The sequence below is a fragment of the Sciurus vulgaris genome, assembly GCF_902686455.1.
Source record: "Sciurus vulgaris genome assembly, chromosome: 3".
NCBI classification, from domain to species: Eukaryota; Metazoa; Chordata; class Mammalia; order Rodentia; family Sciuridae; genus Sciurus; species Sciurus vulgaris.
The window spans coordinates 31,677,225-31,748,942 of NC_136463.1; the positions used below are offsets into that span (position 1 = coordinate 31,677,225).

The 71,718-nt window shown below is 44.4% G+C and overlaps 1 protein-coding gene across 4 annotated transcripts; it reads left to right on the forward strand.

The window, feature by feature from the left end:
- Positions 1-720: 720 nt before the first annotated feature.
- Positions 721-52,504, forward strand: HLF (HLF transcription factor, PAR bZIP family member). Of its 4 annotated transcripts, none has more exons than XM_079131474.1 (4): positions 721-978; positions 4,150-4,485; positions 45,161-45,381; positions 50,121-52,504. In XM_079131474.1, the coding sequence occupies exons 2-4, from the start codon at positions 4,290-4,292 to the stop codon at positions 50,337-50,339; spliced, it is 636 nt and encodes a 211-aa protein (XP_078987600.1). In that variant the 5' UTR covers positions 721-978; positions 4,150-4,289; the 3' UTR covers positions 50,340-52,504. The 4 variants fall into 4 exon arrangements, with proteins under 4 accessions (XP_078987600.1, XP_078987598.1, XP_078987599.1 ...); XM_079131472.1 differs by lacking the exon at positions 721-978 and adding an exon at positions 1,590-2,132; XM_079131473.1 differs by lacking the exon at positions 721-978 and adding an exon at positions 1,593-2,132 and having other exon boundaries at positions 50,124-52,504.
- Positions 52,505-71,718: the final 19,214 nt, after the last annotated feature.

Here is a 71,718-nt window from a genome sequence, read left to right on the forward strand (position 1 = left end):
TCATCAAAAAATAAAATAATTTAAAAAAATGTTTTCACATTACTTCCACCTATTATTGTTCTTTTAAGTCTATATTATAAGGTTTGTTTACATGTCAGACCCTAAATTTTGAGTTAGTCTTATTCATCTTCTTCTAGTCAGTCCCAGCATCGTCTCTGGCATATAGGGTTGTTCAATAAGTGCACGTGGAGTTAACTAAAAATCTGATGTTTCTAGAATCTGAAACACTGCAATAAGCTTCTCACTTAGAATGTTGCCCTTTTGTGGTGATTTGAGAATGAGAAAATGTAGAGGTCACTAGTTTTCTCGCACGTCCCTTTATGAGAAAACCGCACTCAGCTGCACTCCTTTGTGACCCTTCTGGTCCCCTGGCTTTGGCGAGCCCCCTATGTTATGCCTTTTGGGGGCTCCATGGAAATTTACCCCACTAAGATGTCACCTCTCACCCCAGGGATTCAACAGCCTAGGCTCCCAAAGACTTCATGTCTCATGGAAATCAGGTTTTCTTCAACCCATGCGCATTCATTCTTGCAGAAACTTGCCCAGATCAATCAATCTTCTTAAGCGATATAGGGAGCAGGAAAAGAACCCTTTTACCGGCCCCCACTTCTCCAGGTCCGCCACACTGGATGTCAGCGCGGGGCCCGCCCCAACGCGAGAATTCCGCCCCACACCAGGCGGGGCACGCAGGGCTTGGGCGGGGACAACTCACGCCGGGGTCAAACCCGCGAGGGAGGTGCTGCAGCTGCCATTGCAGAATACTTAACTTGGCCCAAGCAAAACTGTATTGGGTCCTGTAGCCCCTAGTGCAAACGTTCCTAAAAACTCATTCCGTATGTACGCCTCTCTCCCTCCCTCATGCCATTTCAGGCAAATATCTCGTTCGATACCTCGGACGGCGTGTGACAGTTCACAGCAGCTCACTCCGCCTCTCTCCTTTCCATTCTACGTTTTGCACCCCATTCTGACTTCAAGGAGGTAATTTTGGGGTGGTTGTGGGAGCGGGGCAAGGAAGAATGTACTAAGTTGGCTGGGTCCAGGAGAAATATTTATAAGTCTTTAGTTTCCATTCGATCTAAATCAGTCTTTCCCAAAGTCGACTTCTTCTTAGAACTACCTGGGAAGCTTTCAAAACAAGTGATGCCTGGATATCACCCCAGAGGGTCTAATTTAATGAATCGAGGGTGTCGTCGCCTAGGTATCGGAGTATTAAACTCCCTAGTTTTTTTCCCGGCTGCAAACTACTAATATAAATTCCTAATTTCTCTTCGCACTTTGACAAAAAAAAAAAAAATTACATTATGAGCCCAGGTCAGGGGCCCAGGAAATCTTGCCCCAATCCCTTTATGCCGTCCGCTAGTGCAGCAAGGTCTCGGAAAATCAGAGCGCGCGGTGATGCTAAACACTAAGGAGCGGAGGGGCGGGGTGGGTGGGTGGTACCCCTCTGGGCCCCGCCCCTGCACGCCTATCGGCGCGCGGTGCGGGCCCTGACGTCACTCTTGTCAGGGCCGCGGCACATGGGCTGCCGGATGCGCTGAACCCGGCGCTGCTGGGCCGCGGAGCGCGGGGAGCAGCGGCTGCAGGCGCGGGGAGGGGGGTGGGGTGGGACGGCGAGGCGCCGCGGGTGCTCGCACTAGGGGCTAGGGCCAGGGTGGTGCCTTCTGTCCTTCTGCAGCCGTCTCTCTATATTTTTTCTTTCTATTTTGCAATTTTGAACATTTTGCAAGACGAGGGGTTCCAGGCAGGTGAGAGCATCTGCGCTGCGCCCTGGAACCCGCAGGCACTTGGCGCGCCCTCCTGGGACTGTCTGCCCTGAGAACCCGAAAGTTGTTTTTGATTTAAAAAATATTTTTATGCAGATGTATTTATAAAGATATAAGTATTTTATTTTTTTTTTTCTTCCCTTGTCTCCGCTTTGAAAGCGGGTACTTTGGGCAAAGAACGGAGGAAAAGCTCAGCAATATTTAGGGGAGCGATTGTCTTTCTTTTTAAAAGAAAAAAAACTGAGTGCATCGCGATGGAGAAAATGTCCCGACAGCTCCCCCTGAACCCCACCTTTATCCCGCCTCCCTACGGCGTGCTCAGGTCTCTGCTGGAGAACCCGCTGAAGCTCCCCCTTCATCACGAAGACGGTGAGCGCTGCAGCGGCCGCCGCCGCTCCTTCCATCCTGGCTGTCCCGCTCTGGGGAGGGACGACGCTCTCGGGGTCCCCCTCCTTGGCCAGGCACCCGGTTGGCCGGCTGAAGCATCCATCCCCCTCCCTCCCTGATCCACTGGAGCCCCAGCCTTGCTTTGCGAAAATTAAGGAGCTCACCCATCTCCCATCCTCCTCAATAAAAAGAGGTGATCTCTCCTGACCAACATTTATCATAGTGCTGGGGACCTGGCCCAGCATCCACGGGGAAGCAGCTTCTGCAGCGCAGGTGGGAGATAAACTTGACAGGTCAGGATTGTTGCTTAGAATAACGAGAGTGGAACTGCCTGCTGGAAGGCAGAGCCTCCCCTGCTGGGGAGGAGACTCTGGGGGTCGAGTAGGGGTCGGGGGCTCGAGTGAGGGGGTCTTCAACGGTGTAGCCTGAGTATTGGAATTGTGTTACTGCTTCTGTTGTTGTTTAGTATTTGAAACTCACTGAGGTGTGAGTGGAGACGCGTTTTCTTCCGCTGAAGGGTAATTTAGACAGCGGGGTGGGGGCAGGTGGGGGGAGTGGTCTCTCGGCTGGAAGCCGTGCACGCCTCCAGCGCTGACACTTTGCCGGTGCACTTTTCCTGGTGGGAGGGGAGAACGGAGCAGGCTCACGTGTACCCGCGCTGGAGCCTCCTCTGGCCTGAGCCCTTTCTTGGTAAGTCCCCAACCTTCCCTAGGCAACCTTGGCTATACCACTAGAGGAGGGGTATGCAGACAGAGGAGGCGTGGAACTCTGCTAATGCCCCCAAAGATTTGTCATTCCGGCAGCTAGTGCGGTTTCAAGCCTTTGATTTCACAGTAACAAATGCGAATCATGCGGCTCATGCATAAAGTCTTGAAACATTATTGAGCTGCAAATAGCTTCAGAGTATTCACATCTTTTCTGGGAGGGGATAACCTGTTGCACTGCAAGAGCTGGGGTGTTCCGTTGCAGTCTGCAGACCATACCCCACCTCTTCGTTTATGGAATAGCACTTGGGAGGAAGGGTCTGGCTGCAGGCTTTTGCACCTGTGGGTGTTTTAAACCAGATTCTCGGATGCGACTGTAGAGAGCTAGAATGGAGGCTGTGTTTCTGTGAGATAAAAACTCAGAAGCAAATTCCTTAATCCCAGTTCCACCTACTCCTGAGTACTAGAATTGGCAAAATCCGGAGGCCTATTAAAGACCTAATCTAGTGAGCAGTATTTCCATGTAGGAAAGAGCTGCACACTTCCATCAGAGGTATGTAGAATAACTCACCTTTTCCGGTAGTCCTGCTTTTGATTGTTTGCATAGATATATCCGTTTTGTGAACTGAATAATGCTTAAGTGTTTGGGGAAGAGAAAGAAGACAACACTTTTTTTATTTACTCCTTTTGTAAAACAAAAACAACAAAAAACATTGTGCCCCTGCAGCTTTCAAAGCAGCAATAGCTACTAACTGCCCAGTAGATACTACTATGGCTTTCAAAGTAGAGTAGATACTGGATGCATGGTATTAGAAAAGGTTGGAGAGGCCCTACTCTACTAAGATTAAGAGCACCATTGCACTGGTTTTGTAAGTCTGGGTGACCTCATAATTGTTTCTGTGATAAATTTCTGAAAAGATAAGTCAAGCCAGGTTTTTGGTGATTTTCTTAGAAATCCTAGCAATTGTATGTAATCCCAGGTGCTGTTTTCCCTCTTCAGACTTCAAGAACCTATCTGTTCAAATAATGCACTGAAGACTGTTCTCTTGTTTTTATCCCAGATCAGTCCGAGGCCCTGTCCCATTGACTAGTGCTTTCTTTCCAAAGTAAATAGGAAGATGTTAAAAAACAGGCAGAGATCCATGTCCTGCCTGAACTTTTAACTCTAAATCCACAAAACGCAGCAGCCAGCAGACCCGGTGTTCCTGAGTGCTTTTGTAACAGAGGCCAGGAAGGGTAGCGAGAGCGACTTTTCTCTCTTCTTTTTCTAATCCCAACTTTTCCTTGTTCTGCAGCATTTAGTAAAGATAAAGACAAGGAAAAGAAGCTGGATGATGAGAGCAACAGCCCGACAGTCCCCCAGTCAGCATTTTTGGGACCCACCTTATGGGACAAAACCCTTCCCTACGACGGAGATACTTTCCAGTTGGAGTACATGGACCTGGAGGAGTTTTTGTCGGAAAATGGCATCCCCCCCAGCCCGTCCCAGCATGACCACAGCTCGCACCCTCCTGGGCTGCAGCCGGCTTCCTCAGCTGCCCAGTCGGTCATGGACCTCAGCAGCCGGGCCTCTGCACCCATTCACCCTGGCATCCCGTCTCCGAACTGTATGCAGAGCCCCATCAGACCAGGTAAACTCTCTGGGAAGGCTCTCCTTTCAGATGGGGGGGGAGGGGGCCGGGGAGGGGTGGAAGGGAGGTGGCATGACTGTGCGGACACTCCTAGGTTTCAGCACGCTCCACCCACATCAGAGGTTCTTCCATTTCAGTGAGCATCTGTATCGCTCACCTGGAGAGTCAGCTGAATACACTCTGCAGACCTACTCCTGGAAATTTTAATTTTTCAGCTCTGGGGTGAGGGCCCAGAAATATGTATTTTAGCCAGTTTCCCGTGGGATTCGGATGCAGCCGATCCAGGGAATAGCAGAAAAGCACAACAAGCTATACTGACCTACAGATAATGGCTGGGATAATTTAAGCATCCATCTCATCTCCTATTCCTTTTCCTGATTCCCCAAACACATAGCTAATAGGATTTTGCTGCATGGTTTGGGTAGACGCTTTGTAAGGCTTGTTTGTATCTCCATTTATTCTTCTGTGGCCTCAAGAGCAAAAGTATGAATAGAGGTATGGGTCAGGTATTTTTTCATCCATCTTGTTTTGACACTGAAGAATAGGATCGAAAAGCAGCTATCATTTTAAGTGAGGCTTAGCCTCTTCTTTCTTAGTGCCAGACACCATGTCTCACCCATTGCCACTTCTGTGAACCAAACTGTTCTTGTATTTTGCTTTTATTTTCATCTGTCCATCACACTTAGTCCATCTTTATCAAAGGCTGCAAAGTCCACTGTAAATTATATTGAGATATTACAGAAAAATATCACCTGAAAAAAGGCTAGTGCTTTAAAACCCATTGCTAAGTGCACAGCGATAAACACAGATTGAGGAAACTCTGGATTCATGCCTTGAGCACCCCGTAGTACAAAGTGAACAGGAAGAAAGATCATTTCATGTGCACAGGTAACCAGGAACAAGGATTCAGCCTGATTAATTGACAGGAAGGTCACCAAGCAGAGGACCTTCCCTGCAGGGGAAGACAGAAAGCAGGACAATGTGAGACTTGTGTTAGAGATTGTTACTGAACTCCATGTCCTCAGCTCATGCAGAAATTTCTGTGACACACAGAGTGAGATTTAAGTGGAAGGAAATGAGGTAAAGGAGGAAGAGAATACTGTGCCTTGATACATTAGTATCGAAGTTCAAGTTCGCCCTTTTAAATGTCTCTGGCCTTTCAAATCCCTGCAAAACCCACTTTGAATGATAACTCCAGGCCACTGACTGGAATGGAACAAAGTCTTAACCTCCAGTCTACCCTGAAGGCTGCAGGAACTTGAGCAAACACTCCTTTAAGGGAATTGGAGCCCCTGCTGCATAGAATGTCTAGTGCCACTCTCTTCAGTTTCTTCCTGGGAACAGACAACCAGTGAAATGCATAACTCTTCCAAGAGGGAAGGCAGTTGGGAAAAGGAAACAGCCCCAGGGGCCACATGTGTGGGTGCTTCAGTTTCTCTGCTGTGCAATGAGACCTTTGCTACTTCACAGGTGTGTAACCTAGGAAATGTCATGACCGCTTGGAGCCTCAGTTGCCCTTAGTGTCAAAGGGTATCATTTCTATTTGATGGGGTTATTGTGAAAATTAGAGGTAAAGTACTTACAGCGTCTGATGACTTGCACCGGAGTTCCATTTTTGGGAGGGGGATTGTGGTCTTTGTTAGAGCTGTGTCAAATTTATCATTTATTTCAATCCTCATCTTCTGAAATCCCTTCTTAAAGTTATTAGGTAGAGTGGACATCCTTCCTCTGGAGGGAAATATCAGCTTTTTCCCAATAGCTTTTGGACTTTTCTATTGAGAGTCAACAATCAGGAATTTGGAATTTGATACTTGAGTCATTTTCCAGAGCTTGTTAGAATTTATATCAATCAATGACTGGCAGCAACTTGGGCTGTCCCAGTCAGAGATGCAATCCAGAGCAAAGAGCTCCTGAACCCCTGTGGGTGTCCTTTTGTCACATTATGGTAGAAAGGTACCCACTAAGGCTCTGGAAATAAACTCTTTATTCAAATGTCTTTTTTAAAATAATGGAAATGCACTTCAAAAAAAGTTTTCTTTTTCGAATTGAAAACTCAAAGAGAGAAAGAGTTAAAGCTCTTCATCAAGTGCCAAAAAAATTAAACCACACTCTGCTCTTCGTAAGTGTTGGCCATCATAAAGATTATAATGCAAAATGAAACTCTAGGAGATGTGGGCTTGATGGATGTGTATCACAAGTCAGTCTGAAAATGGAGAAAGTTCTTGACTATTCTGTATAGCTCACAGGAATGACCAGAATAGAAGTACCAAGTGAATCTTGAGGAAAATAAGTCCTCAGAAGGGAAGAACACAGATGTAGCCTTGAACATTCTGGGAATTGTATAATTTCATTCTCAGTCGGGAGTTCTCAATCTTGGTCCAAATAACATTTTAGGTAAGTCTTTGGGACATCGTCCTGTGCAGTTTAGGGTGTTAAGTGACATCCTGCCTCTACCGCAATATGCCCATAACTGCTGTCCTCCAGCTGTGACAAGGGAAAATGTCTCCAGTCACTTCCAGATGTCCCCTGGGGATAAAATCCCTCCTAGATGAGAGCCAGTTGGTCTAGACCTTCAACTTGGATGGCAACATTTAGACTTAATTAAGGGTCCTGTTTAAAAAAAATGGATGATTTTTACCCCCCCAAATATTTTATGGCAAAACTTTTGAGAAGGTCAGGAGACAGTAGGTTGCCAAGAAGAAATAGAATATTAAGAGGAACGTTGTTAAACACTTCTCGTTGATAAAATGTGAAGTCATCAAGCTAATCAGGAGATAATTGCAGAGCAATTTACTAAACATTTGTTTTCAGCTGTGTGCTCAGTGTGCATCTTTTGAGTTATGCTCAGTTGCATTGTGTCGTTCGTGCTGTCTGGTTGAAAGGAAATAAAGCCATAAACAGACAAATTATGCATTACGAAGTCTACCCTAAGGGTATCTTGGAGCGACAAGGTGAGCATTCATTCTTGTGACTTCTGGGAACTATGTACCATGGTTCCCCCCTCAGCCTCCTTTCCTATTTTGTCCACCCTAACCCTATTTCTCTGTCAAAGAGTGAATCAAATATCTGAAGAAATACTCGAGGGAACCGTGAACATCTGATGTGGCAATGGTGTGGCTGCCATGTTTTCTGAGCTGCCCCCTCAGTGAAAGGAAGAGCGGGGGTTCTTGCATGCTATAGCTACCTGCAGGGTCTTCTGGTCATCTGAAGGGCAGCATCCTGGATGTGGCCAGGTCAGAAGGGATGGCAGGAATCATCCAAAGCATTCGATGTTTGCATTTCAGATGTTATCATAGGTGGTATGGGGGGGTGTGCTCCTGGAGGTATGTGCTGGGTATTGGGAAAAATAAAAATGTGTTTGCCCTGAGAATCAAGCGATTGCTTTAAGGACAACTGTCCCTTTAGGGAAAGTCATCTATAGCAGACAAAGGCAGAGTTATTTTTAAACCCCATGCTTGTAAAGCTAGATTTGAAACTGTTTCCTCTGGGGTGGTTTTTCTTTGAATAGCTTGGGGGTGTCCTACCACTTTTAGGCCCCTATTCCACTGAGAATTAAGAAAGTTCTCTTTCCAGTTGTGAGCTTAGAGATGGGCTTATGGCAAAGGCTTGGCATAGAGTCAAGTGGAAGCCTTTCTGTGTGGTTGTGTGTGGGGAGAGAGCTTAAGTGGGTGGCATAAGAGAAGGGTTTGGGGAAGCCCCACTACCTCTGTGGTGCAGATGCTAACTAATCCTTTCTGACAAAGGTTGTGCTAGTCATGGTTTCTGCAGAGTGATGGGGGCAGCTCTCTGCTGATGGGTTTAGGGTAATGGAACGTCCTTCTGAGGCTAGAAGATCCTCTTGTTTTTCCCAGGATCATGAGATGGTGCTCCCTGGAAGGGCAGATGGGACCCCTATCTTCCCATCCAGCATAAGGCATGTCTGCAGGTTGGCATGCTATGGCTGATAGTTGCCATGCATAGCACCTCCGGTCTTTGGACATGTCTCTTCTTTAACAGGATCAAGGAGATCATGAAGGGGAGGGAGTCCACTTTGTTCTAGAGTTAGTCAGCCTATTTTCTGCTTCTTGGGATTATTTATCTTCTCCACCATACCCTGGAGAGGATGGGTCCGCCTGTTCTCTTGACTTTGCCAAGAATGTTGCTCACATTCCCTGGCTGGCAGTCCCTCGCCTGTGGCAAGGGGCACTTTGGGAAAGATATGGAGAGTAAGGCCACTTGATGGGTAGGAGTGGAGGCTCTGAACCCCTGGACTTGGTTTTTCATTCTGGACATGCAGTTGGTTTGCCGTGTAACTTTGTGTCCATTTCTGAACCTCTTTAAGCCTCAATTTGCTCATCAATATAATGGAGATTATAAAGAGTCTGTCCCTCATGGGTTTTAGCAGGGTTAGAGAAGATAAAGCATGGTGAAGCATGGCATGGTGTCCAACCCACACATGCTCAGTGCATGGGGCTCCTACGAGGGCAGCCACCTGGGAATAGGGGAAAGGATGACTGGGTTCCCAGCCCTTATTCTCCATTCCATTTAGGGATTTGTTCATCCAGACCTCTTTCCTCTGCAAAAAATAGGGCATGCTTTTTTTTCATTTCTTTTCTTTTTTTTTTTTTTTTTCTTTTTCCAGCATGCCCAACACTTCTTCTCTGCAGCTAACCTGACCTTTCTCTTCCTTCTGAGTTAGGACGAATCCCTTCCCTGATGTTAACCCAGCAACAGTGCTTCTGGGTTAGCAACTCCTGTTCTGCCAGTGTGGAAACAGCCAGTGCCTCCACGCCCAGCCCCCCAGCTCTCGTGGGAGCCCTGGCAGCCCTGGCTGCCAGCCTGCGGGGCCGTGTGCTCCAGGCACGTGGCTGTGCCCTGTGGAGCTTGCCCAACTCTGGGTGGTGTGCTGGCTTGCCTTTTTTTTTTTTTTCCCTTCTCCTCCTCCTCTTGCTTCTCTTCCCAGGAGAACTACCGCCAAGTGCCAGCGAGCAATTGTAATCCCGACCCTGGCATGAGAATGCTGAACTCTGGAGGGAGGCTGATAGGCCAGGGAAACCTGTTCTGTCCAGTGTTCCAGCCAGACCCCAAGCCTCTGTCCAGAGAGAGGCCCCATCTTCTCTGCACTGCTGCCGTGGGCAGGATTCCTGAGGCCAGCTCCTGCCAAGGGTCTTGGCAGAGTCTTTCTAGTTCAGCACTGTGCCTACCAGACTAGAAAAATAGCAATAGAAAGACAGAATTAGGTGGAGGAGAAAGGGAAGAAGGTGGGGGAGGTGGGAAGAGAAAAAAGCCTTGATAACATCCTAATGTCGAAAGCCAGAGGGTGAGGAGATGGCAGTGATTTATTAGGTTTCTCAGAAGCCTCTTTCCAGCCAGCACTAATCACTTTTACCCAGGAATCATTTTTTATATCTCAAATGGAGAAAAGAGGAAAGGTAGTAGGGGAATTAAGAAGATGAAAAATAAAATTGGGAAACACTATATTGTGGAGGGGGGACGGATCTGGGTTGATTCTGCAGGGAGAGTGACTGGAAATACTGGTCACCTTAAATAATTTTCATTTGTTCTATTTAGCATCCCCCAGCAAATGTGTTGAGCTGAAGCCACTGAACCACTGTTTGGCCTTAAACTTAATTTTTCTTAATACAGAGTTGCCTGCCAGCTCAGCACTCAGAGTATCTATCAGAATGTCCTGTGTTGGAGACACAGATCTATCCAGGAAATATGGCAATGGTTTTTCAAGTTTGGGACCCGATAAACAGCCCTGAGTGTGAAATTCAGACTTTGCCATTTGCAGGTTTATTCATGATCTCGGGCAAGTCATTTAAGTGATCTGAACTTCCAGTTTCACATCTGGAACTCTGGAATTATCATTGCGTCTTCATGGGATTGTTGAAGGTCACATGAGCCAGGGCATATAGACTATAGGCACAGGGCCTGCCAAACAGTAATCTCAGTAACACCTTTGAAATCTCATTTCCTGTAGAAGACCTGGCATGGGACTCGAGAGAGTCTTGATACTTTTCCCTTCCGGGCCAACTAACCACTATGGTCAAGGATTTTGAATTTCTCCTATGCTCCTCTGCTGAGTGTCTGTTGTCCCTCTCTTAGCCTCTGAATTTTAGGTGACCTTGGGTGGCTAACTCTGACCTTTACTCCTTTCTCCTTGTTCACAGCTTAAAAAAAAAAAAAAAAAAAAATCGAACAAAGTGCAGTTTGAAGAAGTTCTTGCTTAGATTTCTTTCATGTCATATTTGCTTGTAAATCAATCCATCAGTGCTACTATCAAATTTTTAATAGTAGGTATTAATGATTACACTTGAAGGTAATGCAGTGATCCCAGGATTTAGGAAGCCAGAAAGGCATGCGAAGGTGTTGGAAAAGGAGGAGAGGAGGTTAGTTCATACTCTGCTTACCAGTGAGACTTTACAAGAGCCTTCAGAAAAATGATCCGCCTCCCTCAGGTTGTCCTTTAATGTGTAAATCCTTAATCTTTCTGAACCTTCATCCTCTCATCTGCAAAGTGAAGTGCTTGCTGGGTTTATGTGAACTTTCTAAAGCTAATGGGGCAAGAAGGGTCCAGTGTGGTACCTGGCACATAGTGGGCCAGCCCCTCCCACAAGTCTGTTCCACTACTCTTTTCTAGGAAGTGAAACTGATTGGAATGGAATAGAGAGGAGGTTATAGGAGGCAAGGAGCAATGTGGGCAGTCCCAGAAATAGCATCAGTTTGGACTTTGTTTTGCTTTGCGCACCATAGGGAAGGCAGACAAGGGTACAGTTTGGCTGCTGGTCTCAAGCAGATGCCACTTAATAGGAAAGTTAGAAACTTAGAAGCAAGGGGATGAGTGGCAGGACAAACTAGCAAGTCCTCAGTGCCAAATGATGGGCAATAGCCAATATCTATTGGAAAGAGGAGGGTGAGAGGTTAACCGAGAGTGAGTGAAATATTTAAAAATAAATAAGGGAGCATTGCAGACCGTAAGTGCTGCCAGACCTCACAGGAAGCAGCCATTGCTCAGGCAGGAGCGCCTGGGGTGAGGCTTCCTGGAACGGCTGGACCTTGTGTTGGGTCTCAGAGGGAGAGGTGGGAGGGCCCAACTGCAGGATGGGCTGTGGGGCCACAAAGTTGTAGAAGCAGGAATGCCCAGGGTGTTTAGGGAACGAGGTGCAGATCCAGTTTGGCTGGTGGAGAAAATTCATAGGAAGGAGGCAGGGAAGTGAGTGGGAAGGGTTGATGTTGGTCAGGATGGAAGCTTCTGGAGGACCAGGCTTCAGAGCCTGAACTTTGTTCAAGAGGCGGTGGGGAGCCATTGAAGGTTTTTGAGCAGGGAAGTGGCATGTGAACCTTTCTACTCAGGTTCAAGGTTAGAGCTGAAACATTTTTAGAAACTTGACAGTAGTTTCCTCTGGCAAACCAGGATTTCCTTATTTTTATTATTTTGAAAATAAATACTCTCCCTGAACATCAAACAGCTTTTTAAAACACGATGTTCTAATGATCTAGATGAAGTAATTCCAAAACACAGGGTTTATATTTCACTTGTAAAGCCCATAATTTTGGTGATTGGGGGAAACACTCTTTGGCAAGAAAATAGTTTGAGAGATTTGAATGGTTTAGAATTTAGAAGTCCAAAAGCAGGGCTGGTCTCGTAGGAGTAAAAAAAAATAGATTTTAATAAACTCAGCCCATTAACATTCATTGCTTTTAAATGCCTTTATACGGCTTACTGGGTTTGCAAACAAGTATACTGAACCACTTTTTGAGCAAGCATGGGGGGGCACGTGTGCACGTGTATGAGGGGGTGGGGAGTGGTTGCCTCAGTGGTGCAAATAGTACTTGATTGTAAGGATTACCTGCAGCAGTAACATCAAGCTAAAAATAACTTAGCCAAGTTTCAGGCCAGCTTATTAATTTTACTCCTGAGAGACAAAGAAATTATTATTGCAGTTTTGAATGCTTAAGACTTGACCTTGTACTTCTGGCTCCTGTCTTCCCTGAGACCAAAAGGAATTGTACACCATGCTTCCCTCTGTGTGTGTGTGTGTGTGTGTGTGTGTGTGTGTGTGTGTGCATGCCCATTCGTGGTTTTGTGTTGGAATGCTGCTGGAGGACAGGGGCTTTGTGGGAGGGGAGAGGGTGGCTGCTGAAAGGCACATGCTTGAAGCAACTTGTTCAGGTGCCCCTGAAGCGTGCTCTGATATCAAGCCAGCGTTACAGGAGTCTGGAAAAGTTGCCATAACCAAACCAGTTCACCTAAATAAAAAAAATTACAGTGTGTGCAGTTTCACCTCCAGCTACATACAGTAGCCAATTACAGGAATGTTGGCAGAATAGAGCGTCTGTGTAGGGAAGAGGCTACAAAGTATGTATTTCTGTTACATCGCTTTCTGGTAGATACAAACTCCATGATTGTATGTGGGAATTCCTAAAATGTTTCTTCCCCAACCCCCGACCCCCAGAACTGGAGATTGAACCCAACGGTGCTCTACCATTAAGCTCCATCCCCAGCTGTTTTTATGTTGAGACAGTCTGGCTAAGATGCTGAGGCTGACCTTGAACTTGTGATCCTCCTGCCTTGATCCCCAACTTGCTGGAGTTAGGCACACATCACCATGCCTGCCCTTGCTTTTCTTATTTTCTGACTTTCAACAAATATATTATTGTCTTAACTCATTACCTATCTAGTCTCATTTCCTCTCCTGAAAAATGACCCAGCTCCCTTGTCACATTGGGTTTCTAAAAGTTTGGCTTTTCGAAGTTTAACCTGGAATTAAAAAATTATTATTATTAATGATTGTTGGAAGGATGCTTTAGAGTTTGGAGTCTTATAATGAGACATGGCTTATGGCTAATTAAACCCCCTTGGCTTTCCAATCTTGCCTGGGAGACCCTTGATTCCTAAAAACAATGAGTGCATGTACCGAAAGATGCTCCAGGGAGCTACAACACTAAATCATCTGTGACAAAATGTTCTCTCAAAGTGGAATTGCATAAATGGATCGGCAGAAATAAATGCTTTGGCAGAAACTCCTTGAGCGGGGAAGAGCAATGCTTTCTTTTCTAATTAGCTGTGGGTAGCAGTCTGCTCTGATGTCTTTGTTGAGGAACCCAAGCATAGACAGTGGAGCTGCGAAGACTCACTGCTGCTAAGCACTTCTGCTCTTCATGGAAAGAGTTAAGCATGCTGTCCGCTCATGCACAATAAATACCTCTTGAGTTGCACTGAATAGGGAAGGTGAAGGCTTGTGTGTGTGGGGGGGAAGATGCTCTGACCAATGAGAATCAATGCTGTAAACCAGATGAGCAAGATCATCCAGGTACGAAGTAATCAGATTACCCAGAACAGAGATCGCAATACCCTAAGATATAAAGGTTTTTGAAAGGGTATTAGCAAACGAACTCCATCTGCCCCCCAGTTTGTACAGACTTAATTCGCCTTAGGATGGATTCATTATGGTCTGGGTTTAGTGTCACTCAAGGAGAACATGCAAGCTTCACTAGATAGAGCTATAAACATAGGCGAGAGAGAGACACCTGAGGTCCAATAGAGCAGGGCCAAAGGCCCCTGAAGATTTACAGAGGAAAGAGTAGATAACATAAGATGTAAAAATAGAAATAAAGCCTTTAGAAAGAGCATCTAAGGGTAAGGAAAGATAAATTTGTAGAACTGACTTCATAAGAATTTCAGAGAATTCATTTCATTACAATCAATTTCTTTATATCAATGCACTTTCCCAGGGGAGCTGGGTATCATATTTCCTCTTAAAATCAGAAGTATGTTTATTTCAAATGGACAGTTACACACGAATGATTTTTTAAATAATAGTTAGTTCCATGTCAAAACATAAGTGTTTTTCAGCTTGTAAGTGAAATTCACCGAAACATAGAAGACAAGTTAGTAGTATTCAGTTACCGAATTCTTTAAAGTATGAATAGTTGGCATTACACTAGGTGGGTATAAAGAAGCACTTGGGACCTCTTTATATTCTATTTTTCTTTTTCTTTCTTTTTTTTTTTTTTTTTTTTTTTTTTTTTTTTTTTTTTTTTGCGGTACTGGGGATTGAACCCAGGGCCTTCTGCTTGCAAGGCAAGCACTCTACCAACTGAGCTATATCCCCAGCCCCTCTATTTTTCTTTTGACCTGTTAGCTTTCCAGGCAATGATATTTCATTGATTTAGAGTTTATGATCATTTGGTCTCAAATTGATTAAGTTGAAATTTGTATCTCTTATCTTCTTTATGAAGAAAGATATTACCAAACAGACTAATTATGCAAACAGTTTTGGGGAGGTATATTTGATTTATATAAGTACAAAATCATCTTTATAAAGACTTTACCTGTGGGCATATAAATTTTTTTTTAATTTTTGTATTATGTGAACCCAGGGCATTTTATACTGAGCTACATCTCCAACCCTTTTTATTTTTTATTTTGAGATGATCTTGCTAAGTTGCTCAGGGCCTCCTTAAGTTGCTGAGACTGGCCTCAAACTTGGGATCCTCCTGCCTCAGCCTCCTGAGTTGCTCAGATACAGGCATGTGTCCTAAATTGATAGTCTTGACCACAAGTGTATATTAGTAAATAATAAAAGAATTTCGGTCACTCAGACATTTCCATAATTCAGATTAGCATGCCATCAAATTGTTGAAGTTTATCTCCACTGCCCACCCCCACCGCTAAACTTTCATATTTTAAATGAAAAGTTCATGTAAATGTACAGAACTGAAAGACCATTTGTTCCTTTACCTGTCATCAGAGGGGATATCATGGACTAATCTCCAAAGACAGTGGTTTTCTCTTGAATTTTACTAATACAATGACCGTCTCTCAGAGCAGCTTCCTCTCAGTCTTCCCCTTCTTGTTGAGAAGCAGCAAAACCTGGTGGATAAACTGCCAGCCTCTGCCTTTGTTTCCTGCTCTGTGAGAAGAGACGAGAATACCTGCTTCTGAGGATTCCTAGAGGAGGAAATGAGATGATGTGTTCAGCACGTCAAGCAGCATTCAAAATACAAACGGTGGCTTTCATCCCCTTGATTTCTGTTCATTGCTTGCTCTTCTTCCTCTTCTCCCGTCTCCATCATCTTCCACCACCTGCAGTGCTGGTGGCCAAGAAACTGCTCCCCACCTCTGAGCCAGTGTGGGGAAGGGTCTCAAGAGGCAGAGCAGTGAGCCTGGTGCGTGTTACACCTGCAGAAAGAGGCTCCTCCCCTAGCAGCCCGGTCCGTGGTCCTCTCAGCCTTAGCATGTTGCAGTAACTGCCCACCTTCTTGGAGAGGACCTGTCCCCAACCTGTGCTTCATGGGACATGGCTCTTTTGCTTTTTCACATGCTCCTGTCCTCTGATGTCATGCCTGAAAGAACTGGAGTAGCAGGGGTGCAAGGGAGCTTCTAGACATTTCCTTCAGAGCCCTTGGGAACACCTCTGGGGTCATGAAGGAGAGAATTGGCTATTCCCCAGTGGTTACTGGTGGTCTGCTGAGTGGGGAGAGGCAGATTGGTGGGTTTCCAGCATTCCAGGAACCCTGACTCTTCCTTTCCCTCGGGTGAGTCAAATATTTAGTTCTTCATGTTCTACCAGTTGGAAAAGTGACAGGGAGGTCTCAGCTGGGGAAACCTGGACCCTTCTGTTGAAGTGGAAGGAAAGCACAAGGGAATTGAGAAAACAGAAGTGGGTTATTTTAAATAAATGCACAGAGCTAGTTTTATCCAAAGGAGACAACTCTAGAAGTTGATTGACTTAAGAAATAGGGTTAACCTGATATGACTTTGCTTTTCAGCCAGGTTAGAAGTATAGGGTTCTTTAAAAAAAAAAAAAAAAGTTAGGGTTCTTGGCATGGTTCTTGATGCAAGGTGCCCTGTACTGTACATGTGGGTGTGGTAGAATAAAGCTATTAAAGGTACAGCCCTCTTAAGGGATTATAGAGTACATCAGCATCAAACTAGGCAAGATTTTTCCCCTCTTGATAGGGATGTTTGATTCTGGCTTTTTCATATCCGATCAAATATCTCTGAGCTCCCCTCTTATAAAATAGTGGGCACAGTACTCCTGAGTTTAAATCAGCTAAATGCAATCTGAAATCATAGCAATACCCATGAGGTCTTTCAGCCAGGATCCTGTTAAGCACTAAATATAAGTGATTGTAGAGAATCAACTCATATTTGAAATAGTAGTCATTCTTAGAATTTAGTCTGTTTCTAAGAGGTTTGGATATTCTAAATGCATTGCCAAAATCTGTCCTTTTTTTTCTTTTTTTGTTTCTTTTTTTCTTTCATTCTTTCCACCAGCCCTTCCATTTTGACTGCAGGCTTAAAATAAACTTGGGCCTATCTCAGTGGCCAGAAACCATGGAGATCAGATGAAATCACTGTCAAGGCAGGAATAACAAGCTTTGATGAAGATATTCAGGGAAACAAAATCCTAATAGTATTAGCACATCATTGTTGGACCCTTTACTCGCCAAATTAAATTGGATCTGAAATTAGAGGCCCCCTAGGAAGCAATGAAACTTTGAGCAAACCTCTTAAATTCTGAGCTCCCATCTCCTCATCCAGAAATGGTGGCCCATTCCACAAGACTGGCATAAGGGATAAATTACGTTAAACATGCTGTCAGTGAAAGGCCTCGGGCCTGTGCCTACTCAGAGCTGCAACTCAGTTTTAATTCAAGGTCAGAATCTGGTATTTTAAAGATAACTTTCTAAAATGCATTTGTTGTTCATATCTTTGGAGTCTCACTTCCAGATTTCTGAATTGCTGGGCTGGGCCTTTGCAAGCTTCCTGATGCTTGTTTGGGTAACAAAGATCTAATGTGTAGTCCTGACTGCACTGTTAATTAGATGTAGAACCATAAATCATCAAGCTCTGAGGGTTTTGGTCCTTCATTTGTTAAAAAAGAATAATGTATGTCCTTCTAATTTATAAGTATGTCATAAATACAGGACAACCAAATAGGAAGTTGACCAAACAAAATTCAAATCAACCCCAAATTGGGTTAACATTATTATTGCCACTGGGGTTTGTATGAAAAAAGAGGAAAACATGGAGTAATGCCTTCAAAGTGGGGCTGATCACAGAGACCTCTGAACTTGAAGTCAGTCAACTTAGATTCTAGAGCTGGCTTGTCAGGGCTAGGGTGTATGTCTCTGGATAGGTCACCAAATCTCTGAGCCCCAGTTTTCTTGTCTGTAAAATATGGGGGCTGTTTTTTTTTTTTAGCTCTGTTATCCTGTGCTCTAAGACTCCTGTGAGCTGGAAGAATAATATTAACATTTTGGGGGCAAAAAACATAAAACCTCTTGCTGCTCCCAAGCCAGGTAAATGAACAGAGTAGCTGACATTCTGTCACTCTTATGTAAAGGATGATGGAATTTAAAAACTAAAGCTGCAAAGCAAAAGACATTGGACACCTTCTGGAGAAAAAAATGCAATAGCATTAAAGCAAGTTATTTCCTTTCAAATGTTCATTTTGAATGGGAACCATTGGCTTCTCTCTGGTGTTCAGCATTCCAGAGTAACCCTGAAAGTGAGTTATCTGTCAGGAATCATTGCTCTGAGGGTTGGATTTCTTAGCAGTGGTTTATTAGCCAGACAAAATATGAAAATAAAAGGAAAACCACAGAGGGGAAGCTGCCAAGGCCCATAGCTACCTATTTTGATGGCAACTTTTCCACAGGGATAGTGGCCAATTGGGCTTCCAGCTGCTTCTCAAGGTAGCTGGATTCAGGTTTGTAGGACTGTGCATGGAAATAGGTCTCATCTCACAACCAGCTTTGACAACTTAGTAAGTACCTGGCATGTCACCTTGGAAGATTCTAGGATCTTGGAAGATTCATGGTCTGGGATCAGTGGAAAGAGTTCTGGGATTAATGAATGATGTCTGCCATGAATTTAGGTGGGGCAGTACTGGTGCCAGGTTATTTGCTGTCCTGCCAGAGCAGGTTGGGAAGATCCTTCAGTACTTTGTCCCCTGCACTGGGCAGCAGACCAAGGACTTGGTCCAGTGTTGTTTCCGGTGTCCTGGAGAAGTGTTTTTCTAAGCCTCCGGCACGTTCTGTTTTACTCTCTAAGGGAGGCTTATTCTGGTTAACTTAACAGAGAGAATGGAATAAAAAAAAAAAATCTGTTGATTCTGCTCCATGGTCACAAGACAGGAACTACAAGATAGAAGGAAGCTGAAGTTCCAGCGTGTAATTCCAGGGTTGCTGTAGCTCAGCTGGGCACGGGTGCCCCCTGCTCCATCAGAGGCAGCCCCAGACCATAGGTCCTGGGAGACTGTGGCCAGAGGTCATGGCTATAGGTTCCCTGGAAACTGGACCTGTGGTGGACAGTCAGCCATGTACTCCATACACTGCCGTCTCGACATTTAAAGCAGAAGTGTTGCCAGTTTCTTTAAGGGAACCCTGGAAAGTTTGCCAGTCTAGTTGGGCTTGAGGGTGACTCTCAATTATCCATGATCCAGATCATCTGAGTTCTGTTTCTCTTCAACTTTGGAATGTGCTTTACACTTTTGCACGGTTGATCTGCTTTGCTGCCGATGTTTGAATGCTTCAGATATTCTTTTCTGTAAAGAACATTCGAAGGGAAGAGTAGTGCTTTTGGCAGCTCCCCAGTGTGTTGCTCATAGCTAGCCAAATATTTCTGAGCCCTCTCAGCCTCCTGACTTGAAACCCATGAATGGTACCAGTGAACTAATAATCACTGACTTTTATTGAGCACTTAACTGTGTGTTTCCTGGGATCCAGGTAAACCGTCCAAGGGGTGGATCCAGGAGTGTGCCGGGCAGTGGGGTGAGGTGGGCTGGAGGTTAAACATTGTCTATGGAGAAGCTTCAAGAGTGCACCAAGAGTGGACCTGATTTCCTTTGCTACTGCTCTTTCCCATTGTTCCTAGTGACTGCACTTGAGCTCTGCATACCATTAACTTTCAATTATCCTGAGGCTGACTAGCCAGTTTGCAGATTAACCAAGGTGAAGCCTTACCTTGGCCTGGGAGGTGCCTATCAACTCAGCTGCTCCTTAATCAGCTGGTTATGGCCGGTTGCCTGCTCCCTAGTTGGGGAGCTGGGGGCTGGGATGCTTACAGCAGGGAAGGGAAACCAAGGGGCATTTCCTTCCCTGACCCTCTACTCTTCAATTTGTGAAGTTTTGCATTCTCCGGTAGAGTCCCTGAGAGGTTCAGGAGTTCCTGGGGATCCTGTCTCTGTACCCCTACTGCTTTCCAGCCCCAGCCCTAATGCATGCTCCAAATTGGGAAATTCAAGTGGACTGCAAGGCACAGGGAATTTGAAGGTTCTGGAGATTTAGAAATCTAATATGTTGAAAGGTGGCCCAGTAAGCAAGGTCTCCTAATCCCCCTTTTCCTCCTTAGCCTGTAAACCTCCTCCCACCAAAAATGTAGATTGACAGCCTTGAGACACTGAGCACTAGATCCCTCCTAATGGAGACCAAAGCCACAGTGGCGGTGAGGGCAGGGTCTGCCTGCAAAAGCAAGTGCCTCCGGACCCAGCCCGTCCCCTGGTGATTGTTGGGGTAGCTGGTGATTGTCTCCCATGGTTACCCTGGTTCACAGAAAGTTGACTGCACTTGCCTGAGTCCCCGTGGGGTGAGAAAGTAGAAATCAGTGTGCTTGCCACACCTTATCCCAGTTCAGAATATGTACCATTTAACCCGAGAGAGTTAAGTTCTGGCCATATTTGGGATGGTCTCAGTTTTGGGGAGAGGTATCTTTCATCCTAGGTATACTCTCCATCTTAAGCAAGTATTCATTGAGGCCTTTGGTGTGAACATTTGGACAGGCTTGGGCTTGATGGGTTTTTTCCTATATTGAGTATAGTATTTTCCTATATTGAGCAGCATCCTCCCGAGCCCCTGATGTGTCTTTTCTGGGACCGTGTTCTCACACGGTGCCCACAGTGTCCTCTCTGCCTTGGTGCAGCAGAGTGGGCCAGTGCTGCTGTCCCTTTCCAGCCAGGACCATGGGTTTCTTTGGGTCCTTCTCTCTGGCTCACGTTTTCCCAGGGCTGCTAGTGTGTATGTACAGTCTAGAGATCACATTTTATTAACACAAAGAAATCTGCTTGGGCTGCCTGGCTCTTGCAGTCACGTGGAGAGAAATGTGTTTCTTCGGTCCGCCAGCCTGCAGCTCTCCGTGCAAAATACAGCAGAGAGCTGGGCACCGGGCCAAGCTTACATTTCACTTCAGAACACACTTTCGCATCACTCCTTGGCAGAACATCCACGGCGGTGTCTATTTGGGGAGTAAGTTAGAGAAGTGTTGTTTCCCTCTTAGGAGAGTGTCGAGAGAGAGAGAGGACTTTTAGAAAATGGTTTGCCTCTCCCCCACCTCCATCCTCAAGGTGCCCAGGTATGAAGATGATCCAGCTAAATGCAGCGGTGGTGCCTGAGAGGAGCCCCTTCGCTCCCAGGGCCGCCTTTTCCCCTTGCAAAATCAGTAAACACAGCCAGGACCGCCTGCCTGGGACAGAAAAACTTAGGCCAAGGTAATAACATCAAAACCAAAGTTCTGGAACTCTTGGGTAAACTGGTTACTCTCCCAGATAAAACAACTTTGTTGTCCAAATCTTTCTTTCCAAAGATCTAAGACTTTTCTAATGTTGGGCCAAAGCCAGCCATTGAAGGAAGGAACTTCAGCAGGCCTCCTAGAATGGCGAACACTGTGGAAATAAACAAACTGGCCTCCTCCATTCCATTCCCCCTCACTTGTCTATTTCGATTTCTTTTCCCCCTCCCTGTACTTTCCCACTCCTTAGTACCCTGCCATACCCACCCTGACCCCCATCTCCATGTCCCTCTTCTCAAGGACCAAGCTGGCTGCTGTTTGCCTTCAGTAAAACAAACAGATAACTTCAAAAACAGGAATCAGAAGGAAGGAGGTATAATTTAGTTCTGTGGGTATTTTCCCTTCCCTGCCCCATACTCTGTTCTTATAGGAGGCTGCCTAAAGCCTCACGTAGGTTTGAAAATAAAGTTGGTTTGGGAATTTTAAAGCCTCTATTGGAATGATTAAACAAGAACAACAAGAACCAAAAAAACAAAAAAAAAAGATTGATTGGAATAATGGGGATTTATTTCTCTTTTTCTCAACAAACTAGGCCCCTCTTGTGAAAATTAACTTTCTTCCTCATCACCCCAGCCCACATACTCCATAGCAATCGCTCAGGTGCCAAGTCTCATATTCTAGAATTCACTGCTTTGGAAAGTTACTTTTGCTGTCAGTCCCAAGCAGCCAAGCAGCAACCAGCCGAGACTTAACGAATCTCTCCCAGCCAGATGCACACACCAGGCTGTTCTCCATAGGACAGGGCACTGCTGCGAGGCCCCCGTTGTGGTAAAGGAGGCCCAGAATCTCAGGAGCGGGGATGCAGCCTCCTGCTGTCAGCTGGCGAGGACTTCCCTTACTCTGCAGAAGGTTCTGACAGCGACCCATTCCACCTTTCTCAAAAACCTGCTGGTAATTAGCTTTAAAATTAATGCCAAGTTCTCACATGGCTAGTAGGTGCATTAGCTCATGGGATGGAGGGGTGGGGGGAGTGCTACTTTACAGAGAAACACGGTTGCAATCACATTAATCATTCCAGGTGAGGTGAGATAAGGTTATTGGAGAGATGAAGTCGCCCTGCACTTTCAAAGAGGCCTTCTGAAAGTCTTGAGAGATAACACTTGAAGTTCAAAAGTTTGGAGTTACCCCCCTTCCCCTTAGAAATGACACTGTTTCCCCTCCACCCCAGGGATTGAACTCAGGGCCACTCGACCACTCAGCCACATCCCCAGCCCTATGTTGTGTTTTATTTAGAGACAGGGTCTCACTGAGTTGCTTAGCACCTCACTTTTGCTGAGGCTGGCTTTGAACTTGAGATCCTCCTGCCTTAGCTTCTCAAGCCACTGGGATTACAGACATGGGTCACCATGCCCAGGTATAGGAATTGAACCCAGGGCATCCCACATACTAAGAATGCACTGTACCACTGAGCTACACCTCAGCCCCCTCACATTTTTTTAAATCAATAAAAGGTCCGATAAATGATTGAGAGTCACACACAGCATCAAGCATCCATTCTCCATTATTCATGTGTGAACTATCTGCTCAGTGTATTAGCCATGGTGAATGAGTAATCCCTGGGTAGTTGCCATTTGCCACCCTGCAGAACAACCTTAAGACTTCTACCCCCTGAACCCATTGGGAAGTATCAGGGAACATAATTTCATTTTATAATTAACTGAAACAATTCACAGTGCGTTTCCTTAGTACATTATAACAGCAGGATAATTATTATTCAGAATGAACTGTACCTGGACTACTTGGTTGTGGGGCTTGAATTCAGACTCTCCTTGTATTGGTGCCAGTATTTTAATCCTGCAGGATTTTGTCCTTCTGCATAAAGCTGGTGAAGGTTTGTGGAGGCCCATCTTCCCAGCTCCTTGGGTTCTTGTCGACTTGCTTCTGCAGTTGCATCGCAAGGTCCTCTGAGGTGGAGACTGGGCCTGGGTCCCTGGTACCTGAGCTCCTGTTTTCCGCCAGAGCTGGTACTCAACACTGGTTGAATGAAACAACAAAGATGCTACTCTCATTAGAAATGGTTTTAAACAAGCACTTGTGCTGGGCAGTGTGGCAGAGGGTCCTGATGGAGCAGTGAGCTGGTGGGAGGCAGACTTGTGTCAGAGGAGGTGAAGCGCAGACACCCCTCTGCGGACACAGGGACAGCCGCAGGGCTCCCCACAATGCTTCCGCGAGCTGCCTTCTTAAGCATTTTGCTGTTTTCTACTGGGTTGTTTAACAGTCAAGGATGAAGAGAGTTTTCGGACAAGAGGATTTAGGTGTTGACAAATAAAGTGGATAGCGACCCCCAGTTTTCCACCCTTCAGTCTCAGAGACACCGATCAGAAGTCCGCAGCTCCACCTGCAGCCTCCCAGCTGTCTCGCGAGAGTTCTTCGAGTTCTTCCAACAGGTTCTCAATGGGGATTGTACCTGAGTAGAGAAGTTCCATGCTTAGGTGAGAGGAAGGGGGAATGCCGAGGGACACAGATTTTAGAACAACCAGGAAGTGACATTGGTTTTCTGAACAGATGCAGGAGGAAACCTCTCCATGAGCCACATTAGGGCGTAGCTTCTCTGGGCATGTGATTCCACTGGTTTAGAGAATGGCGCTTCTGCCCACACTGACTGGCTGTTGTGGTCTCTAAGATAGACATGGCCCTGCTGAAGAGGACAGGTGCCAGGCCATGAGCAGTCAAAGCTGGTGGGATCCCTTTCTGGCTCACTACCTGGACAGCAAGAGGTCAAGGAGAGAAGAGGTATCCCCAGATTTGGGATGCCTTCACTGTTCCCCACACAGAATCCCTTCGGAGCCGGCCACGTCCTGAGTACCCACATCAGGGAATATGGTGTGAGCCTCTGCACCCACTGGCGTTGATGATACTTTCCGCTTTTGCAGCTGCTGTTCGGCTTACTGTGCCTGACTTTCTTAGTGTGTTAAGAAGATAGCACCCCTCTTACCAGGATGAAGCAGCAAAGTTCTTGGGATAGAAAAGTGCATAAGATTATTCATACAACTGAAGCATTTGAAAATTATTTTGAGAATGACTTAAAATATAGAAAAGCAAAAAAAAAAAAAAAAAAAAAAAAAGCAAGCATCCTTATTCTGATCACCCAGAATGAATGATTTGACATATATGAGATACAGACATGTCTACTTGTAAATTCACCGTTCTGTTTTGTGTGTGGATCGCAACATTATGGATCAGGTTGAGGTCTTGAGGAACTTTTCTAAATAAAAGAAACATGTTTAATTCATAAGGCCAAACTGCAGTAATTCTGTTTTCTCAATTCTTCATCCCTCCTAGCATTTTGTGCCCATTGTTTTAATAAATAAGCCTGGTTTTAGCCTGGTTCATTGGAATTCCTCATTCCCCCCCAGGTCACACTTTGTCAAAGGGTGGGAGGCCAGTTAGCCCAGAGTTCCTGGATGTCTTACTTCAAATGTAAAAGGTGTCTCTCTTGAATAACCCCAGGACGACCTGCACCAGAGAGCTCTCCCTTCCTCATTGCCGGAGAAAAGCAGACAACAGATCAGAAGCCTGCACATTAACAGAAGGCCAGTGCATAGGACATAGGACCTGCATCTGCCCAGGGAGATACAGGGGATACCAGTGGAATGAATGACTGCTAGTGTGGCAGCCACCTGGCACAATGCCAGTGGCCACAGTGCTCCCAGGAGAGATGGCAGAGCTTCCCTCTTTGCTCCTGACCGGGAAACCCTGACTCTGGCAGTCAGCTCTGCGTCAATTTCTCTCTGAATGTAGAACTTCCATCAGATGAAGGGTGGGAAGGGAAACCATACAGTAACAACTAGCCCTGCTTCGGTGCTTATTGTAATTTGGGCTCTAGACAAATTGATTGATGATTGATGTATATTACCCTGTGAAAACTCTAAGCTACCTCGGGGAGCTTCTGTATTAGTAGCAGATAGGTATTATTTTTATCTCCTTTTACAGATGAGAAAACTAAGGCCCAGAGAGTGTAAGCAGAGTGTTGCAGTGAGCAGTTAGACAGCAAGGCCAGGACAGAGCACCAGGCTCTCTAGCACCAGAGCCCATGCACTGGCCGCTGCCCGCCTCCATCTCTCGGTAGAGGGCTCTTTGCTGGTGGAAGGTAGCAAAACTTCTGGAATCTTCAGAGCACTTGTGTGGATGGAACAGTATGATGGTAGATTCGTTCTTGGAACCTAGATGTGGAGGAACTAAAGAGCAAAGAAGGGACACCTGAAGGCACCTCTGTGGAGACCCAAGGGCTGCAGCCAGTTCCAGGGAATGGAGTTTTAAAGATCAGAGAGGCTCACTTTCACACACAGACTTTATTTCTAAACCACGAAGGGTTTAATTTAAACGTGAATTCTGTGCTTTTGTGCGACTCTCAAGGCCGCAGCTCCTTCCGATCTGGTCTTAGAAGAGAAGCACCGTGAGATGATACACACAGTGTTCTAGGAAGACTGAGAGATGGCCTAGGGGTGTGAGGAGCACAGAGTATTGCCATGGTCCCCAGGTAGCTGGTGCAAGCCACAGCACAGTCTATGGAAGTCAAAGAAAAGAATAGGACCCATGGACCTATGCCTAGGCTGTGCTGGTTTGGCCTAATACAGTAGGGGGACACACACAGTCAGAATCTGCATGGTGAGAAGACCTTACCAAGATGCATGTGTGAATACAAGGCTATGCTGGTCATCAGCTGTGCTTTCTGCCCTCAGTGGGATGTGTGGAGGGAGATGCTTACTCAGTGTCCCCTCCTTGTGCCATTCAGACATGTGTGGTAAGTGCTTTGCAGATACACAACACAGACAGAACGGCTCTTGAGAGAGACTTCTGGGGACTTGTAGCCAGCACTTGGTAAATATTAGTGTCCTTCCCCTTCCTGTGTATAAGGCAAGTTGTACGAGTGAGGCATCAGCAGATCAGGATGCAAAAATAGCTCTGCATGTGAGGATGTGGCCTCCTTTCCCCGAGTGTGGACCAGATGTCAGGCTGCCTTGTGGAGACTCCAGGAATGTCACGGCTTCCTTCTTCAGGGCTCCGCTCCTTCTCTCCATATGGAGAAGCCTCCCTTTCAGTGCACTTCTTGGATCTGAAAAATAAGAACGAAAAATCTCTGGAAATGGGCCTTCTGTGTTCTCCTTTTTCAAAAGCAGTGTGTGTGTGTGTATGTGTGTGTGTGTGTGTGTGTGTGTGTGCGCGCGCGCGCGCGCGCACGTATGGACTTAAGGCCTTCCTTTTGAGTCAGAGACTCCGCCATGACATTTTCCCCGTCACCTAATAACATAATAAAAATTAACAGAGAACCACGTGCATGAGTGTTTGGCGTTCATGTATTCGTTTTCTGGCCATTCACTGATGCCAACTGTTTACAAGGCATTGAGTTAGGTGCTGGCGGTTCAGAGATAAGGAAGATGTCATCCTTTGAACTGGAGAAGCTTGCGAATTGCAAAGAGATAAATAATTGTAAATGGAGTGTGAGGAAATGTGGTGAGGAAATGGGCAAGGACAACAGGAAGACAAGAATGATCAGCTCTGGAGAGGGAGAAGGAGGAAAAGAGAGACGGTCCTTGGAGACAGTCCTTGATTTACGTATCAAAGAAGAAGCAAAAATGATACCAGCAAAAGAAGGATACAACAAGTGACCCACTGAGTTTTTCTGGACTGATATTAAGAGTTGATTTCTATTAAATTGCACCAGTAATTTATGGGAAAGGATCACTCAGAGCAGAGTACTATGAGACATGGGCTGCAAATATAAAAAAAACAGAAGAAGAAGAAAAGAGAATAAAAAATGTATGTAGTGGTTAATATACACACATACATCTGGGCAGGGGGCTTATTCCCCCAACCTGGATAAGGGGGACTTTGCTGCACGGGGAGGGCCCAGCAGCTCTGCGATTCCAGGGCAGTGAACCACGTGTCTCAAACATAGTGTGCTTAAAGATGTTGGGAGGGTAGAGGCGGCATAATTGATGTGATTTAAAAGTTGCTGTGGCAACACACCCACTTCCAGAACATCAGTGTTAGTGGGAGGGCAGGCAAGCTCGTGGCTCTTGCCCTGGGCTGCCCTGTGCCTGTAGCTACCTGATCTGGGCTGAAAATCTGGACAAATTTAAAAGGACAAACACCCCACATGGTTCACTGCTGTCTGACTTTGTGGATCAATCATGGAATAAGATAAGGAAATGAGCAAATCAGAGAAAAGACTACAGGGGAACAGTAAGGAGGAAAAAGGAGGAGGTCTGAGTGGGCATGGCCAACTCTTTGCAGGGACATGTTTCCCCAATGTTATATTTTAATATATTAAGTGATGCATGAATTTTCTTCAGAAAAAATAAATGCATATGGCATCCATGTGTGTAAACTTTCCTTTATTTAAGTGGTAGCATCGAATGATTTGGGCATAAGTAAAATAGTCTTTTAGAGTAGCAAAAGATTTGGGGTTAATGAAAAATTGATTGTCAAAGAGTTTTGGTTGAATACCTGAGTGATTGCCTCCGCAGCGCCACCTTCTGGTGGCTCATATATATGACATGGCGTAAATTCCCCCACTGCGGGTGGTTGATTTCCCTACAAGCAAGCTTGTAGTTTGCAAGCTCCTTACATTCACAGGGGCTATTTCCTCTAGAGTAGCAGTTCTCAGCTCTGGCCTCACATGAGAGCTACTTGTGGAGATTTAAAAAAATTATTTAGCGATTCTTCATTACAAAAGTATATAGGATCCTTGTAAAATAAGGTCAGAACGGTGCTGGAGTATAGCTGGAGTTCCTATATCCCAGTTTCAGATTCAAGTGTCAGCAATTTCTTGAATACTCTTGCAAACGTTTCCTTTGTCTTTATAAGCATATATATACATATATATATGTATATATATGTATATATGTGTATATATATATATGTCTGTAATGTGTGGGTGTGTATATATTGTGTAGGAATATGGAAATGTATGTACATACACTTACAGGCATACAATACATACTGTTATGCAACTTGCCTTTTTTATTTAATATATTTTGGCACTCTTTCCATATTAGTACATATAGATCAACTCACTGCATAGAATCCTATTGTCTGGATGTGCCATAATTTATTGAACTTCACCTCTAGGCATTTAGATTGCTTTCTGCCACAGATGCCATTGTTCACCTGGGTGGTAGATGCATAATTTAGTTCCTAGATGAGGAATTGCAGGATCAAAGTGTGTAGCCTCCAAAATAATGAACTAGTTCACACTCCCCCTGAAAGCATGTGATAAAGGTATTTTTTTATTTCCTAAAAAATAATAATAGAACCCAGTCCCCATGTTCAGGTTGAGCTTGCAGGGGTGCTGATCATCTCTACAACTAGAAAGCTCCACAGGCAATTCTGATCCATAACCAGGGCTGACAATATTGGCGGTAGACAGAGGGTAAAGCAAGGAGATGCTACTTCTAAGGATGATGTCATGGTATGTCCTTTGAGATCCCAGCAGCAAGGCTTTCCCTGCTGTGTTGGGTTGGGAGCAATAGAATGACTCATTTCTTCTGAAATTCCTATTAAACTGGAGATCTCTGTTTACACAGACATAAACATTAGTGGATGTGTATTTATTTAAATAGCATACTGAACGCAGCAAGAGCCAGAGAAGTAACACCTAGGTTCTGTTTGATGCTTTTCTCCCTACTCTTTCATTATTTAGTCATAATCCATTTCTTCCTTTTATAGGCTTTTAAGAAAGAATTATTTACTTCCCTTTGGTGTGGCTTCACATCTCATTAGAAGTAGGTAGAACTTGTAGATATTGAAAAAGTCAGTGCTGGTGTTTCTGATTTCCATATGAAATGTCCTCAGGTTGGTACATAGCTTGGTAGCTTTGAGAATTCAAAGTGTCCCATTTCTCTTGCTGGGGGAAAGAGAGAGAGAGAGAGAGAGAGATTGAGAGAGAGAGAGAGAGAGAGAGAGAGAGAGGGAGAGAGAGGGAGAGAGAGGGAGAGAGAGGGAGAGGGAGGGAGAGAGAGGGAGAGGGAGGGAGAGAGAGGGAGAGAGAGGGAGAGAATGGTCAATGAACAAATAGGAACATTTCTCCTCCAGAAATCCAGAAAATCCAAGAATTATCCATATATTCATCTTAAGAAATTATTCCAGGGGTGGGGAGATAGCTCAGTCAGTACAGTGCTTGCCTTGCAAGCACGAGGCTTTGGGTTTGATCCCCAGCACTGCCAAAAAAAAAAAAAAAAATTATTCCAGGTTTTGCCTTTTTTACAGTCTTTTTCAGAAAAAGATCACCAGCCATTCCCTTTGAGTCCATGCCTTGTCTTCCTCCTCTGCACGCCCCTGTCCTTTGGACTGGGGAACTGTCCCCAACTCTGTGGCATCAGGAAGGCAGGTAAAACTTGCACACACACACTATCCTGTCACCCTATAGATCCCAACTAGCATTTGCCTGGCATATTTTCACGCTGGTCTTCTTATCAGCCAACTCGCTCTTGTCATTAGGTGAGAACACCTACCCTGAAGGGGTTTTATGTTAGGAAATACAAGCTGATCAGGCCAGAGCTTGAAATGACAAAGAATTTCAGAGGTGATGGGATATTCTTGGCTCAGGGGAAGATTTCAGACTCTGGATTTCCTTCCAATGCATGGTCCTGGTGGGCTTGAGATGCTGGAGAATTGGTGATCCTCTGAGTCTTTGAGGACAACTTAATGTCTTGTTTCTGTTTACCTAAGGGGTCCCCAAACCTCACCTTGTGCCTGAGGAACATAAAGGCAGATTTTTTGTCCCGTGGAGACTTCTTCATAAGCAGGAGCAGCCAGATGGGTTTAGCTTGGCTAATCTTAGAGCAAGCTGGAAATTTTCAATTTTTCTGAAACAACACATTTCTAAAACATGGGTCTGGAATATTATTCTAGTGTCTATAAAAGAATTGTATGATGATAGCTCAAGGCTGAATTACTGCAGGTTTATAAATATGTGTGAGAATTTACCTGTTTCTTTTTTTCCCTTGCCAACAGGGTGATGGAAAGAACAAGATTTAATAAACCCCTCCATTTTTTATTACTTGTCTAAATCAGTGGCTGTTGGGAAATTCTCCAATGTGGGACTTGAATTTATTTAGAAAACCCAAGTGTTCTTTTCTCCCAAGTCTTGGTTTGCATCTGAATGTAAAAAAAATCAAATGTGCACACTGTGAATTCAGATCATAGACCTCTGTAAACCATATATGTTGCTCCATAGTCTCCCTGTCCCTCCGCCTGAAGGACTGAAGAGCAAGCTGTCACTTTGTTGTGTTCTTCCTCCTGTGCCACCTCATCACACAGGTATATGCCAGTTGGGTAATAACAAGACTTTGCAGTGAATACTTACTTCTACCTGGTGACTGTAAAGGTACCAGCTGACTCTGGAATTAAGTTGATGAGTCCCCTTGAGTCCATATTCCTGACTTAGCATTACCTCCCCCCGGCAGCTTCTATTGCCTATAGCAATTATTTAGTAACCTTTCAGAATAATCATTACCTAACAAGGAGAAAGCATATGTCCCTATTCTATGTTGTTTTCATAGCCAATGGAACAGACGTCTCTGATTGTAGGTTATGAAGCAATGACTACAGGCACTTCCATCTGCTATCCTCTTTCCCTCCATAACATCATACTCCAGACCAAGAAATAAAAAGATAAAAAGACAATATGGGAGTGTTAGGCAATGGGTGTAATAGACAGAAAAAGGAAATACCTCCATCAGTAGATGCTCTTGCGATCACCTCTCAAAATATCCCCACAGAGAATGCAGAGTAGACACCTATCATCACAGGAAGTGTTTAAGAACCCCAGCTTTCCTGCCTCATGTGGGGGCCCTCTGAGTATAGCTTGAAAGAAATAGCTAGACACTAGCTTTTTGTATTACTGATGTCTTTGATGCTAGTGGACCTGTGTGGGTGGGGGAGGAAGTATAGAAGGAAGGTTAGGGCTTTGAAGTTAGCTCTCATTTTGAATATAAGCTCTTCCAACTCATCAGCTATTGACCTTAAGTGCAGTACTTAGTCTCTTTAGTTTTATTGTTTCTTATTTCTTTAATGGCGGTAATAATGCTGTTGGTTACTTGATTAGGAAGTACAGTGACTGTCCATGAGGGATCAGCATATTAGGAGGACCTCTCTTGGGTCAGTGCCATTTCTCTGACTTGTCCAAACTCTGGTCTACCTCCTACCTTTCTGGCCTCTCCTAATTACCCTCCACAGAGTCCTCTTCTTCTCCCTGTCCCTGAAGTTTCAGCGTCCCCAGAGACTTTTCTTTGATTTCCTTGCTCTATATTTGTTCCTGGAGAGACCTCAAGATTATCACATCCACACATCCTGTTAACATTACTCTTACTCTTATTTATTTATTTATTTTGGATACTGGGGGTTGAACTCTGGGGCACTCAATCACTGAGCCACATCCCCAGCCCTATTTTGTATTTTATTTAGAGACAGGGTCTCTAAAAGACTGAGTTGCTGAGTGCCTCACTGTTGCTGAGGCTGGTTTTGAACTCATGATCCTCCTTCCTCAGCCTCCCGAGCCACTGGGATGACAGGCATACACACTGTACCTGGAAGCATTACTCTTCTGAAGTCGCGATACCTACGTGAAGCTCAGGCTTGTCATCCAAGCTGCTCTTCTTCATCAGGAGTCCACGGAGGCATAGCATTCGCTTCTCAGGTGTTCCCTGCTTCAGTGATGATATCAGCTCGTGTCCAGGTGTCTAGGCTAATCGTGCCCTCTCCTCCTCTCCCACAGCTGATTGGCTGAGACTTGGATTGCTCCCACCTTGCGAGTGGCTCTGGAGTCCACCCATTCCCTTGTCCGTGATGTGGGTGAGCCCTTGCCAATTCTGGTTCCCCTCTGAACCCACTTCTGCTCAGTGGCCACAACAGTCATCTGGAGATGAGTCATTCCAGTGAACCCTTGCTGATTTCCTCAGCGGTTTCCACTCCCTCGAGGATAAAAGCTGGACATCTGAGGCCATCCTTTTTGCTGTCCACACTCACACTCCTCTTCTTTTTGCCTCTGAGCTTCAGCTACATCGACTATTCCCAGTTATCTCCCTGGTGCACAGATTCTCTCATGGCGGCTTGTGTCTTCATGTATGTTGTCTCCTCTACCTTGATCATTCCTCATCCCTTTGCTTGCTTGGCCAATTCAAGACTTGGCCAAGATGCTAGTTCCCTGAGAGGTATTTCCTGATGTCCCTGCACTTTCTCCAAAGATCTGGGTTTAGCTGTCAACCTTTGAACACCCACCCTTGGATTCCTGAGCAGAGTTCTTCCATCACACTTAGCACCCCACACTCTAGTCAGGTCTTTGCCAACGGGTCTCCTCCTCCAGGCCGTTTGTGCCCAGAGCTTAGGTTTCATTTACATGTTTCAGAGCCTAGCCCAGAGCTGGTGCCCAGTCAGAGTTTGCTATGCAAATGGATGTTTTAGTCAGTAAGCCTTTGTTAATCATCATCTGTAACAGGACATTGGCTTGACCTTTGCCTGGAAAGATTCTCCATCAAGTTTGAGAATAGATAATTGCTTAAAGGTTACAGAATCACTTAATCTGATATAAGTTCTAGGCTGGCATATACTAGGTAGAAAATGGCGTGGGCATTAAGTTATCAGAGACCATCACCATCACTGAGGTAGTTGGGAGGAGGAGGGCTTAAATTAGACCTTGATGGGTGTTATAACAAGTAGGGGTGGGGAAGATGTGAACCAAGAGTGCCCAGAGACAAGGCAGACCAATTTGGCCGGAGCTGAGAGTCCATGACAAGAGCAATGTACCTGATTGTAGAGGTCCTTAACTACCAAAGAGTTAGGACCAGGAGGCAATGGGAAGCACTGGTGGAGATGTCCCAGGAAGAATAACCTGGTGTTTCTGTTGGGACATGGCAGAAAGACCAGGTGAGCCGATCTTGCAGCAGTCCAAGCCCCCCATGAGATGCCTGTGACAGGAATCTGAAATAAAAGAAACCCTTCACTGAACCCCCAAAACAGTTTCCTGCTAGAGCTGGAAGCAGCCTCTTCTGTGGGCCCAGCCCGTTATTTAATGGGTGTGCACACTGGGGCTCAGGGAATCTCCCCCGTGTTCCCATGGAGGGGATTCTTTGGATTCCAGTCCTCGGCTCATCTCTCCATCCTTCCTGAGAGGAGGTGGTTAAAGCTTAAAGCCAGACAATTAGGAGAAACAGATAGTTTACAGGCCCAAGGAGACCTGCAGAAGAGCCCCGCGGTCAGCAGGAGGTCGGAGGATGCATTGGTGCAAGCACATCGGCTTCAACGGCAGCAAGACTGGAGGCCGTGACCACCAGGCAGTCCACAGACCAGTTTAGGACTCTCTGTGAACTTTGGTGTAAGAGGAGCCAGAGAGCACTGGCCAGGAGCCAAGGCCGGGAGGCTTTGGAAAAGCGTGTTTGCTTTTGGGCGCTGACTTGGAAACTCGTACAGGGGAGAATCTGTGTGGATCTCCTGAGAAGCCGCAGACTGCACACACACCTGAATCCTGTTCATCTTCAGCCGGAAATGCAGACTTTGAAACAATCCTGTTTTTCTTCCTCTGTTTTATTTAGTTTGGTTTGGGTGGCAGGAGAGGGGGAAGGGCGTTGCTAGGGAGAGCGTGGGCCCTTTGTTCGGGGTTGGGTCCTGGGTTCACGGTGAATATCTGCACAGTGACTTATTTAGTCTCCTGCTTCACTCTGTCCTCTGATTCATAACCCAAAATTTAACATAGCCCAGAAGAGAATAGTTTAATAACCAGCCATGGCAGTACTTCAGAAGCTGCAGGTTTCAAATGACCGAGGCCTGCACATTTTCACCAACTCAGAAGATTAAAGGGACTCTGGGGACCGGGGTGGCACTGATTCAAATAGTGCCTGTTTGTCCTTGAAAATAGGAGGAGCCACTTTCTGAAAATAGACTTCAGGTATGGGAAAGCACGTGTCCCTGCTTGGGAAGAAGGCACCCCATCTTAGGGGTAAATTGTTGAGTAGCCCAATTTCTCTACAGGTAAAACAGGCCTGTTTGGCCCTGCCCATTTCACAGGGCCACTGGGAAGGCAAAATGAGGCTGTAGGTAGGGGGCATACAGTCCCAATGTTGGTACTGAAAACAGAAGCCCCCCCCTCCCGCTTCAGAGCCTCTCTGTGGAGAGCTGGGGGCCTTGCAGCCACCCTGTGTGACACAGCAGGCTCTGCGGAGGGCTCAGGGGAATGTGGGACTTGAGCCTCTGCTCTGTCCCCTCCAGGTGTCTCTGGCTTGCTCTTCAGCATGTGGGGTTGTGCACAGCAGCTTGGAAAGGCTTCTTTATTACACCCTGTCACCATGGCAGCCTTGAAGGGGGATGGGATGGGGCTGCCCCAAAAAAGGACTGCGGCTGCACAAAACAGCTGAAGGACTGAGCACCCGCCCAGCTGCCGGCTTTCCGACTCACCCGGCCATTCCCCAGCTTTCACCCCTGCCCATTCCCCACAAGTGCAGAGGAAACCAGGACATGATCTTGTCTCACCAGAGTTCTAAATGTTGGGGTGGAGTAGGGGGCAGGTGAGCATGGGGCGGTGTGCCCGGTGGTGTGTGAGGGGGGTTCCGGGGCCTCTTGTTTCTCATGCATAACCTTCCAAACCCACCTCTGGGGACCCTGGGGTTGCAGGACCTGCAGTGGCCGCGTGCTGGTGTACAGGACCTCTGGCTCTGTGAGTTTCCTTCTGGCCATACTATTCTCTGCACCCTGAGGTGCTTGACAACTAAAGGGAAGGAGGATGCCAGCATTAAAGCCACAGAGCCACATGTGCCCTATCTCCAGTCACTCCGTGTCTGGGGAGAGGTTCTCCACCCAGGGAAGAGCAGCTAGAGGGAGCTCTGTTGTCCTTTCTCCAGGGCAATGGTGGGAGGACTGAAGGGCCACACATGCCCTGCCTGACCTCCCTTCTGTCCTCATTGAACTGACTCTGACAGGCTGTGAGTGCCTCTGGTCTCACCTCTCAGTGGGTTCAAGGAGGCAGGTTTTGCTGACAGGCCTGGCAAGGAGCAGAATGACAAACACCCTTGGAACAAGAGGCCTTGTTAATCCTGTCCGAGCTCCTGCCAAGTTAGAAGCTGCCGAGTCAAGTCAGGGCCCTTTTGAGTACTGATGCACAACCCCAGGGCAAAGTGCTTGTCCTGGGCACAAGGTCACGCTTAGTGATGTCAGTCAGGCTTTGCTGAGAAAAAGGAAAAAGGGAACCAGGGTGTGACTCAAGGGAAGTCTGGGCTGCAGACCTACCAGGGGGCCGTGCCCCGTGCTGTCCAAACCTGAGTGGGGAGCTTTGTCTCCTCCGTTTGGAAGGTGAGGGGACAGGGCTCCGCAAGGCCCCAGGCCACAGAGCTCTGTGTGGGCACAGCCCTGATGAATTCTGAGTTCATCTGTGTTTTCCGACGGACTCTGCTGGTTCCCCGGGACAGGTCCAAGCGGAGCCTCAGAACAGCGTTCCAGCTGTCTCTTTGCCCAGACCAAAACCAAACATTAATCGGCCTACTAATAACTTAAGGTTATAGATTTAAAACACTCCTCTCCCTTGAAGTGACCTTTGAAGCCAACTTCCTGTTCACGGAGCGTAGTTGGGGCCTTTCTGCCAGGAGTCCTCCCCCGTCCCTTCGTGAGGCATGCTCTCCAGTGCATCCAGGGGCTCCTGACAGATACCGGTGTGTGGAATGTCTCAGAGGCAGAACCCCTGGCCCTGTGGGTTGGCTGTTGCTTTGTCAAATGTGTCCTTGCTCTTGGCACAGCTTGCCATTCAGGGGGAAGAGAGAAGGTCAAAGAAGGGAGCGAGGAACCGAGGATGGGCTGCCTGATTGCCTGCAGCCTCTTGGGGGCTCTTGTGCATGAAGAGAGGCTGTACCTATGTCTTTGGGGGACCAGCCGTTGTCCAGGAACCTGCTGAGCTAGAGACTTGGAAAGCCCTCGCTTTCTTCCTCTTCTGCCCCTCCGAGGGGGAAGTGAAGTGGGGCAGAAAGAGCACGAGTTAGGAGCATCCTGGCTTGAGACGGAGCTCCACCCGGCTCCCCTGTTTTCCCACTGTGTGACTTGATGCAGGCAGCCTCACATCTCTGACCCTCCACTGTCTCTCCTGAGATGTCAGTATGATGACCTGGCATGGAACTGGCTGGTGGTTCAGGAAGCTTGAGTCCAGGTCCTGATGCAGGACTGTCCCTGACTTGCCTTGAGGCAGGGTTAGGCTTCCTGGCCCCACCCATGGCCTTTTGAATGATTTAGAAACTGGGCTTTAGACAATTGGAAGGTGAGCCTCTGTTTCTCCCTCTGCTGTTGGGCAACCTCAGGCTAATGAGTCGGCATTTCTGAGCTCTTCTGGAGCCATCTGTTTCCATTCCTTTATATCCGCATCTGAAAAATGGGGAGATGAACAGTCCCACCCCTGGAGAGTTGGGAGGATTAAATGAGGTGGTGGGCTGGGAGGGCCTGGTGGAAGGAAGGGCTTCACCCCGTAACCCACTAGTACTACTGACTGACTACTCAGGGGGCCGGGAGCCTGCCCCCCGCGGGACTTCATCACATCCACCTTTACAGTAAATGGTAACCGGCTCCCTTCCCGGTATCAGGCTTGAGCTGGTGTTTGAGCGCCATGTTTTACCCTCATTTCTGCTGACAGCCTGTTTCTCTTCTGTGAAGAGAGCTGTTGGAGAAGAGCTGCTAAGATCAAAGGCGTCTTTACAGTGGGCCTTTCCGTGTATTTGTTCTGTGGTCCCAGACTGAGCACTGGCTGGGTACCATGTCTGAACGTGGCACAAAGTTGTGCGTGTGTGAGTGTGTGTGTGTGTGTGTGTGTGTGGTTATGGAGTGAGAGAGATTTTTGACTTAAAAATCAGCATATCAACCATATAATGCTCAGGACACTTAGGAGGAAACGTCAAAGTTGTGACAGGTTCCTAGCTGCTGGGTTCAGAAGGACCATTTCCAGTTTAACCTTAGCCTCGGCCTTTTCTGTCTGTTCTTCTTCTTCCTTCCTCTGCCTTCCAGCTTTTCTTTCCTTTGCTGTTCCCTCTCTTTATTCCTTCTTTCACTTGTTCTAGCATTCCTTCTTTGGTTCCTCAGTTCCTGGCTCCCTCTTCCTTTCCTCCCTCTCACTCCTTGCCACCCACACACTCTGGCATTGACACATCAAGGGACAACAGCTGCTGTGGCCTCTAGAGGCTAGGGCCAGGCGAGTCCCTTAGTTGTATCCCAGGGTAGGTCAGGCAGTCGCCTGCAGCAGACCATGCACTTTATTCTTCCTTTTCCTCTCTTTTCTTCCTCTACCCTACTTCCTCCATCTCTTTCGTCCTCCCTCCTCTTCTTCCTTCCTAGGAGTTCGAATGGTCTTCTCTCAGCAGCATCTAGCACAGTCTGCAGGAATGTACATTTGCAAAGTGAAACCAGATCCATTTTTTTTAAACAATGTTTTTATCTTCTGATTTTGAAAGTGAAGATACTCATTACTGTTTATTTGAAAATTAAGTGAGGAAAAAAAAATAAGTGAAAAATACAGAAAATAGGAAGAAAAGACCGCCCCTGTTAGGATGTTGAAGGTATTTGTGTTTGGTCACTCAGTAACTGGTACTGTCTCCTTCGTGCAGTCTCCAGCTAGAAGTTGGGGTGGCAGCAGCAAATAAGACAAGGTCCCTGTTTCCTGGAGCTTCTAGTGCATGTGGAGGGAGCTTGTCCAGAATGTCAAACGAACAGAAAAAAATCATTGTGGAGGGAGATAAATACTGTAAAGGAAATAAAACGTGTTTGATTGGCGGTAAATGGGAGGTAGAACAGCAGAGAACTGGAGGAGATGTCATTAGAGTTGGCATCTTCATGATGTAAAAGGACCATGGAGGCAGAGGACAGGAGGAAGAACGTTGTCAGTCCAGAGAATGCTAAGTACCAAGGCCGGGAAGGGTCACACTCGGGCCGTGTGAGGAGCAGAAGGAAGTCCACTGTGGGAACCTGGAATGTTATCACATGTGCCAAAGGAAGGCTTGATATGGGAAGCAGCTGCACGGGTCTGCATTTGTAGAATATCTTCTGGCAGCTCTGTAGCACTATAGGGATGTACCTGGAAGGAGGGAAGACAGGGGTATGTGGTCAGAGGAGGGATGTGCTGGCTTAGACAAGGGGAGTAGTGTGTATTTTGAAGTCTCTCTGATCATTGTGTCTGATCATTTTGCATTTGTTTATATATAGACCATGCACTGAGCGCTATCAGGTACTAGGCATTGTGCTAAGCACTTTATGTACATTCATTTCTCACACAACACAGAGAGGCGGGCGTGGTAATCTTCTTTTGCATATGAGGTAACTGGAATGCAAAGATACAAGGGGAAAATCAGTGCTTTCCCCCCAAACTGATTTTGTTAGGATTTGGAGGGGCACTTCTTTTTGATTCTTTTATTCATAGATACTCAAGTGTATAATGTACAAGTGGCAGAATCAGAATTCAAGCCCAAGTATGACTCACTTTGCAGCTTAAGTGTACAAATTTCAATTCTGCCATAATGTAAATGTGATTGTAAATATCCCACCATACACTGGAGCTCACAGCTCATGGGTTAGTCATCCATTGCGAAGAGAATGTTTAACAATTACAAAAACTCAAGAGCATCTACAAACAGCGGTGTTGTTCTCTTGTCTGTAATGACTGTGTCAGTCAGTTGCTCTGACCTTGGCTGGACTCACACATCCAGAGAGAAGGTGATCTAGCTGACCGAGGTTGACTCCCTACACACGTCTTCCTCCTCCAGCAGGCTACACCAGGCATGTGTATGGCGGTGACAGACATGCTACAGAGAATTGGCAGAAACTCGTGGAGGTTCTTTAGTTCCAGCGTTGTGACTGACTTTTGGTCACCCCTGCCACATTCTGTTAGCCAGTGTGAGGCAGGAGGCCAGTCCAGATTCAAGAGGTAGGGAAATAGGCTCTTTCTGAGACTGCAGGATCACACAGGATGGGATGTGGATGAGACCTTGGTCATCAGGACAGAGATGCCTTTGCAAAGTGCTCGTCGTATGAGATAAAAAAAAACTGTTCTCTGCTATCGGAATAGACACCCTGATCTGGCCTCACAGTACAGAAAGCCTACATCCTTGGGATGTTCTTGTGAGGTTTTTTAAATCTCTGTATACATGTGAGCATTCTTTATTGTTTCTGTTGGGTGCTAGTCTTTATGCTAATTGCGAATTGTCTTTTTTGTTTTGGTACCAGAGATTGAACCCATAGGTGCCTAACCACTGAGCCACATCCCAAGCCCCCTTTTTTTTTTTTTTTTGGTACTGGGGATTGAACCCAGGTCCTTGTGCATGCAAGGCAAGCACTCTACCAACTGAGCTATCTCCCCAGCCCCATTTTTTGCTTTTGTTTTTGTTTTTTTACTTTGAGAAAGGATCTCCCTAAGTTGCCTAGGGCCTTGCTAAGTTGCTGACGCTGACTTTGGACTTGCAGTCTTCCTGCCCCAGCCTCCCAAGCCACTGGGATTACAGGTGGGCACCAGTATGCCCGTGGGCTCCTGGCCTTTTAAAGATGTTTTCAGAGGCAGGGACATTTTATGCTGAAGCAGCCAGGGTAGGAGCCCTGATGGTGATTTTCTTCTGAAATCTGGGGGCGCCAAGAGGGTAAAAGGTGCTATTTCAAACCCATGTTATGAACTTCTGTGGCCCCAGAGATCATGACAAGCAAATAACCAAACTGATGATGGGGAGGAGGGGAGAGATAGGCAGGAGAGAATGATCTGGCGACAAATTTTTTTTTTTTTTTTTTGCGGTACTGGGGATCGAACTCAGGGCCTTGCGCTTGCGAGGCAAGCGCTCTGCCAGCTGAGCTATCTCCCCAGCCCTGGCAACAAATTTTGAATCACAGGGATTTCACCCATCAATTCTAAAAGGAAACCTCTGGCCAGAATAAAAACCATTTTCCCTTTTCTCAGCCCCACTTGACAGGATAATATCCAGCCTATTAATGCTAATCAGTGATAAACACTGGACTACGGTATCCATTTTGACGTGACTGCTGCAAATCTAATGCTTTGTTTATTCAAATGCCTGAATGAGGAGCACATCAGAAGGGTTGCAATTAGCCTTGAGGATTGAGTAATGAGTAAAACTATAATTTATTACTTTGATGCAGTCATAAATTTAAAAAAACAGAAACAAAAACATCAACCTGAGAAGAGGGAACACAGATTGCGCTGTCCCCATTCACGGACGACTGTTACCTAAACAGCTAATTGAACATGAGCTACTAAGTTCCTATTAAAGTATGAAAGCAATAGGAACCTCCAATTTTCAGTTGTACTCTTTGGAGTTTAGTCAAACCTAGTCAGTGACAGTGTGGAGACCTGCTTTGGGTTTGAAGGTACCTTCTAATCTTTTTCCAGATTTCTTTAAGCTCTTTGTTCCACCCTTTCCTCCAGAAATCCTCCTTGGCCCTTCTGGAAGTGACTTTCATCAAGATGCTTTTAGAAGAAGAAAACAATGTCCACGAGATTGCAGAGTCCGTATAACTGGGTAGATTTTATTGTTTTAACTGGGGATATTTCAAATAAAGTCCTGGAAAATACCAAGCTCAAGCTTAACCAAAACAGAAGAAAAACCACATGGTTATCTTAACAGATGCTAAAAAAGCATTTGAGAAAATGTAATACATTATTTCAATATAATAAGGCAGGAGGGGTGGAACTACCTTAACTTGTCCAACCGTATCTACTAGGATTCTAGAATAAAGCTTCCTATGAGGAATTTAAACGATTGTCCATTGAAGTCTGGGGCAAGCAGGAGTCACTAGTCTCAGAGCCTCTTTCTCCACATATCTTACAAAGGCTAGCTAATGCAGTGAGATTGAAAATTTTGAAAAGGAAAGTAGGAATTATAAATATTAAGAAGACACAACTGTCCCTAGATGATTCACCAAAAAACTAAGAGAAGTTAGAACTGTTGGAACTATTAGATCTAATAACAGAATCAAGTGACTGGATATAAGCCCAGCCTCTTAAAACCAGTAGCTTCTTATATACCTAATAGCCAATTAGGAAATAAGGGTATTTACACCAGTGACAACTCTATAAAATGTTTTCAGGATAAACCTAACAAAAAAATGTGAAAAGTTAAAATGAAGAAAACAAAACACAGAACTGATAAATGAAAAAAAAAGAAGACCCAAAATATAAAAATGAAGAACATACTGGGAGTATATTTGATGTTTTTAAAGATAGTTGTCCCAAAATTACCCTATGGCTCTCATGCAACCTTAATTCAAAAAGCTGAATAGTAACTTTAATTATGACTTAGCAAATATATTCTGAAACTTATCTCTGATAAGTAGATGATGATACATAACAGGGGCAGTAGGCAAGAATGGAGAAAAGATGAATTGTATACAGGAAAATGAGGAGTGGGAGGGGTGGGAGGAAGGAAAGATAATAGAATGAGACCAACATCATTACCCTATGTACATGTATGATTACACAAATGGTGTGACTCTACTTCATGTACAACCAGAGAAACAAAAGTTATACCCTATTTGTGCACAATGAATAGAAATAAAAAAAGAAAAAAACAACTTATCTAGAAGTGTGTGTGTGTGTGTGTGTGTGTGTGTGTATGTCTGTCTGTCTGTCTGTATGTATGTATGTATCTATCTATCCATCTATCTATACCTAAAGGCATTTCCTAAAAAGGACAATGAAGGAGGCAGAACTTACCTTGTCAAATATCAGACCTTGTTAATATCATTATCATAGGAAGTTTGGAAAACATTAAGTAACTGATGTTCCTTGCTTGTGCTATACACCAAAATAAATTCCAGGTGACTTAAAACTCTAATAATATAAGCCAGGTACAGGTGTAGTATAGAAAAATATAGCACTATATACAGACAGACACGTGTATGTATGTGTATAAAATATGATTTGGGGATAGAGAAAGTAGGAGTTAGAAGTCACAAAAGATTTCAATGTAGTAATACATTTTGATGTAGAATCTCCCAGTAGTGAAAAACCCAAACGCAAAGTTAGAATACAAAAAAACAACATGAGAGAAAATATTTGTTATAGTTGAAACAGACGAGAAGATTATATCCATAGTCTATAAAATTATTCTTAAAAATGAATAAACAAGACCCAATTAAAAAGGGGCACAAGATATGAGGAGACAGCAGACTGTTAAGGAGTAAATACCCAATAACCATATGAGATGGTCAGTGTCACTGTTAACCAGAGAAATTAAAACTAATAGATAGTTGTGCATATCCGATTTGGAACATTTTAAAAATTAATACTTAGAGGTAGGAAGTGTGTACTCTCATATGTTGGTGCAAGAATAAGTAGGAATGACATTTTTGGAGCACAATGGGGTAGTACATTTAGAAATGTAAAAAATATACATGCCTTTTGTGTGAGCAGTCTTATTTTTAGGAATCTCTACTATAATAATATATACTTTAAAAATCCATCAGTTGGGGAATGATTAGATCAAGTTTTATGTCCAAACTATGGAATTCTGTTCATCCTTGAAAAAGAGCAAGGTAATTGATTTGTACTGATGTGGGAACTTGCATTTGGTATGTTGGTATATTGAAAAAGTACTGTAAGATGTGTGGATAGTATAATCCTACTTGGCTTAAACCACTCATGTTTAAGAACCAAGGTTCACACCAAGTGGTTGAGGGTGGTCACCTCTGAGAAGACACATGACAGGAACTGGGAGACAGGAGACTAGAAAGATCTGGGACATCAGTTTTCTTGATACATTTCTGTACTTGAAATTTTGCAGGGAACATTTTTGAGAGTATAAAAAGTTAATGTAATGATACATTCTTAAACCTACAGTTTTTATATATGAAAATGCTTTAAATCCACAAAAGGTAAGAAACAGTAACAGAAGTCCCTCTCCCTGCATCCCAATGACACTATTCACATTTTGGAATAAAGGGGGAAAATGAGTCCAACAGAATTAATTCCACAGAAAATATGGACAAATAAGATGGCAGGAGAGTCTCTGAGGGGAGAAAAAGGCCTTGGCTTTGTTTTGTGGCCCTTTGCCATCTGCCATTTGCTACTGGGGAAGCTGTTTACCTAGACTGTGGTCCAGTCAGGTCTTCTCCATTCTGCACGTAGGGCTGACCTGCTTCCCCTGGAGGAAAGGGCTAGAAAGAAAGAATGCGAAGAAGGAACTACCTGAGTGGGAAAAGTGCTGGTTAGAATGACCACAAATGACTATCAGAGTCTAGCATCTCAGAAGAGCACCAAAAACCAAGGAATGCTCTTTGTGAAAGCTGAACATTGAATTGGTGCCATGGGGAGGAACTGGGTGGAGATAAAATGTGACCACGTGGTGTGTGTGTGTGTGTAAAACTTAAGAATACTTAATATAACCTAAAAATACTATTCTGAAGTATTAAGGAGGAACTTGAAATAACTTGGAGCAATTGGATTTGGGAAGAATTAACAGATCCTTTGAGAAGGTAGGGGAAGGGTGCACCTACCTGTCGCGGGTTGTAGTGAGGGAGTGTTGGGTAGTTTTATTGTTAAGCTCAAAGAGAGTTTTTAAAGGAGAATAAAACCCCTGTTTGACTGAGATGTGGTTCATTTTCTGAGGCAATGTCAAGCAGCACAAGAGCAAATCTGGCTTGACACCATCCAGCACAGAACCCAGCAGTCTCCAGAAGCTGGAGCGGAGCTGCAGCTTGGCTAATGAGAAATCCCCACCCCCTGCCAAAGCCTCAAGGCGCATCTCTTCCTCTTTGGCAAGCTGGCTACAAATAGCTCAAAGCAGAGTAGGGACCTGAAAGGTCACCCAGAGCACTCATTTTGCAAGCTTCCCACCAAGCCCTTCCAAAAAAACAGACAAGCACAGTTTCACAGTTTTGCTAGAATCCAAGCCAATGGCTTCATGCTCCAACCTGGGGTAGCTTTTAATGAAACCTGAAGGATATTTCACACATTGACCTACCATTGGCAGTGAGGACGAAGAGGAGATGAGCCAAACAGCCAAGCTGTGTCCTCTCATTTATTTTCTGGGCGTGAAAGAAGCAATTGTAAAATTCAGGTGAAACTAGAAGTTAAGATTCAGAGCTCCTAGCATAAACATTTTGGTCTGTGATTAAGTTCACTTTCACCAGTAAGACATCTTCAGAAACACAATAAGCCCATTGTTCTGGGGATGTTTGTGCATTTCAGTGGTTTAGCCTGTAGAACCATGAGTGGAGGTTAGATCGTCTCCATTGTGTCCCCTCTAATTTGTTAAGTATGTTTGAACTTGCCCGCTTCCCGCCGTCTCCACTGCCACAATTAATGTGTGCGTGGTTTATGGCGGAAGGCTGGTCTCTGATCTGTCTCCAGGGCTGCCCCCTTCAGTTCCTTCACTACACTGCTTGAGTCTGCTCCCCAAACTGCAGCTCCCTTTACTACCCAGAATTCTCCAGTGACATTCAGGCCCTTCTAAATGTCTTCACTGCCCACCTTGCTGGTGGCCACATCTCTTGCATACATGCCCTCCCTGCTCCATCTCTTCTTCTTTCAGCTCCTGGAGACCATTTGCGGTTCCTCCAAAAAAATGCAAACCTCTGTCTTGTCTTTGTTCCTGAAAGATCTTATTTCGCCAGTCGCTGTCACAAGATGCAGCTATGCCAAGTCTCATCTCCACAATGTACTCCCCAATCCCCATGGCGACACTTTACCATCTCCCACACGCCAGAAGCACAGGAAACTTATGTCCATCTCAGCACCTACACTCTGTCTTAACTGGCTAATTACTGGTCTGTCCTTAGAACTCACCTAGAAAATACCTTTCAGATAAACACCACGCTGTCCTATCAACTGCAGCCTGCAGCCCATCTAACACAACCTTGGTGCTACGTGGATGTGCAATGAGAAAGAAAGAATGTTTTCTGCACTGAGTTTCTCCCTGTCTAGTGTGTGAATGTGTATTTGAGTGTCTTCACTTTTGCCTGATGTGACATGAGTGAAGTCTACATTTATCCTGCTGTGTTCTCAGAAACATGGTAAAGATGAGTAAGACAAATGACTCCAGGGTCATGTATCAGTTGGATACATGAGTGACTCTTGTCACTCATCCTGGTGTATCATAAGTAGCAGTCTGCTGAGTCTACCTGCAGTGTTCATGAATTTAAACTCCCATGTTGTTGCAGGTCAGTTGTTGCCAACAAACCGCAATACGCCAAGTCCCATTGATCCTGACACCATCCAGGTCCCAGTGGGTTATGAGCCAGACCCGGCAGATCTTGCCCTCTCCAGCATCCCTGGCCAGGAAATGTTTGATCCTCGCAAACGCAAGTTCTCTGAGGAAGAACTGAAGCCACAGCCCATGATTAAGAAAGCTCGCAAAGTCTTCATCCCTGATGATCTGAAGGTAAATTGGAACTGGTAATCAGGCTTTGGGCAAATGGAGAGTGGGACTGAGAGACAAATACAAGGGGTGACCCCAGGAAGCTCATATAAGCTAATGAACGAAGGGCTCTGGGTTTCTGATCTGGTTTCTTGGCTTGTGTCTTCTTGGCCTACTGCTTCCTCTCTGGGTGTCTTCTGAAAGATGATTTCATGTCTGGACACTGTACAGAAATAAGGGGAAACAGTAAAATGTCAGAGTGATGTTAAGTCTAGGAAGGAAAGACACTTGCTACCATCTGCAAAGAAAACCATGAAATAACCCAGGGTTGGAAAGAGAAAGAAAATCCCTTGGGAAGGGTAGCAAGACCTCAGAGTCCTCCAACCATTGCCCTTTGGGGAATTTGTGGATAGCCACTACCACTTCCCAGAAGGCATTGCAGATTAACAGCCAGAGCTAGAACCTCCCTTCCCATTGCCAACCTGGGGTGACCAGGGTGTGATAATGTGAATGAAGCTGATAGATAGACTCCTTCACACTATTTACATGTCACCTTCACTTTGAGTTGCAAGGGGTGATCACTTGAGCATCTCAACCAAAGGCTAATTCTGGATTGGGTTTCTTTGATATCTTGAATGGGACACGTTATTTGTAAGGGGAAGTCGATTTACCTTAGGAAGTCAAATATAACTTGAAACAAAATCGATCTCACACATTTAGCAATACTTTAGGATGAGAATTCTTTCCAAAATCATGCCAACATGGAACCATTTTTAATTAGCCATTTCATAGAACTTTTTTTGTATTTAGTCTTCTTTCCAATCCTAAGGACAATGGAGATATGATTGTACATAGTCCAGGCTCTGGAACCATGCTTAATTAGTAACTTTCTAACATCTGATTCCCATTTCTCAAACCTAAATATGGCTCATGTGTAGCCTCTCCTGGTCTGGGAAAATGGAAGTTTGGATGTTGTCTGATGTACACCAGTTCCTGCTACTTTTCATATCTAGGATGAACACAGTAAGAAGTACCCAGCAGATCTAAATCACTGCTGTCATCCACATATCTGAGATTACCTTAACTGCTGCAGAATGGGAAAATATGAAGGGGACCTTAGAGATCTATAGTCCAGAGTTAGCACTTTGCAGTTGAAGAAATGGAGAAGCATAAAGGGGAACTGAGGTTAACTCTACTTTTAGAGTAAGGCCAGCTCCCAGGTTGTCTCATTTCCAGAAAGGTCACCGCAGCATGTTAGCCTGACAAGGGCTACAGCAAGGGCCCTTGGGTGACAAAGCAAAATATGTCACCCTGAAAGTCAAAAAAGGAAAGTGTGTGCTAAAAAGTCAGAAAATCTAAACTAGTCAGGCACTGATAGACTGGATGAGGTAAGACCAGGTGTCATGGGATTAGACCCAGGACAAGTTGCCACCCTCTCTCAGTTGGATGCCTGGTATGGTTCTTAGTGATCAGATTGATTTGAGGTGTATTTCAGAGCCTCATATCTTATCCTAAACCAGGGAGCCCGTTCAGTGTGGACCTCCTCTTGATTGGAGGACAGTTTGAAAGGATGCTGCTTAATATTAGCTAGAACTTCCACCCAGACTTTCACAGAGTCTCCAAATTTACATGTTCAAAGCGAAGAGCAAGATTCTTTAATAATCCAGGTAACCTTAGCAACTAAGAGGCCATGTGAAACTGTACTGGAATTATACATATTACAGCTGTCATGGACCAGCCTGAACTGTTCAAGACCTGGTCATGGGCAGGAACATGCTCTTGCCATGTGCCCTTGGGTTTTTGTTTTTTTTGTTGGTTTGTTTGTTTTTCCAGTTGTGGATGAAGCCTGAAGCCACAAACCATGTACTGGTGTGACACAGGAAGAATTGTAACATATTCTCCCTCCAGCAGAGAGGACTGAGCTGGGTGGGTGGGAAGGTGTTCATAGCACCAGCACTGGATGATGAGTGGTGAAGGATGCCCACCAACACTGTTCTTCCCCACTCCTCATTTCCTGAATTTCTTCTCTTGAGCCATTCATTTGGGTTAGCATGAACCCCCTTGGGAGAATTAAGGGATGACATACTGGTATTTCTAATATCTAAATTTCTGAAAAATCAGTTTATTAATCTTGATTTCTTAATATTTTAAGGGCCCATTCATTTACCTGACAAATATTTTTCAACTGCTAGTGTGTGCCAAACCCTGTATCAGGGTGGGGATACCAAGGTGAGCCAATACTGACATTGTTCCTCACCTCATGAAATTTCTAGTCTGCTACAAAAGAAGAATGCTGACCTGTGAGAAGGATCATGGATGTGCAGGTCTTTGCTGGTACGAACAACTGAGTATCCAATGGCATCAGCCTCAAGGATGTTGGAAGAAGGGCACAGGGGATGTCATGCCAGGTTATCAGCCCCACTCAAGACCCTACTTTCCCCTCTCACAACCATTCTGCAATGACAAAGCAGAGTGAGCTGGTTTTTCCGGGCTGGGATGCTTACTCTTTATCATTCTTGCCTTTTGCATCCGTTGTTCTACCCCTGTTCCAAGCTCCCCTCCCAGAGACATTTACTCTTCATTCCCCATCTTTGCTAGCTCATCTACATGTGTGGACAGGTGAGGCTAGAAATGAAAGCACTTTAGAAGAGCCCTATGTAGAGGCAGAGAAGCTGGTTGTTACCCTGAGCTCAGCTCCCTGGTCCGTAAAGACCTGATAGGATTGTCACAGACCAGCAAGTCCATGGCCTATGGCAGTACCTTCCCCCATCCCTCTCTTGCCACACAGATTCTAGGGGCTTGTCCTACCCTCACTCACCCCCTGAGCTCCTGTTCCCTTGTGTCTAGGTTCTGATCCATCCTGAGTCAGCACCTCTTTGGAATGTTCTTGGAAGCTGCACTCCCAGGCACGTTGACCAGTGTGGTTACCAACACTTCTAAGTGGTTGGAACAGGGTCCTATATCCAAGTGACACAAACAACCTTCATCAGAACTGGAGGCTCACTGTGGCAAATATGCTTTGAGCCTCCCACCCCGGTGATGTCACTAGCTCTCCTACCTCTTCCCAGCCTCTCTCCCTTTCTTCCATCTCTCCCTTGCAGAAGCACAACTAACAGATTCTACCAACAACCTTAGCACACCTGCCCAAGTTTGCTCTTTGGGTATCCTTCAGTGGGCAGCCTCCTCCCTAAGAAGAATTCTGGTACCAGCTATCATGAAGATAATGTTTTCACCCTATTACATATTATTATGAAATGTATGAAAAGCTAGGAGTGCTTTATAAGTAAGATGACAATGCTGGCTGGTGATCAGTAGACAGGACACACTTCCCTCTCACTCTGCATAGTGTGAATGTCTGCTGAGGGTGGCAGGTAGGCCTGGGGAAAGATCACTGATCTTGGACTTTCCTGGCAGCCCTGGCCCCAACTGTGATGACCTCCTCCAATGCCAGTTGTCCCTTGGGATCCAGGGGTAGGGTAAGGACTGACCTCCTCACCCACATATTCTGAGTGGCATGCTCAGGCAGGACAGAGGGGTTTTATTGTTGCAAATGGTTAAGAAAAAACAGTTGCAAAATTGATCAGGTGGCACCATCAATGAATTAGGAAGGTCTAAGAGAAGATTCACAGTTCTTAATTTTCTTCAGAAGCTTTCCCATTTTTTGTTGGGGGAAAAGGAGGGTCTGCTTTCACATTGACCAGCTGAATTTTACCCAGGGCATCTGGGGCCTAAAAAACAGCTACACAGGAAATTAAGTTATTTAAATGTTAGCCACTGATATGAGTACCTTGGTTAATGGCAGGACAAAGGACTTTTAAAAATTTTTTCCATTTTCAGCCACCAAAGTGTACATGCCCATTATATAATATTCTTATAGTTCAGAAAGACATAAAAAGTGAAAGATTCTACCTCTCTCCTTTGCCTCTCTCTACAGTCACTTTTTAGTGGTACCACTTTTATAGCTTGGTATAAATCCTTCTAATCCTCTTTCTATGAATATATTATGTTACAATTTTTTAATCAAGCCAGGATGAAATCATACATATTTATCAGCAGGTTGTCATTGGTTCCACCCACACTGGAGTATATCATGAACGTCTTCTCGGTTCAGCTGGATCATTATTTTTAATAGCTATAGAGTATCCCTGTGACTATCATAATGTAGTAAATCTCCTACAGATAATTAGTTTTGCCCATTTTTCCCCTTTACAAACAATGCTGCAGTAACAATTCTGGGCTCGTGTCTCTGTGCACACACATGGACATTCCAGCGGGATGAAATCCTAGAAGTGGAATTGCTAGATCAATAGTAGATGCATGGAAACGGTTAAGAGATGTTGCTAAATTGCCTTCCAAAAATATTACACCAATTTACCGCAAAAAAAGCATATGAGTACCCTTGGAAGAAAAGAAGGTTCCTAAAGATTTCAGCCAAGACAGTAAAGAATTTTGGAATGCAGTTTAAGGTGAGAAGCAAGTCATTTGCTTTCATTCCAGCTCTGATGTCTACCTCATTGAGCACATGATCTGTTGGGCAAAGAGAATAGGAACCTGTTGTGACAAGTTGGTCCTTGATCCAGGAAGGAAGCCATGGCCCATGGACCCTTCTCTCAGATGTGCAGAAACTGCAGAGGAAGGAGACACAAGTTAAGAACCTGGGCTGGTGTCTCAGCACGACCCGAGAGGCTGCCAGCACTCTGGCTGACACTCCGCATTGCTGAAATCTAATATCTTGTTTCTTTTTTCCTTCTGTAACTAATGAGCAGGATGACAAATACTGGGCAAGGCGCAGAAAGAACAACATGGCGGCCAAGCGCTCCCGCGATGCCCGGCGGCTGAAGGAGAACCAGATTGCCATCCGGGCTTCGTTCCTTGAGAAGGAGAACTCGGCCCTCCGCCAGGAGGTGGCTGACTTGAGGAAGGAGCTGGGCAAATGCAAGAACATACTTGCCAAGTACGAGGCCAGGCACGGGCCCCTGTAGGCTGGCATTTTTGTGGGCTGGCTTTTGAATAGATGGACAGCTTGTTTCCTGTCTGATAGCACCACACCCAAACCAACCTTTCTGACATCAGCACTTTACCAGAGGCATAAACACAACTGACTCACATTTTGGTGTGCATCTGTGTGTGTGTGTGTGTGTGTGTGTGTGTGTGCGCGCGCTTGTGCGTTTGGGCGAATGGGCATACGTATGCTTGTGCTCGTGTGTGGTCAACTGTGTGTGTGTGTGTTCCTTTGCACTTGCCATTTTCAGATGGCCCTCTCATCGTCTTTTAGTTTGAACAAAGAAAGGTGCCATGTTTTGATTAGACTTTGGAGACCTCTTGTGGGTCTCCCTCCCCATCCTTTTCCACTGCCGCCCTTTCCTCCTTGCTTCATGTTCCAGCTTACCTGCTCTTCCGGGACTTCACTGGGATTCACTAAGAAGGGCCCTGGTCAAATCGTGGATCTCAGTTCTCAAGAGTCCACACTCTTGTTTTTATTTAATCCATAAGTTGCCATGTTATGACGGTGCACACAGTCACTTAGCACTACACACGCAGCTCTAGTCCTTTATAGGTTGCTTTCATTTTTTTTTTTTTTTTTCAGTTTTGGTGGTAATTGTCTTCAAAATTTAAAGTGCTGTTTAGATTTGTTAGATCCCATATTTACTTCCTGCTATTTACTAAGTTTCCTTTTAATTCTACCGGCCCCAGATAAGTAAGAGTACTATTATAGAACACAGAGTGTGTTTTTGCACTGTCTGTACCTAAAGCAATAATCCTATTGTACGCTAGAGCATGCTGCCTGAGTATTACTAGTGGACGTAGGATATTTTTCCCTACCTAAGATTTTCACTGTCTTTTAAAAAACAGAAATTAAAATAATGCATTTGAGCATGACCAGAACATCCCCAGGATAGGGAAACAGAGGGTAACGGGAGGTTTAAAAATGAGGGGTAGATGGATCAGTACATGAGCCAAAAATGCATCTTGGAATAGCCTGTGGCATTGACGTTTGGTTTCATTGTCTCCCTTCCCCCACACCCACCCCACTCCCACTTTTCTAGTTAACTTTTTCCATATCCCTCTTGATATTCAAAACAATTCAAGTACTTAAGATTCAGTTTTCCCATTTTTTTTTTTTTTGGTAATATACATATTTTTGTGAATTCTCTTTTGCTGTTTTTTTTTTTTTATCAGTTGATTCAGTTAATAAGTTGATGTTTTATAAGACCCTCTATCCTTGCGGAATCATTTTTTAATGCCTCATCAATTCAGGATTCTGGAGCTTCTGTTTCTTATTCTCTGTTTGCTTTTGAACGTATGTGCTCTTATAAAGTGGACTTCTGAAAAATGAATGTAAAAGACACTGGCATATCTCAGAAGGGGATGGTGTTGCAAACTGTGGTTCATCCAATCGATTTAAATGTTTACTACAGACCAAAAGGAGAGATTATTAAATTGTTTAATGTTTATACAGAGTAATTATAGGAAGTTCTTTTTTTTGTACAGTATTTTTCAGATATAAATACTGACAATGTATTTTGGAAGACATATATTATATATAGAAAAGAGAAAAGTATTCCATGTTTTAAAATTATATAGCAAAGATATATATTCACCGATGCTGTACAGAGAAGAAGCGCTTTGGGGTTTTTGAAGTCTTTAATATTTTAAGCCTATTATTGACACATCAGCATGTTTTCTGCTTTAAATTAAAATTTTATGACAGAATCGAGGTGCAGCGTGACGAATCCTGCTCCGATGCTTTCTTGTTTCTTATTAGGTCTCAGAAAGAAGTCAGTTAACATCACCCAAAAGCACAAAATGGATTTTAGTCAAATATTTATTGGATGATACAGTGTTTTTTAGGAAAAGCATCTGCCACAAAAATGTTCACTTCAAAATTCTGAATTCCTGGAATGGAGCATTTGCTGACGGTGCCCCAAATGATCTTGTTCTCCTCTTCTGGCCTATGCATCTCATGCAGTGTAAGATTGACATCCGTGCTATGTGTATGGCTTGTAATCGGATAGATGTTTTGACTTTAACGATGATTGTCCTTCTGTTTCACTAAGTTGTATGATGTCAAGAGATTCTGCTGTTATTGCAAAGAAACATTTTGTGCTAGATTAAAATCCCCTTCCATCAATGGGAGCTTTCTAGTGTCCTGCCTCCAAGGTATCTTAATTCTTTAACTATCTGGTGGTCTCCTTCTCTGTGCATCAGGATTGCTTCTCTCTAGTTGTGTGACCGATTTGGGAAATGTGGCCAGTAGGATATTTCTACTGGGTACCCATTTTGTTCCAAGCCACAGAGCATGGCAGGGGGTGGGGGAGTCTTGGAACTAAAATATATTATTTAGGTAAATTACTAATAATAACCAACAAAACCTTTGGCAATCTTAAGTATTACTGAGTAAAGAAACTCAGTAAGAGCCACAAGTGGACACAGAATTGACCTTTTCACATATGAAGAGGCTAACTGCAGACTTCTTACATGAGAGCCATTGTTGAAGTAAAGACAGACAAATTACACCTTTAAGTGCAGAAATTGAAGGGCTGCGCTATGGATCATCCTCATTTATGGAAGTGTCACATGATAGCTGAAAAAAATATTTGCACACTGGTCTTTCTTGGAATTAGATTATATCAAATGAGCATCACAGATGTTTTCTGCAGAAGAAATAAAATAGTCATATCAAAATGTATTCTTCTTTCGGGCCAGGAGAGGTTTCAGACACCTACCTCGTCTTAAAAAATTAAACACTTTGGAGTCTGTACAGGTGCCTTATATGCAGGTCATTGTCAACAAACACACACACACACATACACACACACACACACACACACACACACACACACACACACACTCTCCTGGATTGGCTGCCTGTCTGTCCAGGGCAATTAACTAGTAAGTAAGACAGTCTTTGCTAAATGGAGTGGGAAGCCACAGGCTGAGTAGGAGTGACTTGGATCCAGGGTCAAATGAGCACTTGCAGACTGCAGCTACTATGAGAATTCCTGTTGTCATTTTTCACCTTTTCATCCTAAGCGTCTTTCAGAGATTAATGACTTGGCCATTAAAAATGAATACAAGTCACATCACGCCAACATCATTTAGATGCAATTTGGGATGAGTGGAACAGAAGTTCCTGATAAGGTCACCTCATTGTTTCTTTTGATTAGATTTTCCAAAAAAGAGCAAAGAAATAATCAGCCTATCTCTGCTCACTACCTTGAGAATGTGGTCACTTTGGACCATTCAGAAATCCCATGAGGTAAGGTTGTTCTAGGCTGCTTGGTCTAACTACACAGGTTTCATGGAGTCATCCCTCCAAGCAGGACCTTTTGTTTGAAGAGAAGGAGAATATGGATGGGATTCTGGCACTGGGTGAATGAGAAGCTGTATAAGAACCCAGAGGTTCCTTCTAACCCTCTGGTTGTGTCTGGGAACTCATAATTCTAAATGTACATTCAGAAGGTCTAGAGTCAGAAGAACCCAGGAGAATTTTAAGCGGCACCCTCTGCCTTGCCCCAGGGTAAAACACAGACCTTCTGTAAAATGCAAAGTTGACTTTGGATTTTCTAGTAGTTCACCTAATTTTCCCCTTATGTTCCTTTTAGGAAAATTCACACTCTATCAGTTAATTAGTGAGCTGCCAAAACAGCAGCCTGCTCAGCACACTGGGCTCAGTCACCCCTGCAGGTGACTGAGATGTGTTGTGCCCTCCATGTGGTGGACACCTTCTGGACCCAAGGTGCCCACTTCCTCTGAGGGCTCCTAGGCACTCCCCACTGGTGAGACCAGTTCTCCTGTGGCTAAAATTAATGTTTCTAAAAATGAGCAAAACTTTATCTTAGGTCCTGATGAATTGGATTTAGCAACCAAATCCAGTGCATTTTGCAGGAGACCAGGTGTATACAGGGGAGTGTGTGTGTGTGTGCATGTGTGTATACATAAGTCAAGATGTAAAATCTTTCATTTTTGAGCACCTTACCAAACGACAATTACCCATTATCTTTTTGGCAACACCACAAAGATCGCATCTGTTAAACAGGTACAAGTTAACATGAGGTTAGTTTAATTGTACACCAGGATATTGGTGGTATTTATGCTGTTAAGTCCAAACCTTTATCTGTCTGTTATTCTTAATGTTTAATAAACTTTGAATTTTTCCTTTCTTTCATGTATTTTTGTTAACAGTTGGCCCAGCAATTGGTTCTGTTTGCACCTCCATAACCAAGCGACCATTTACAGAGACTAATTACATAGATGATAAAATGATAATACCATATAATTAGTAAGGAATTAACATTTATTGGGTAATTATGAGCCAGACACTGTTCTACACACATCAAATATTTTATTTACTCCCATATCAACTCTATGAAGTAGGGACAGTTGTTACCCCTGTTTACAGAAGAGGAAATTGGAGGTTAGGAGGTTAGGTAAGTTAAGAAGATCACCTAAGGTGACAGGTAAATTCTGATTCATTTAATTGGCACCTTTTAGAGTGGTGCTTCCCAAAAGACAGCCTACAGACTGTGTTCTTGTTGAATAAATAAAAATCACCTGGAGACATATTACAGGAGCACAAATCTAGCAATTCTGAAATAGATCTGAGCGGGGCTCAGACTTTTGAATTTTTAAATGCTCCCAGGTAATTCCCATGTGTGGCTAGGTATAGTCATTCCTTAGTGTCTGAGGGGATTGGTTCCAGGACCCCTGTGAATACCAAAGTTCATGCATGCTCAAACCCCTTAAATAAAATGGCATAGTAATTGTACATGACACACACGTCACCTGTATGCTCTAAGTCAGCTCTAGGTTACTTATGATACCCGATACACTCTAAATTCTATGTAAGTAGTTGTATTGTTTAGGGAATAATGCATATGTTCAGTATAGACACGACCATCCTAGGCCTAACTATATAGTACGTGTCAGCAACAGCACTATAGAGGAGGGAAGGGGAAAAGGACCAGCAGGAGGCTTCATCAAGAAGCAATTTCTTGGGCAGGTCAATTAAAAAATATATATGCATATATATTTTAATATATGAAATTATAATATAAATTATATCTGTGAAAGAGGATTTAAAAACTCCCAAAATGTGCCTGTGCACATATGTTCCTTGGAAATGCTTTCTTGTGTACCCCTCTCCCTGCTCCAATTTGATAATTATGTTGGCTTAACACAGGGCAATTCCTATGCACATTACAGTTTGCTATGTGTAAGGTAAGGAGGGGTGGAGCAGTCAGTAAAACGGCAAATCGACAAAGTCCTTGCAATCCTTCAAAGTCCTCAGACATCCCTCATTCTTTCCCTTTCCGTGTCTAGTTGTTCAGCCGCCATTGGATTCAAAACCAATATCTGGCATTAAAATGACCCTCCCACACCCCACCTTTGGAGCTGGCTTAAGTGGACTTCTATTTCTCAAAACCATGAGTGTCATGAGGCACTTGCCTTGTAAAACCAACAAAAGTGCCTTGCACAGTGCTTTCCCCACTAGAGGAGGTGCACTAAGTTATCCTTGGTGGTTTGGTGCATGGTCTCAAAGGGGTTTCTCCAGAGTGATGTCTTTTTGGACGAAGCTTACCAGAGACATAGAGCATTTTGGAGGAGATCAGTTGCTACCTTCTCCAAGTTGGGTTTGAGGATACACATAGAAGGAGCACACACTTTGGAGTTGATTAAAATGTGGTTTTAAACCCTGTCTCTGAGATCCAATTTATTTATTTATTTATTTATTTATCTATTCATTCATTCTACATAGTTATACATGACAGTAGATTTTGATACATCATATATAAATGGAGTATAACTTCTTATTCTTCTGGTTGAACATGATATAGTATTACACCTGTCCTGTAATTATATATGTACATAGACTCATAGTGTCCAGTTCATTCCACTATCATTCTTGCCCCCCTTTGTCTAATCCAAAGTACCTCTGTTCTTCCCTAGCCCTCCCCTCATTGTGAATTAGCATCCCCATATCAGAGAAAATATGGGTTTTTGGTTCTTTGGGATCGACTTGTTTTACTTAGCATGATATTCTCCAACTCCATTCAAAATGAGATTACTGTATAAAAAATGGTGGGATGAGACCCATCATTACCCTATGTACATGTATGATTACATGAATGGTATGAATCTATATCATGTACAACCATAGAAACAAAATGATGTACCCCATTTGTGTACAATGAATCAAAATGCAGTCTGTAAAAAATAAAATAAATAAATAAATGATTAAAAAAAATGAGATTACTGGCAAAAGCTATAATCTCATTCTTTAAGGTTGAGTAATATTCCATTGTGTATATATACCACATTTTCTTTATCCATTCCTCCAATAATAACCATATTTATTGAGCATCCACCACAGAAAAGTCATCTTTAGCTAATAGCATTATGCTTAATCTTTCTGAATCTGAGTCATTTAATGCTGTCTTAATTTTATTTGTATTATGCAACATACCCTATATAAAGCACCTAGCAGACTGGGGTATTAGATAACCAACAAGTGTGAGTTCTGCCCTTAAACTGCCCAGTCCTCCTCCCTTTCTGGGACATTGCCAGCTCTAGAAGGAAGTGGCCCCAGTTCAGTGTCCTTCTCTGGTCTTTGAAAATCAAATAAATGAGGGGACATGAGGAAACATGTTGGGATTACTTAGCACTTTTGTTCCTTAGGATAGATTTTTGCAAGTTTCTATCCTACCTTTTTGAAGATAGGGACTAGATTAAGAAAGACTGTTAAAGAATCTTGCACCTACTAGCCTTATTTTAAGAAGAGAAATCAAATATTTGTTGGTGGAGAGTGGATTCTACTCCAGGTTTGCAAACCCCTAGTCTCATGCCAGATCATCCATCTTGCCCTTGGCAATCATCATCGCATCTTTATCTTCCATTCCCAAGATCAAATGGTAGTGCAAAATCATTAACTTTTGTACCCCATAATCATCACCAATTTCCAAATGCCACCCCAATTTTCAGATACTTAATCTTATGGTTTAGATCTGGAATGTTCCCCAAAGGTTCATGTGCTGAAGGCTTGGTCCCCAATGTAGCAATGTCCAGAGGTGTGGCTTTTGGGCTCTGACCTCATCAGTGGTCATTCATAGCTAAATGGATTATTGGGAGGTGGTGGAAACTGTAGAAGGTGGAATCTAATTGAAGGAAGTAGGTCACGGCAACCGTGTGCTGGAAAGATCTAGCTCGTTCCCGGCCCCTGTCTCTGCTTCCTAGGAGCCATGAGGTGAGCAGCTTTGCTCCCCCATGAAATTTCTCAATATTGTTTTACCTCACTTCAGGCCCATAACAGTGAACCAGCCACCCATGGATTGAAACTGCTGAAACTGTAAAATAAATCTTCCCTTTTTAATGTTTTTTTTTCCTCAGGTAGTTTATCACAGCAGCAAAAAGCTTATTAGTACACTCAAGTTAACCCGCGCTCTTGCTTTGCTAAGATTGCATCAAATTCTAGCTGTGTGCCCCACCATTCAAATAGATCACAGCCTCCAAGCCTTTTCTATGTAGAAATTCTGAAGCCACTACTGAAAATGAGTCCTAGGATATAAAAGACCAGGGGCCAATGCCCTTGAGTTGAACCTGCAATCCCCAGCCAGTTTGGGAATTGTGTGGTTTTCCTTGGAAATAGATACGATAGACTTCCATCATGAGTCACAAGACCCACCACAATCCAGGTTTATTCCCTCAAAATCAGCAGTCCTCCTTTTCCTTGGCAACATCCCACAACTTCTAAAGGGGGCAGGAAATAGGAAAAAAAGGGGAGGGACTCCTCATGAACTTCCCCCATAAGAAAATGCCCTCAGGGAAAGAAGATGGTAACCTCCCGTGGATAGGATCCTGCCATATCTGAGCACCACTGTACAACTGAACATTCCCTCCTATGTATTTCATCTGGCCATTCAGTATCCCTGGGAGGTGCTCAGGGTAGAATAAACAAGGAAAGAGATTTGGGAATGGCCTGCCTTGCCCAAGGTCAGAGAGGAGGGAGAGGCGTGTGCAGCAGTGTGCTTCGACACCCCTACATTGCTAAGGGTGTGCATGCTAGTCCCAGCTCAACTCCATGAGGACTTGAGAGTTCACACTTACCTCCTCCACCCCACTGCAAACATATTCCAATGACTTCAACTCTAACTAAATACTTCCGGGTAGATTTTTAAAATGCCTTTGATGGTGTGCTGACTCCCCAGCCTGCACCCAGGTGCTCCTCCACCCACCACCTGAGATGGAAGGCTGTGATCTCTAAGGGGAAAGCCAGCATTCGGTTGGCTCCATCTTATCTAGGGCCATCTTTCCCAAAATGAATCTCCCTCACCTGTAACCTGGTTCTCCTCTTCCTAGCTTTTCTGTTCTCAGCTTTGCAGCTAGAAAGTGAGTGTTCTTTGACGAGACTTCTGTGACAGCCCAGCAATCCCCCTCCCTGTCTTCAGCCTGCCCACTTCTTACCCAGGCAGCTGGGCAGACACCCCTCACCCTCCTTTCAGGTCCCCCGTCTCCCCTGCTGCCTCTCTAGGACTACAGAGGGAAGCGGAGGCATAGAAAAGCCTCATGAAAAAGAACCCTTAAAAGACCAAAGTCCTTTCTTTCTTTTGAATGAAGATGAATCTCAGAAACAGAGGAATTTAATTTAAAAGAGGAGACGGAGGTGGGTGAGCAAAAAGGAGGTGAGCCTTCCCTTGGTCTCAGAGTTCGCAGCGGGAACCATGGATTTGAGCTATTTGTGTACTGAGGTGGTCCTTCTCTCTCATCCTCCCTGTGTCCCTGCTCCCCTCCATTTCTTCCCTCTCCTCTTCCTTTGTGAGGTTGTGAAGGAGGATGTGAAGGGTGGATATGGCTGAGAGGGGGAAAAGGGAGGATGGTGAGTCAAGTCCCCAGTCTGTGGATGAACTTAGGAAAAGCCCAGGCAGGTGCCTAGACTTCCTGGCCTCCTGACAATGACCTTTACACACACATTTGTGAGACCCGTTTACCAGTCAGCGAGCAGGAAGCCCATGCTCCATGGTCAGAGACTGACCCCAGGGCACTTTGAGGATGATAGAATAATGTTTGAGTCGGAGGATGCATTTGCTGTATTCCATCTGGTAAATTCTTTCTTTTTCCAGAGGTTCATTTTCTAGAACCTTGTGGTCTTGAGAAGTGTTATGATTAAGATGTGAGGTGTCCCCAAAAAGCTCATGTGTGAGACAACGCAAGAAAATTTAGAGATGAAACAATTGGATAATGATAGCCTTAATCTAATCAGTGCATTAATCCACTTGAATGAATTAAGTGGGTGGTAAGTGTAGGCAGGTAGAGTGTGGCTGGAAGAAGTAGGTCACTGGGAGTGTGCCTCTGGGGTTTATATTTTGTCCCTGGTGAACAGAGTTCTCTCTCACTCTCTCTGCTTCCTGGTGCCATGACTTGAGCTGCTTTCCTCTAGCACAGCCTTCTTCCATAATGTTCTGCTTCACATCCCGCCCAGAGCTATGAAGTTGGCCATTTATGGACTGAGACCTCTGAACCTGTGAGCCAAAATAATTTTTTCCTCCTCTAATTGTTTTTTCCAGGACTTTTGGTCACAGCAATGAAAAAGCTGACTGAAACAGGAAAGAACATGACATGCTGAATGTTCTATAAGGCTATGCACAATAACACTATGGCAACTCCCTATTTTCCAGGCCATGTTATCTAAAACAACCCCGTCTCCTTTTGCTATTTTCAGAGGTGGATCCAAAGGGCAAAGATGGCCTGATTCTTGTTTTGCAGATGGAGAAATAGAGACACAAAGACCTTCATTCCTTCTGTCCTGTCTTCTAGGACTCAGCATAACCTTTAAATATTTAAATCCTACCCACTCTTCAAGATGAATTGAAATGTCACTTTGCCATGTTGTAAGCAGTTATTACTCCTACCTCTGAACTTCACCCCATATCCCATTCAAGCTCTCTTTCTGACCCTCTATAGGGCTTTCTAAAATGTGGTTTTTAAATATGTTGGACTACAATGCAGCCCCTTTCATAAGATGTCAGCAGACTGGGTGTTATAGATTGCAACCAAACCTAATACTAACTAATTCAATGCATGATCTTTATTCTTTAATGTGTTTTGTGTTTCCATATTCTTTTTGCGAATTTTTTAAAAAAAGAAACCTGGAAAAGAATCTATCTTAGAACGCTAATTCAATGAAGCCTGCCTTATTACCTAGATCCTTCCTCTAAACAAGGAAACGTACCTCCTCCAGGAATCACCCCTAAACAAATGTATACCAAGGTCTGGATGGCAGGGTGGGTCAGCCCTGGGTGTAGGTAACATGGGGGTCCATTGTCGGAATTTAAAAAGAGAGTATCAATATTCTTCATCATTCAACCATTTTCTTTGTCTTTGTGGAAGAAGAAAAATTTTCCAAGTGTTTACCCAGTATAATAGAAATTATGAAATTTCTGCTAAAGTTATTTCAGTGGAAGTTTTAAACTGTGGAGACTTTGGAAAGTGACTAGAATAGATCCTGAAGAGAAGCAAAGACATGAACAGTGCTGCAATTTGTGAAATTTTTGGGGGAAATGGATATTTTATGAATTTCTGCCTGCCTCACCTTTACATAAATAATAAATTCTTATTTGTAAGTCTGTTGCTTTATGTGAAGTTTCAAAGTTAAAATTAATAAAAAGTTCTCCCATAAACTGTGAGTGAATAAAACTTGATAAATCTGGTTGCACTATGTGTTGAACATGAATACACAAAGAAGGCCAATTTTCATGCAGCCACTAGCAAAGTTATAAAAGTTAAGACATGAGCACCAAATCTGTACTATTACCACTCACTATTGCAACAGGTACACCCCCAAAGTCTTTTCCTTTAAAAATCCACTAATGTGATTAAAAACATTCTTTTCTGGTTTACTATATTTATTTGTTTTGTGTATATGATGGTTAATATGGCAATAAAAGAAAAAAAGTATGGTTTAGTGGACATCACTATTACTTATTTCATTTTTTGATTGTTACTGAAAATAACTGTATGGTACAGAGAAGAGGGAGTAAAAAGCTATCTCCTGGGGCTGGGATTGTGGCTTAGTGGTAGGGCGCTTGCCTAGCACATGTGAGGCACTGGGTTCGATCCTCAGCACTGCAAAAAAACAAACAAATAAATAAGATATTGTGTCCACCTACAACTAAAAAAAAAAAAAAAAGTCTGCTTCCAGTAGAGCCCTGGGTACTCCCCTGCCCCTGGTGAATACCATCTCCTCCCAACCCTCACATAAGACCTCTGACATGCCCATCCCCCACAGCATTTTGGAAATGAGGCTATGCCTCTGGCAAGTAAGTTTGTTCCCTTGGGGCTTCCTTATTACATTGAAATCACCTTGACTTTGGGTTCTTGTCCATTTTTACACACATGAAAGGAGAGGAACACTCTTTTTTAGAGTCCTAAATTAGAGGGTTTCTCCACCTTGATTCGGTGGACATTTTAGACTAGGTAATTCTTTGTTATGGAAGCGGTTCTAGGCATGGGCTGTTTAGTTTCATCCCTGGCCTCTGTCCACTAAATCCCCGTAGCATTTCCTCTCTCCAGTGTGACAACAAAAATCATCTCCAGAAATCACCCCAGTTCAGTCTTTATTAGACTGAGAGTCAGCATTTTGTGGTTGAAATGGTCGTGGAGGGAACCTGTTGAACTAGGGCAATGTTCCTACCATTGCTGAGCCTCTTTTTTTTTTTTTTTTTTTTGTATCTAGCAAAGTTACAACAAGAACACTATTTTGATTTGATGTGAAATTCAAAAATGTTCATACATGTGAAAATGAGTTGTACAGTTGTAAAAGATCATTATTACAGACAGGTCAAAAAATTGATACTACGCTGGATTGTGAGAAAAATTCAGCTCTTAAAATCACCTATAATGGATTTCATTTTTGAGTTCCCCAAAATTTAGTTTCCCAATTAAATGTAATGTCTTCTTTTCTGATTTAAAATAGAATCTCTCATTCGACGTGATCTGTTTGAGTTAGAAATTCAATCAATTCACAAATGTCCAGGAGAGTTTCTCTCAAGGCGTCTTTCCACCTTCTTTTTCTCAAGGTTCTATCTGGGTGCAGGTGTAACTTGCAAACCCAAGGGAGGATGAGGAGGGGTCTCAAATCCACGTGTTGGTCACAGACTGCTCTTGGGAACATTTTGGTTTGGTTCCTGGGTATCAGCCTGGGAAGAGAATCTAAACGTCTTCTGGGGATCTTTGTATGTGGTTCTCAACTTGGCTCCAAGGTGAGATCTCTGCACCTGGCCATCACTTTCCGGATGGTTTAGAAGATCAGGTCCTTCATTTCTTTCAATTTCTGCATCCGCTTGGGGGCCTTGGATGTTTTCCTGTACATCTTGGCAGGATGGCCCACTCACCCTGACACTTTCCTTAGCCCTTAGCCTGTTGCCCTGGTGCCATCTGGATATGTGCCGGGTTGACCATGGGCTGTCCTTAAGACATCTGTACATCCCAGGGCAAGTTATCCTATTTCCTTATCTGCATGGTCCTGCTGAACTTCTTTCTTCCCCTCCTACTTGAAACAACTCCAGGTTTGACCTCATTGAGGGACCAAAACCATCCTTATCTGTATTGATTGCCCTGTCTTCTCTCTTTTCTCAATCTCCTCAGATCTGAAAATCTTTTCCTTCCCTTCCTCTTGAGTGGGGAGTTCCCTTAACATCCTGTCTTCCTTCTACCCTAAACTATGGGACTTTTCCTTTCCAGTGGCAAAATGGCAGAAGGGCTGCTAAGAAACAGATTTATCAGTAAGAGAAAAAGACATTGAGACATATTTCAAAACTATTAGCAGGGTTCCAGGGAGGGTTCAGGGCCAGGTGATGGGAAAAAAAGAATCTTCTGAAAATGAAAAGCTTGTTCCAAATTGTCTTCATTCTTCAACCAACTGTCCGCCCACATAGAAATAAGCTCCTGCCCCTGAAAAGAAAAACCTACTCTCAGAGAGAATGTCTCTTAAACTTCTAAATTTCCCTTGCCCTTCTTAGCTTTGCTCCTGGTTTTTCCACTGTCCTCTCCTCTTTCTGGATTTGGTTTTCTGTGTGCATTGCTCTGGGGAGTTGTCCCTGGACAGAAGCCCTTGGGTTAGCAGAGGGCTCCCTGCTTGCCTTCCCATCTTTTCTGGGGAAGCCAGGCTGACACAGCTGCTCTGGCAACCAGTGTTGCCAAGGAGAGCTGCCAAGTCTGTGGAGCCTCTGCTGAGAGCTGGGACAACGTCCCCTCATGGAAAAGCCATTCTAGTGTTTTCCTTCAGAACTGCCAGACAGGGCCAAGGCCAACTTCAGGGTGCTTCACCAGCCTGAAGCACCTCAGGAAGCAATTCCCAGGGGCGTCAGCAGCAGCTCCCTTCAAAAACTCAGATCCTTCAACCTGTTCAGGGCCAACTGTGCCTTGTCCTTGGTAGCACCCCCAACTTATGCTACAAACATGCATGTGTGCATGCAACACGCACTCAGGCATGCACGGGCACACCTTCTTCCCTTGGACTCTGTTTAGAAGCCTAGATTTATATAATGGAATGTCCTCTGTCACATGGACTAAAATAACTCTGGCATCCCTTTCTGGGTGAATTTTAATTAGGAAAGACATAGCATTTAAATTATGCTTATTACTTGCAGTTGCTTGTACAAGCTGTGGATTTAGGAAAAGGCAATGGGAGTCATGTGAGCTGCATTTTTTAATGGGATGAATCTGGGAGGGAAAATTACCAAGGGCATGTTTAATTTGCTCTTCTAGACATCCTGTTTGAGGAAGGAGGTGAAGTCCTAGGATCATTGCTACCATTACTAACATTCTGGTTTTTTTTTTTGGTACTGTATCTTAAACGCTGGGCACTTAACCATTGAGCCACAACCCCAGCCCTTTTTATTTTTATTTTTTTATTTTGAGGGTCTGAGTTGCTTAGGGCCTTGCAGAGTTGCCAAGGCTGGCTTCAAACCTGCCATCCTCTTGCCTCAGCCTCCAGAGGTGCTGGGATTACAGGTGTGCACCACCATGCCAGACGTTGCTAACGTTCCTTATGTGCCTACTCCCTGCCAGAACCCTGGCTAATGAGCATTTTATATTCATTATCTGATTTAGTCAAAAAGAATTTGACTAATAAGTCTGACTGGGAACTATTCATTTCTAGGGAAGACCAGGCACATACCCCCAGTATGAATCCAGGGTTCCTCCCTGGAACCACCGTGTACTTATTATAGCACCCAGTTGTCAACAGTATGTGAGGAATTGTAATATAAATAAATAAAAGATATTTATTTTATATATGGTAGGAGAATTATATATGGGAATAGGGTCCTGGCTACAACTTCTTTCTGATGTACTGGATAGATAGCCTATGGTAGCCTCCAACACATGGCTTTTTGGTGAGGTTTAAAATTTGGAAGAATCAAATTTCTCTCCCTTACCTGCCCCCCCCCAAAAAAAAAAAAATCTTATTGTTATGTTATTGAGGATAAATTTTTCAGGTCACACCTGTGATTTGGGGCAAACATTTTAACTCATCTGACTTTTCATCTATTTAATTATAACACAGCTATAATAGTAATATCCAACCTCAGAGACTTCTCCAAGGATCATAAAAGATTGGTTATGTAGCCAAGAAGACATTTTTTCTTTCTCCACTTTGCTGCTAAGGAATTTGGGGGCTCAAATATATTAAATGACTTTGTATCCAGTATCGATGAATACTCAGGCATTTATTATTCATCTGTGATAGGCTGTACTGTTTTGTAGATGATAGGAATACGTAGTGAAAGGGACAGACAAGGGGTGGGACAGGAAAAATGGATCACAAGCAAGTGAATGAGATAATTTCAGTTTGCAGTACATGCTGTACAGAGGGTCAAAGAAAGCAGAGCAAAAAAGCTGCGGTGGGGAAACTCCGGATGAGATGGCTGGGGCAGAGAGTGGCTTTAAAACCGAGATTTGAATCATAAGAGGAAGAAGCCATGTCTAAACCTGGGGGAAAAGCAGTTAAACGACCCAAAGCAGCGAGGGCAAAGGCCGTGGGTGGAACCTGTGAGGTAGGGATAGACAGGTCCTCCAGCCCAGTGCATGAGAAGGAGAGGGGTCCAGGGCAGGAGCGGCCAAACAGGCAGATGCCACATCATGGAAGCTGATTTTATTCTAAACGCTGTGAAAATATTTGGAAAGTTTTAACGGGGGAGCGGTATGCTCTGGTGTACATTTTAAAGAGGTCCCTCTGGCTGCCATATGGAGAATGGATTGTAATGAGACATGTGGAAGTTCAGTGGAATAGTCAAAGGCAGAGGCGATGGCAGCCTGGACTACGGCGAGCAGCTCGGTGGAAAGGCCTGGACCCAGCAATAAGTAGGTGAAGTGGGACAAGCACTCAGGCCCACTTCGGGCCCCGGAGCCCATGATGTGCCAGTTAAATACCCCCCCTTTTTTTTTAATTAATGAATTTCCCTTTAGCAATGTTTTGTGCAGAGCTATAAGGTCCCCGAGGACTCTATCCAGGAGCAAGAGTAACATTGGATGTGATGATCAGCGTCATCAAGATCTGCTCTCCTGGGGTGCTAGACAGGAAGGGGACCAGGAGGCAACCACTCAACCAGCAGGGGCAGGAAAAGCAGAGCTGACAGGACCCAGGGGCTCCTGGGTGTGGGGCCCCTCACCCTGGAAGGAGGTCCGAGGCACACACAGTGGGGACATATACCCAGAAAGAAGGAGGCCCGTATCCCCTTAGGATCCCCCGGCTGTGTCAGCACCAGGAGACCAACCACATGTGGAGGGTGCTGGGAGGGAAAGGTCAGTGGGGGCCTGGGGCCTTCAGATGAAGAGAAGGGAAGATGTCTCTCCCTGTAGACCTGCAGGGGATGCCCTGGAAAGTCCCCTCTCCCTTTTTAGCAATTCACGACTCCTCTGGAAGTAAGAAGAAAAGTCTCAGACGCTTCTAGAAATTCTATGGTCCTCGAACATCTGTGTCTCTGACCATCGTGCCATTTCAGACAGCATTCTTATATTATGTTATATATTACGTCTTATAATAATTGTCTGTAGGTCTGTCTCCCCAAGAGGAAAGTGGCCTCCTTGGAAAGGGTCTTATTTACTTTTGTACCCTTGGGCCTTGTCAAAGAATCTAGTGTACAGTAGGCAATCAACAAAAACTTGTTCAATGGCCAGATGTATGACATTCCTAAAGTACCAGAGAATAGTGCTAAGTTCTTCATCTTTGTTGATCACAGACCCTTTCAAGAAAATGATGACAACTATAGGCCTTTTCTCCCAGAAAAATCCACACATAAAAATTAAAAAAAAATATATATACACCGACTTCTTTTTTTGATTTTTTTAAAAGATGATAAAATTAAAGACCAGAACACCAAAACCACGTCTCCAAACCCCCCACATGTGTCTGTCATAGTCATACCTAGAACCCACACGTCCTGACTCTCTAATACTGTCTCCCTTCTGCCGTGCCTGGGCAGAACGAGCTAAAATGTCACACAAAGATAACAATCGGAACCCTACCAAGAACTGGCCTTGGGGAGAATTCTTAGCAAACAGATGATGGCCGAGATAATAGGCTCCTACCCTGGGCTGCTGTGATCATACTGTCTGTCCTGGGCAGGCCAGGGAGAGCCCAAAAGGGTGTTGAAGCCCTGAAAATCAGTGACTACTCGATTGTCTCTGAGAGTGAGGCAGTAGCACCAAGTATTGTGCTGGGGAATTCAAACCTAATTGTAATCTCTAATGAACTCATTTTCAACCACCCAGGCATAGACACCTCAAAGCAGAGAAGCTCTGGTTTGCATACCAGTTTACTTAGGGCGAAATCTCAAAGGGATGTGGGGACTTGGATGCTCCTCAGAGCTGCCCCTTCTGGGTGTTGAAGGCAGAAGGAAGCACAGATTCCTGTGAGGTTTAGTCCACCCCCTCCCACTTTCTGAAAGAGAGGGGGGCATGGAGAAAGAGGGAAAGAGGGAGAGAGGATGCATCTGAAAAATGAAAAAGTAAGGCGAGGGGAGCAGAGCGTAGTGGGAAAGAGAAAGAATCAGAACACCCTTCCCTGCCATCCTGTGCTCCTTACCACCTGCAAAACACTTTCCCAGCTGGTTATCCCATAAACTCAAGCCTACGACAATCCTGAAGTTCATTCCCTGTTTCATAGATGAGGGACCTTGAGAGGAACAAAGAGACACTATTCCCAGCAAGACCTTCTCATGTCCGCTGGTTCACTGGGCACATGTTGGTGCAGGGTTGCCAGGAGGAAGACAAAATCGCTTAGGTGATTGGGTTGGGGGATCAGGAAATGGGTGACAGAGTTCTGGTCAAGACGAATACCCTGCTTCTTGTCCCCTTTCTACTTCCCCAGTTTGAAATTTGCCTAGGCAGCGATTCAAGGGTTTTTGGATTAGGAGCACTTTTTGGAGAATCTAATAAAAACTTCGGATTCTTTCTCTGGAATAAAGTGTTGGTGATGGGTTGAACGGTGTCTCCCCCTTGCCCCCACATTCATGCCCACTGGAAACTCAGAATGTGATCTTATTCAGAAATAAGGTTTTTGCTGATGTAATTGATTAAGATGAGGTCATACGGGATTAAATCCAATGCCTTATCTGAAGAGCAGAGGACACACAAACACAGAGCTGAGAGATAGAGAGAAGGTCATGGGAAGACGGAGGCAGAGATCCACGATGCAGCTACAAGCCAAGGAATGCTAAGGCTTGTTGGAAATGGCCGAAGCTGAGAAGAGGTAAGGCGCGATTCTCCTCAAAGCCTTCAGAGGAATTGTGGCTCTGCTGATCAGAGCCTTGATCTCTAGAACTTCTGGTTTCCAGAACTTCTGATCTCAGGAACTATCAGAGAATGAATTTCCATTGTTTTAAGGCACCCAGTTTGTGGTATTTTATTGTAGTAGCCCTAGGCACCTGGTAAACTACCAAATATCTCCTCCACACACCCTGCTCTTTCAGGGAAATCAAACCACTTTCAATCTTCTGAAAATGTCCTGCTTTCTCATGCCACCACACCCTGGCCCAGGTGATGCCATCTGCCTGGAATGCCCACCTCCTTTTTCTTCTGTTTATTGTCTACCCTTCTCAGGCTGAGTTCTAGTGAATTTTCTTCAGCAGACCTTCCCTGACTACTTCCCACTTGAAGACTGGGCAAAACACTCACTTTCATATTCCCACTGACCTTCTAATATAGAGATGATTATTACGTTTATCCTTGTGTATTTATTTACTAGACGATGGAGCTCTTGAAGGCAAGTATTCTGTATTTTAGCCCAAGTCACAAATACAATACCTGGGCCCTTAGTAGAAAGTCACTATGTGATTAAACAAAGTCTTATTTGTTGAACAAAGAAGCATTGTTAAGTATCAAGTGGATTGAAGACAATGCAGGATCTTCCATGGCAGGCCAGCAGAGAGAGCTCAACTGGGATTAGAGCTGTTGGGTTATGGCCAATGCAGCACCAGGAGGCAAAATCATAATAATCATATTGTGGAAAGGTCCCAATTTTCCTATAGCTATTTCACATGAGTTCTATTTCCTGAAGGACTAAGGCCCAAATTTCTTCCTCAGATCTCTTCTCTAGCTTCTAACACATGGTTTGGAAGAACAAGTTCCTCCAAAGTATGGAGAACCACAGGCCTAGGCCCCAGGTTCTGATTGTATTGCTTGTCTGATCTAAAAAGAATCTAAGCACATTTATTATAACCCTCAAGACCTCAGTCTTCATCCGCAAACTTCATCTGCAAACTGAAGCTGACGATCTAGTTCTGAGATTCTCCTGAGATGCCACAGAGCAAAAGAATGTGGGTGTCCTGTTAAAGTGATATTCCTGAATTTTTGTTTTTCCTGCTGTTCAAATAGTACCAGAATCCTTCCTTCTTCACTTGGAGCACCAAGCCTGACTCCTTTTACCCTGTGACTGTTCTTCTATCGGTTGTAATGGTTGGAAAGGTGTGGAGAAAAAAAATCCCTTGTGACTACCCTGACATTTTCTTCCTTCAAGAACTAAAATTCTGGGTCCTGAAAAAAAAAAAAAAAGAAAAGAAAAAAAAAAAAAAAACAGAACAAAAGAAAACTTACTTTGAAAAGACAACAACTAACTTCCCTTTGAGGATAGTCATTAAATACCAGATGTCCAGTAGGGACTGTCTCTAAAACAAAGCAGCTGTTGGGACACAGCTTCCCAGGCACCCTTTCCCTACAACCCCTCCATACCACAGGTTCCCATGCCTTTTAGTCTGATGAGAGCTTCATCTCTACCTTCTGGGTCCTGGGTTTAGGGTTTTCCTGCTTAATGTGTGGACCATCCGGACACTGCCACAGTCTTCCCTTATGAATTCATATTCTACCTTATTCGGCTCCAGAGTTACCTTTTCTTGTTGCTTTTATTCTTAGACTCACCCTTTTCTCTGTGCTTCAGGATGAGGGGAGCTAACATTTATACATCTATTGTGTAGCCACCATGTGCTACCGTCTCTTGTCTCAGAACTAGGAATAGCTGGGTTTCTTCTTCAGAACTCCTCTGCATTCATCTTGGCACTGTGAATCATCTAACTAACCACATTTCCTTTCTTTTTTGCCTTGGAAGCTCAAAGTAAAATTTGAGACCCAGTGCTAGCAAGTATACCAAATCTTATGATGCCATCCAAGATCTTAACCTTACCTTTTCCTCCTCTCTGCTTGCTTTTCTCTCACCCTGATTCTATTACTGGCTTTTAAAAGAAATGCCATTGGGTTTAATTTTGTTTCAGACAGGTAAACTCAAATCCCATCTGAAAGGGGCCATGACAGAAATAAATAACAGGTAAAAGAGATTGTATATACATCTCTGTGATTTCCCTTACAATCTTGGAATTGTCAAGGCAAGTGGAGCTCATAGGGTTACATAACTTTTCAAGATAATTCAACTTTTAAATCCAAGAATTGAGAGTCAAATCTATATCCACCTGACTCCAAAGCTCATGCTCAGATAGTTTAATTACTTAGTAAGTATTTACTATCTAGCAGGGTTTGTACTGAGTATCCTAAGTATATTATCTCATTTATTGTCAGAACAATCCTATGATTATATAATAATGCAGCTACAGTCCTGTGACCATTTTATAGATGAAGAAAGTGAAGTTCAGAGAGATCAGATTGTCCAAGTTTGCTCAACTAACCCTGATACTGAGATTCAAACCCACGTGGCCTGATCTTTGAGTCTCTGAGCTCTTTGCATCTGCTCTAACTTATAATAGAGGAAAGTGTACAAAAAGCAGATTACTAATTCAGTATTGTTTGACTTCTTTTGAATGCCAGCTACATGGTTAATTATCACAAAGTTTCATCATCTCACAAATCCTATTGGAGAAATGGGCGTCTGGCTAGAAATAGGTAAGTTTCACAGTTCTTCACGGAGCAGATGGATCAAAAGCACAAAGTCTGTGTGCAACCCTGGGTTTTAAATGCCAGCCTGAGAACTGACAGAGTTTCTTCCTACCTAGCGTCCAAAGGGTGGAAATAAAATCCTTGGGGAAGGGCAGCTCTGCTCGCGGGCGCCATCTGGCAGCAAAGGTTGGAAACTGCTCTGAGAAAAATAGGGACAAATGAAATTTCCGAAAGTATAATTTATTGGCCCTCTTGAGCATAGTGTTGATTGTGCATTTTTTTCCCCCTACAAATCCTGCAAGAAAGACATCATTTGATTGTATTAGTGAGAAGCGTAAAACTCAATGATATTAATTAACTTGCCAAGGAATTTGACTACAATCTACATAGCCTCCCTGAACCTTTATTTCCACTATACTGTGCAAATTCTCAAAAGTAGTATTCCTTGGCAGACAATGGCTACTGCATTCCCTAGGGCTGGAAGCACAGATGCCCCACACTCTGTTGGAGGTACTCATGCAATAGACAGAGACGTGTCCGCAGTGGGTTGGTGCCCTCTGCAACCACACTGTTGTCCAGTTCATGGTGTAGGGATCCTGCCTTGAGTACTAGGTCTAAGGCTCCAGCCCTGAATTTCGGTTCACTTACCTAGGCTTACAATCCTCTCACCAGCCCCTTCTCTTAGCAGGTGGACAGTGCTGGATCTTCATCTCTCTGTCCACTCTGTTACTCACTAGAGGTGTCGTGATTACAAAGGAAGCCAGCCCTGGACCATTGCACCGCCCTCTGAGTGAGGTGCAGAGCTCTGACAGTTTATACCACAACTAGAGCTATCTGATAACTTCCCAGGTTGCCCAGTTGGAACCAGCCATGGCAGTTGGCTTTTCCTGAGCCAATGTTCTTTCTGGTCCTCCCTTCAACAGGGTTGGCTAAGGTTGCAGAGCTAATTTTCACACAATGGCTATTGTCCTCTGAGAAATGTGA

Excerpts from the sequence above, each read along its gene's own strand:
- HLF (XM_079131472.1), top strand. The coding sequence starts at position 2,018 with ATGGAGAAAATGTCCCGACAGCTCCCCCTGAACCCCACCTTTATCCCG. Across the intron at positions 4,486-45,160 it reads GCAGAGCCCCATCAGACCAG|GTCAGTTGTTGCCAACAAAC; the intron begins GTAAACTCTCTG and ends ATGTTGTTGCAG. Across the intron at positions 45,382-50,120 it reads TCATCCCTGATGATCTGAAG|CAGGATGACAAATACTGGGC; the intron begins GTAAATTGGAAC and ends GTAACTAATGAG.